The sequence below is a fragment of the Periplaneta americana genome, chromosome 14 (assembly GCF_040183065.1).
Source record: "Periplaneta americana isolate PAMFEO1 chromosome 14, P.americana_PAMFEO1_priV1, whole genome shotgun sequence".
Taxonomy (NCBI): Eukaryota; Metazoa; Arthropoda; class Insecta; order Blattodea; family Blattidae; genus Periplaneta; species Periplaneta americana.
The window spans coordinates 66797107-66849860 of NC_091130.1; the positions used below are offsets into that span (position 1 = coordinate 66797107).

Genomic DNA, 52754 nt, shown 5'->3' on the forward strand with positions numbered 1-52754 from the left:
GTTTTGTAATTTTGTTATGGCTGTGATGTGTTCTTTGTAACATGTTTGAAATGATCTGCCTGTCTGTCCTATGTAGAAGTTGTTGCAGGTGTTACATTTGAGTTTGTATACGCCTGTGTGGTTGTATTTGTTTGTTTGTGTGTTGAGATGTTTTTGTAGCGTGTTATGCGATGTTGTAGTTTAATTTCTTGAATGAGGTTGCAATTTTATGTGTGTATAATAAAACTGACCTTAAATTGACTGAAATTTTCATGAAAAATCAAACAGCAATAATTAACAACTTGAAGCCTAGTTTCATAAGGAAAACAGTTTCCTAACAAAATATCCTTGTAAATAGGAAGTACGCAGTGTAGGCAATGGTTAAAATAAAGGGCGTGCTTCAGGGGCAGTGGCATTTCTCTAAGGTTAGAGAGCCCAGTTTAGGTGTGTGTATTAATCGAAAAAATGTCATATAAATATGCGTCCTATTGTCAATATTTTCTAGCTCCTAAATTTCGATTAATACACACACACACACACACACACACCTAAACTGGGCTCTAACCTTAGAGGAAATGCCACAGCCCTTGCGCGCTCAAAATAAAAATCCCACCTCGTCTCATAATTTTGAAACTTTGATGAAATGTCCCATTTTTCATGGAATGGCCCTAAACAATTAATTACAGTTTCACATGTTCATGTACTGTAAATAATCTGAAATGCAATTGGTAAGTTCGTTTTGAATTATCTTAGAATCGCAACTGAATACACTCTTTATTGTGTTGTAATGATACTGATGGTATCAAAATAGTAACAAGTTCTTTGAAATGTCCACAATTTAACAAAGAAACACTTTCGTCATTGCCCTTGAACAGAAGATCCTGTTTGTACAAATACAGCGTTGCATCATCAATTATTATCTCTAAGAAAAGCCTATTTAATCGTACATATTCATTAAATCGTTCATTATAACTCTCTTAATTCTCTTGAAGGATGTCAGCTATAGTGTTTATGTTTTTCACGACTGCATTAAGCTGTAATTTGCACTTCAAATGTTCTCTGGAATCAGTATGATTATGGAGAAAGCGAGTAATATTTATGAAGTCAGTAAATTCTTCTTTATTCCACACATTGATTTTATTACTAAGAAGTAAACATGGCCAACAGAACAACGAATTGTAAACTTCGGTTACTGCATAATCAAGAATTTTATATTATATGATTTCTCAGTTTTTTATTGTCCCTTTTAACTGAAATATCAGGGCTGGCCACAATTTAAAACATCTTTCTTGTCTTCATCTTTCCACCTAGAAAAAGATGTCTGCAACTGTAACAAATTACAAACAATATTGTTTACTAGAAAGATTAGTACATTTCACTAACTCACCATGGAAAAAACCAACAACCTTGCACTGACACTGAACTCAGTAAGAATAAGATGTGGACAATAACAACAAGACCCAGGCAAGGATTTCTTGTAAACTGGTATTTAGCCGTGAAAATATTTCTTTCTATTGTTCACTCTCACAGTATGAATGACGTGGTCAAGTGTTTTGTTCATGTTGGTTGCTATGGCAACCGAACCTGTTGATGCAAACAATTCTCCGAAATTTCTTTCATTGGCACCTGCTTCATCCTCATGAGGCAAGCCTTGAAGGTCAGCGGTCAACTCTCGTCATCCCCATCACAACTCAAAGCTACAGGCTACCACAATACATTAGGGAAAGATAGGTATCCATTTCAAGAATGTTGTGTAAATTAAAAAGAGCCTTTCCATCTCTATCAAGCAACAATACAAAACAAACCAACAGTGAAATATTAAAGGCAGAAGTACTTGAGATGATCAACGAAATAATGATGATCACTTTCATATATACACAGATGGATCATTATCTGAAGAAGACGAGTCTGGAGCTAGATACTACATCCCATCAACACAAGAAAAGAACTTCATCCCATGTTCTTCTGTTTCAAGCCTTGACAGAGTTACTTGCTATTGATGCAACTCTCTAATACTGCAAAGCTTCTCATTATAGACAGATCTGCATATTTACAGATTCAAAAACAACCCTTCAAACAATAATCAAATATACACCAACTACTTATGCTTTCAGTGTTATACCTATTGTGCAATTAATAAATCTTTCTAAAAATGGTAAATATATCAGTGGCGAAGCTTCATTAAAAACAGGAGCATTTCAGCATTTCGTTTACCTTTTAGCGACCTAAAGCATGGCCTAGATCACTATTTCCGAACCATGCCTTCAGCCCAGCTTACCCAAAAATTTTGTCATACTTTGCTACTGAACATATCACCTTTCAATGGATACCAGGCCACTGTGGAGTGCAGGGTAACGAGACAGCAGATGAAATAGCAAAAACTGCATCAAACCTTTTACCAATACCACAATCTACAAATTCCCTTGACAGAATAATAAATAATATTCATAACATGATAAATAAGCAATGGACAGAAGATTGATTAAGTAGACAAACAGGAAGAACACTATGGAAAATTTTGGAACAACCCAACAATATTAAAATCTACTGTGATAATCCCAGACAGGTACAAACTTTCGCTGCTTGGGCTAGAACTTGCTATCAATTTATTACAACATAATACCATGGATAAAATTATATATTTATCCATGATAATACACGATTTAGAAATCAAAATTGTTTGCAAAACAAGATGGCCATCATTATGGCAATGGCTGTCAGATGTCAGACTAAAGGCCTGCTCTCACTTAGTGGAATCAAATCAAACAGAATTTTTCTTCACAATGTATTTAAATGGAAGATAGCAGAAAGAGACATGTCGAATCAAATCGAATTCATGAGCAGAATATTTATTCCACTGCCAAAACAGAATTTTTTTGCTTTGGATATGATCATATGAAAAACCTTCCTGAAAAAACAAATGAGCCATACCCATTGTTGGTAGTGTAACTTCTTATTGAAAATTATTGTTAAAATAGTATATACGAAGAAAATTAATAAATTTTGTTCAGAATTATCTGCTACTGAATGATAAAACACAAACTACTTCTTCTTCTACAGCTCTTCGGCCCATTTTCAGGCCATGGCCTCCCCAATTCTTCCTCTCCATTCTTCTGTATCCCTTGCTGCCACCTTCCAGTTCTACAATCGCAGCAAACTGGTATCTTCTTGAACCATATCCTCCCATCTATTCCATGGTCTTCCAACAGGTCTTTTTCCTCCATATTGCTCCTCTAAAGTTCTCCTTGGTATCCTTTCCTTCTCCATCCTGACTGTGTGTCCTGCCCATTGCAGACTCCTGATCCGTATGAAAGTTGGCAAAGTTATATCATTGTATAATGTGTATAATTCATGATTATATCGGATTCTCCATTTTCCTTCCCTTACCACTGGTCCAAATATCCTCCTTAACACCTTTCTTTCGAAGTTCTCAACTGCATTGTGATTTTTTTTGTGAAAGTCCAATTTTCACTTCCATATGTAATTATACTATGGATCATTGTTTTATATAATTCAATTCGATTTCTCCAATTGGCTCCTCGATACCTAATTAGAGGGATAAGTGAATAATACACAAAAGTACTACTGTAATAATTATTCCCGTGATAATGCTTGAAGCAAAATAAGTAAATTAACGGAAATATCAGGTAAAAATAAAAACCCAAAGCAGCGCTAAAGAACGAAACTTTGCTTCACCTCTCAGAATGTAGTCAAATAAAGTGAAAATTCTCTATGTATCCAGTTTGTTCTATTTTCACCTCTTCACATAGCTGTGCTGAAACTATTCTGCGATATATTTTAATCTTGCTTCAGTTCAGTTCGATTCCAATAGATGTGAGTGCTGGCAGAGGTTTCATTTTGATTCCGCTACATGGGAGTGGGCCTTTAGGGAGTCAATTACACAAGATCAAATTAAGTTCGTTCTTACAGTATAACCAACCTTAACCATATAATTATTTAATTTTTCATGTAGTTCTATAACAGTTTATTTCTAGTTCAGATGTCGCTCAGCAGATGGCTTCTGTAATCTATGCCTTCAATGCGGATGTACTGTACAGTAGGCCTACATGTATAATTCAAAGGGTGTATAAAATTCGCCAAAGGTTACCATGTATCAGCTACTGAATAGCGGAACAGTTACTTCACAAAAATAGAAAATAAAATCTGCTCTGTATCAAGGATACACTGGCATATATGTAATAAATGATCCAGTTTCGGGAATGAAAACTACAGTTGTGTTGGTTTCAATGTTTTATTTTTGTTTCGGTTTACAAATGGAAAGTATGGCTCATAAGAAAAGTAATTAATGAAGAACATCCAATATATTTCCTCTTCATATGAAGAGACATTCCAAAAATGTCCCAGATCACAACAAATTTGTCACTATGGTTCAAAGTGTATCGTACATATCTATTATCACTTTAATATTGCATAATTCATGATTACAAATCAAACAAGTGATTGCACAAGTCTGTAGCTGCTCTCGATGTTGAGATATTACTGAGAAAGCCACGCAGCCTGGTTAATTTCATATGCAACTTCGGCACCCTCATACCAGCACCAAGGGAAGGTGGAGTCATTAGGAGAGATCACACAAGTTATATTGGTTCATGACCCAACTATTAATATTGGCTTCAGCTATGGCTTAGTGTTGTTACCAAAAGTACTTGAATTTCTGTCATTAGTTGTTTCACCATGGATCCCAGAATGGTGTGGGGAAAGACGTATTCTACGTCAGAAGCAAAAGGAAATCGTCTCACCAGGGTTATTTTACATAGTCATTATAAAGGGTACATTATATTTATTTAAAACATTAGTCAACATGAAATTTCTACAAAGGTCATAGTAATGATAAGCAGCAGTATAACTGCCACCACCCCTACAATTGTCAACAGTCAAGTTGTGGAGTATATAGATCTTATTTAGATTTCGGTTCAAAAACTATTGTCAACATGCACTCATAAAAAGAACAAATGTTACGCAGGATACAAAGAGCATAGATAAGACAAGGACTAATAAAAGGATAAGATCTTTTATAAAAATTATTATTATTTAACTTTTATAACATTAGATTCTTTTTACTTCCCTATCAGAAGAAATATTTTCCCATTGATGGGAGCAGAGTCAGTACTTCTTAATGACTAGTGCAACAATACAATACATAAAGCCTTTCAGTACAGTATTACATTCCTCACTTTACAGGAATATATGTCTCACTATTGTTACTAAATCCTAACTTAACTATCCCCTCCCTTCTGTCTCAGGAACAAACACACTCATACACAGTTCCAAACACCATCATACAAGGCTTGAAAATCCAATGGTATATGCTGTTGCTTACGTAATTTTACAAGAATGAGAAATTGAATACTATTTGAAGATTGAAACATATCCGTATGTGATGCTACTTTCAACTTCAAATCTCTAGCAGACAAAATAAATAATTTTGATATTCAAAATATGTTGTTGTTTTCTAATGCCAGGCGTTTGACAATAAAGTCATTTGACCTCTTGCACTCCAATATTTTTCAAAGATATTATCATGACCAGCCACTGAAACACAGATTTTGAGGTGTTCCGAATCCATTTCTTGGTTTGAGTTGCACAATGATTCAAAATATATATATATATCACAGTTTACTGCATACTTGCTTAAATATATATTTTTTAATTTTAGCAACATACAGACAATAGGAATGAGGCATTTACGGAAAACAAACAGAAAACGTAAACGAGATAAACTTAGGTACCAAAAATAACAGCAAGCCTAGGAACTGCAGCACTTTCAACCAGGAATGTAGTGTAATCAGTTGGTCGTCTTGAAAGGGAAAGACAGATACCAAAAAATGGCAAGGCAAGAATGCAAGGAAAGAAACCCAGAACAAGGAAAGATTACATGGTATAAAATATATTAAAAGATAGGAGAAATGAATGGAAGAGGGTGAAGGAAATAGCTAAGAGACTATAAAACCTCTATAAGGTACAAAAGGGCCAACAAAAAATAAGTTATATGTATAAAATATCTTATATACTGCCACAATGACTCACAAGCAAACATTCTGATGGGGGCAAATAAAAAAAGTTTTTTTTTTCTTTCACCATATTAATAATGTCCAAAGAAGTGCTTATACAAATTTTGACCACTCGACAGCAATTACAAGGCCTGTAAAAAAATAACTTCACCAGGGGCCGTTAACAGAAAGAAAACACAGTTTCATTGGAAAAATTTATTGAAACAGATACCGCAATTGTTGAGCTATTTTTCAACATATTCCCCATGGGAATTGAGACATTTGTCTTATCATGGGGTCGACAGAGAGGTGCAGACAGCTTTCAAACGCTGGTTCCAATCCCAGGTGGCTGACTTCTAAGACACAAAAATTGATCACATGGTATGACGAATGTCTCAATTCCAGTGGAAGTATGCTGACAAATAGTGCAACAACTACTGTATCTGTTTCAATAAATCTTTCCATACAATTGTGCTTTTTTTATGTAAATGGCTCCAGGTAAAATCACTTTTTGGAGGGCTCGTAATTGCAGTCGAGTGGCCAAAATTTGTATAAGCATTTATTTTGACATTATTAACATGGTGGAAGAAAAAAATTTATTTTTTTTTATCTGCCCCCATCAGAAAGTTTGCTTGTCAGTGCTAGAGTGCATGGTTTATAAGCCAGAGAGCCCAGGTTCAAATCCTGCTCTACTTTGAATTTATAACTTGTATTGGGCAATTCCGTGGTCCAGCCAACATAGGGGTTTTCTCTAGATACTCCAGTTTCCCTGTGACATTTCAACAATTTTTCATCATCATTCATTACGAGTGTAATGTGGACCCACCAATTTGGTGCATTCTGACAATCTCTGATGAACGAAGTGGTTTGTGGTTCTCAGCACTAGTAACATCTACACTGTTTGCAGAGTTGAGGCAAATAATGACAAGATAAGGGCCATGACATTGGACTATATATATAAATTACTTACTTACAAATGGCTTTAGAGAAGCCTGAGGTTCATTATCATCCTCACATAAGCCTGCCATCAGTCCCTATCCTGAGCAGGATTAATCCAGTCCCTAACATCATATCTCAACTCCCTCAAATCCATTTTAACATTATCCTCTCATCTACGTCTCGACCTCCCCAAAAGTCTTTTTCCCTATGGCTTCCCAACTAATACTCTATAACCAATTCTGGATTTGCTCATACGTGCTACATGCCCTGCCCATCTAAAACGTCTGCATTTAATATTCCTAATTATGTTAGGTGAAGAATACAATGTGTGCAGTTCTGTGTTGTGTAACTTTCTCCATTCTCCTGTAACTTCATCCCTCTTAGCTCCAAATATTTTCCTAAACACCTTATTCTCAAACACCCTTAACATCTGGAAGTAATATAAATGTATTTCAAATATATAATCACACCTTTTTTGCTGATTACATATTTGAGATTTGCGCGATGCTATGATAGTCTTACTTTAGAATTAAATTCCTTCGAAGATCAAAATTTGAAGTACTTAAAAATTTATACCTATCAATTTCAGGATTCTTCTGCAAAGACTGCCTCTTCAATATGTAAAATTTCACAATAATTTAACAGGTGTGTTCTAAAGATGAGTTCTAGCAGACGACATTGTTCAAAATATTCGGGAAATTTAAAAACCATTAAATGCTCAAATGGTCATTTTATGAAAAGAAAACACCAATTTCTAATCCTATTCCAGAAATGTAAAAATTTGTCTTCTTTTTTCTGTAATACACATGTGATGCAAAATAAACTCTTATTCCCTCCAAACATGTCATAGTATTGAATGTGTAAGAAATTCAAGGGATGTCAGATCTTAATCAAGATTAACCACACCCACAGAATAATCAAGAGTAAGTACTAGTAAATGGAAGTGAATGTCCTTTTATGTCTTAAGATATGAGCTCCTAGTCCAGAAGAGAGCAACTGTAATTTTTCAAGCATATAAAACAGCTGTAATTATAACGTAAGCAATGATATACACACAAATCAAGACGCAAGTATATAAGCCTGCACACACGTCCATACACACACATGCATGCACGCACATAGAACAGATCGATGGACTCTGTACAGTTACTGGGTATGTTATCTTGGGAAGAGGGGGAAAAATGTTTATCTATCCTTTTGTCTAGTTTTCAGAAAATGTAGCTTATAAATGAAACACTGTACTTCTTTGATACTATTGCTGTCCCCGTAGGCCATAAATATCCTCTCAGACATCTAAGTATGGTACTTATACCATATGTGTGTATGTATAAATGCCTATCCACTTCACTTGCGTTATTGGTTTCACTTGTACTATGTGTTTCACACATTATTTTATCAGGTAGAACATACTTTCTTTTACACTGTATGCACTGCATTTTACATTTTGATACAAACATTTTTTATGGCTACTAGGATTACTTTTGCGTAAAATGAAAGGATTATTATTCGAAAACTATGGCCTTTTCGGTAACTTTTTTTTTTTCTTTAGAAGAACATGACTGTCTCCTGTACAGAGTCCACTGAAACATCCTGTAAGCACATATACCGTGGGTTTTAAATAATTTATGATCAGAAATTACATTCCTTTATAGTATAATAAACGTTCCTTGTAGAAATGTAATTCATATATTTTATAAACAAAGTTCCTATGCTCGAAAGCCATTACACATATATATATGTGTTAAGGGGGAATATACAGATTTGAGAATCAAAAACAGAAATTTTTCAAATTTTTTTCTATAAAGATTGGACATTTATCTTGATGTCAATGAAGGAATTTTTACGATATATACAATATTTTGTTAGATATGACCAGCTCCCTTAGGAACTGTCAAACAGTATTGCAATTTAAAAGTAAATTATTTAAACACGTGACCAGTACTAAGCCACATAACTCCCAGCTCCAGATTTCATTTTCCCGTTCCTTTATCTTATCATGATTATTACATGTACTTTTATTATTGAAATTATAAATATTCATTGTAATCCTACAAATTGTTAGTATGGTACATATTTTACTCATTTTTCTGAAAATGTTTTCTTTCTTTAATTCTCCTTTGTGTGTGTGTGTGTATATGTAATTTTCCTTAGTGTTGTATAGTTATAATTTAAGTTTGAATTTGTAATATTGATTCACTTACTACTTGCATATTCATTGATTGTAACTTCTAAGTCTTATATTATTTTGTAATTATTGTTTAGGATGTTTGTATTATTTTACTCAACTTGTGCTTCTATGACTATATAAATTTTTTTGTGTTCTTTAAATATTAGTATGTATTATTAACTTGTATTAACTGCAAATTGTATCAGCTTCTTTTGTTTCTGGCTAAGTGGAAGAGAAGGCCTGAAGACCTTAACCCATTAACGCCCAAATTATTTTTATTTAAAAAAAACGAAAATGATATATCTATTTCATAAATTTAATCCATAAGATGCCAAGAATATGTTTTGTTTATTCTGCCATGCACCAAGTAGCTGAAAATCACCCAGTCTATAAATAGACCGCTGGGCACTTATGATATCTGTGTATTCATTTGCAATAAAGTAAATATATTTTTTGTGTATTTAATGTAGTATAACCAGAAACATGTACACCAATATAAATAAATTTATTTATGACAATTATAGTATTTAATGCAACAATACAATGCTGCAGCAATAATGAAACACATTTATTTTAGTAATATCTGTCTTTATCGAGTGTGGTAAGGCTCAAAGCATCTTTGACAGAGAGTTTCATCACACCTCTTGGGGAATGCTACTGGTCTGCATTTACACCATTCCATCCGGCAGTGTTTCTGAGAGGGTCGTTTTGCCATGAAATGACCTCTACTACTCGTATCTATCCTCATACCAAATTTCACTCCTCGAGGTGATGAAATAGGGCGCTCCATTCTCTTGCAGTTCGAAAACAACTAGAGATATTGAACACCCAAGCTTCGTCGGAATTCAAGTAGGTCCAGGAAGTCTCGTCTATGTATTTCTCTGTAGACAATCCAACCATTTACTATAGCCATATCCAGCATTCTGACAAAGAGATCTCAGTACCACTTTTTTCCATGGATTGAAGTGGCATATTTCCCTGCTAACCAATCATGATGGTCCACTCCACTCATGTACTTACCGTATTTCTTTATGACCTGTGAAGTAACGGTTAGCGCATCTGGCCACGAAACCAGGTGGCCCGGGTTTGATTCTGGTCGAGGCAAGTTACCTGGTTGAGATTTTTCCGGAGTTTTCTCTCAACCCAATATAAGCAAATGCTGGGTAGCTTTCGGTGCTGGACCCCGGACTCATTTCACTGGCATTATCATCTTCATCTCATACAGACGCTAAATAACCTAAGATGTTGATAAAGCGTCATAAAATAACGTACTAAAAATATGACCTGTGGTTGCTGCACACTTATATTCTGTCTTACATTTCTGTCCCACCTGCTTGGAGAAGCCCCTACATCAAAGTTTGATCCTACAGGTACACATCTGTTGTCATCCCACTTCACGAACAGACTTTCACTATTAGTGTCAAATGTATAATCGTAGGACTCTCGTACTGCATTCTGTAGTAATTTCGTATCCTGAAGAGTAAAGGCATCCATTCTGTTTTCTCTCTCAGTTTCTGTAAGCCGGAATCCAAGATCCTGAAGGTGGAGCAAAAGGTCTCTACTTATAAAAAAAAATTATCAAATTATGTGTCGTGAGCATGAGGATGCACAATGCAATCGAGTATATTCAGCACAACTCTGCAGCCTAAGACTAAGTCGTGCCTATTACCGACGTGATTTCAGCTGTGTCCTTACCAGAGATTTTTTACACAGGGAATAGAAAACCTCAATGTGATGTTGGCCACAGAAGAAATTAGTCAAAAGTGATGCCATTTGACATAATATTACGAAAGAAAATGAAGCAGTAGATCATAAAAAAAAAATCCTTGGCGCTACAGCCCATAAAGAGCCAAGACCGACCAGCCGGCTGCTGATCTCACGCCCACATGCCGAAGCAGAAGTGGACGATCATCCAATCAGAATGGAAGTATCGTGTGGTTAGCACGATGATTCTCCCAGCCATTATAGCTGGTTTGCGAAACCGGATTTTTGCTACCTATCATAGCTTCCTAAGTGCATCACGATGCTGGGTGGGCACCGGTTCCATACACTGGCCGAAATTTCATGACAATTTCTTCCCCCATGAGGACTCGAACCAGCGTGCATTCCGTAACGCGAGTCCTAGACAGGATGCCTTAGACCACGACGCCACAGCACGGGACAGCAATATATCATACCATTAGAATATTGCATTTTTTCCTGTTTACTGTTATAATATGTTGGTGAAAATAGGATGTACGGTTTTCTTTATTGGTCGAGAAGTATTATTGCACATTTTATAGACCACTGTACTTGGAAGTAAAAAGGAATATTTCCAGTGTTAAAAATGTATACACTGCAGACGTACACGTATCACATTTATTTCCAATTTAGGGCATACAATAACACGTTCTGGGGATCGAATAGGTGCTAATCATCTTTCAGATCCTAATCTACTTGCAATAGCACAGTACTACTGCCGACAGTCACTTGCTGCTATCAACTGATACGGTACAGAGTGCAATGACACAACTTTCTCCACTGTTATTTTCACGTGATATCATAAGTGCCCAGCGGTCTATTTATAGACCGCAGCCGTTTCAGTTCATATTCCTCCAATCATTTTACATAAATCTGTGTTTTTCTTGTGCGATGCAATAGTAGTAACCTTGACACTACTACATCACAAACCAATAACAATATCGAGACATTATTATATGGAAAACTAATTATATTCTTTACACAGTGCGACATCATTTTATACCTAACTAATTCGAACTAAGATACCTTAATGAATTCTTATATTTGAAGGAGGATAAAATGTTGGCAAGTTTAGTTAACATATTTCATGATATATTTATGATGATTGTTAATATTGAATCAATGTGGCGCCAATAAAAAAATCTAATGTAGTCGAATGTGCAAGGGTCTATAAATAGACCACTGGGTGTTAATGGGTTAACTTCGCCAGAATAAATAAATAAATAGTATTATTATTATTATTATTATTATTATTATTATTATTATTATTAAACGTGTATGTATACACTTATTTAGCTCTCCACACATAAGGTATATTTAATGCTAATTTCCAGTAACTTGTATTTTTCAAAACCGTTTTTGTGATAACTCCGTAAGTTTTTAAGATATCACAGTAAAATTTTGCTTGCAGCTGTCTTTCATACTTGTGAACAAGACGAACTACAATTATTGCTGTAACATTTACAGTTTATTTAATTTTTTTTTACCTAAAAACATAAAAAATTAACTTCTCATAAGAAATAAAAAAAAAAGTAGACATTTCAAAGATTGTAGTTCACATTGTTCATTTGACATTCAGGAATAAATAGAAAAAGAATGGCTCAGAAATATTCATATTTGTGGACATTATCATAAAAACGGCACATCAGGCACAAAAAGGCCACTTTTATTGTTATGATAATTACTCATGATGGCGAAACCTTTAGTAAATCTGAAAATAGTCTATAATTTCAGAAGCAATGAATACTGAGCATGTCAAATTGCAAGGTGAAAGAGTCATTAGTTGCTGAAAAAAAAAAAAAAAATGGAGTTTCTCTAATTTTTTAGTGCTCAAACTTGTATATCCTCCTTTAAACTAGAAAACATCATTTACATGGACAAACAACTGTACCGGTATTTAAAATTTACCTTTCTAATTCCCTCTTGTAATTGTTAGTTACATTGAAGTTTCAAGTTTTAATTGCATTTTAATATGAATTAAACTCTGATTTGAAAGAAAAAAGAAATATGTGTAAATGTAGTCTTATCGTAATGATCACATACATTTTTAAACCTATTCAATGATTTCAGTCATATCAGCCTTCAAATCAATAGACTTCATTGTAAAAACCAATTAGGTAAGTGTTATAAAAATAAGAGTATTGCATGTTATATCTTCTTTAATTGATTCTAATAATTCATGTACTATCGACAGTTACTGTAAAGTCTTATCAAAATGCCCTCTGCACTGCTGGAAAAGACTTCTTCTCTCTTAATCTTCATTTGCATGTTATTAATGCCTTATTTAATGTTGTTGTTATTTCAACATTAGTATTCACAATCTGTAATATATTATGTCTAAAATCTGAATGTAAGTGATGTCTCAAAATGTGGATCATTTGATTATCTGGATCAAAGTGTGAAAACTCATAATCTTGCAATCCCCACAATGATGTTCCGTTGTGCAAGTAAATGATTACTCTGCAGCAAAACATAATTTATCTTCCTCGCCTGCTGCTACAAAATGCAGAGGGGAAGAACTGGAACAGAGAAAACAAAAGAAAATGGTAAAAATTATGAGCAATACAACAATAGAGTAAATCATATCAAACTTTTGTAGCTTTTGGTGTGGTGTGAAACTGAGGAGTCCTTGATTGGCTGGTTCCTACTGCTGAGTACTTCCATCTGAACACACTGGCCCTTCTTAATTGGTCTTGGTTTAAGTAACTTCCATTTTCCATTAATGCTGTCACAAGCAAAAAACCAACTTCTGACAGTTCAAAACATCTATTTTTGAACTTCCTTCTACCTGCTGTCCATTTGGAACAGCCAAAGAAACTAAATTCGTAACTTGCCTTTCCAGCACCACAAGGCAAGCGAAAACAGCATTGCCACATACATCCTTAGTTCAGTTGTCATTGTAATGTAAACACTTCCTTCCATGCTTAACAGTAATACATGCTTACTGTCTGCCTCTAGGAGAGGGGAAATGCTGCTAGCTACAATGCCACACTCTGGCCCTGTACCTTCCACAAGCTTCACTAGAAATGTCTGAAGTCAATTCTTTGGATGCGAGAGCTGTAGTACCATTCATATATAATATGTTGCCTGATATCAATCAATCAATCAATCAATCAATCAATCAATCAATCAATCAATCTTCTTAATGTATCCAGCTGTTTGCTGACAACATAAAATCGACTATAGTCCACTGTAGTCTATTCAGTTGTTTTTCACGAGAATTAAGGGGTATTTTGATTGGTGTTCATTATAGATGCTAGTAGCCAGAGTTGGGGTGTAGTCAATATATACTGCAGGGCTGTGTCTTCTGCAACTGGTACTGATGATTTTAATTTACTTCTCTTGTGGTTTATGGATGGACAGTATAGAAGGAATGTGTTCCAGATCTTCATCATGATTATTACACCACAGACAAGTAGGATTATAAAAAATGTGAAATCGGTGTTGGTACAATTGTGTGACAATGTGACCTGTTCTGGCTCTTGTTAAAAATGTTTGAACATGTCTGGGCAAGTTTTTGTGCATTTCTAGATAATTTGGTTTCTTTTGTACAGACAGTAAAATTTTTCCTTTGTCAGAAGAGAGCCAATTGTTGATCCATAGGTTTATAAAATGAAACTTTACTGAAGCAAAAGCACTGGATAGAGATATCACTTGAAGAGGTCTTGGTTGCAAATATGTTGCCCGTTTTGCAATATTATCGACTTTCTCGTTTCCAGGTATGCCACAATGACTAGGTATCTGTTGAAATGTTATTTCCTTTTGGAGTTCTTTTAGTTTACTTAGTTGTTTCTGAATTGGAATAATTCTATGTGCATACAGATTTGGTACATATTTAATTATATTAAATATAGCCCCCTGGGAGTCTGTAAGTATGCAAATAGATTTTTCAGAAATTTGAGTAAGACACTGAAGAGCAGCATCAATAGCTAGCAATTCAGTGTCAAGACTGGAGGAGGCTGACCATGGTATGAAGTAACTTTCTTGATATTTTGGAATATAATATCCTGCTCCTGATGTCCCATTATTAGGATTTAGAGATCCATCTGTATAAATTTGAAGTGATCCTTATATTTGCTGCAGAGTAGTTCCATGGCATCTAACTTAAGAATGTATGGAGGATCATTTTTGGAATGATTTCCTGGAATTTGTATGCTATGTTCTGGAATCACCCATTTCCATGGAGGAATTTCGTTCACAACTGGAGTTTTAGCAATGAGTGTGTCTGTGATATAGACTGGTATTTCTTCTTTGACACATTCTTCTATACTGTCCATCCATAAACCACAAAAGAAGTACATTAAAATCATCAGTACCAGTTGCAGAAGACACAGCCCTGCAGTATATATTGACTACACACCAACTCTGGCTACTAGCAACAGGCATTTATAATGAACACCGATCAAAATACTCATTTCTCGTGAAAAACAACAACTAAATAGACTGACTTTATGTTGTCAGCAAACAGCTGGATACATTAAAAAGATTGATTGATTTGTTTATTTTATAGAAATTACTCAGGAAATTATCTGACAGTATGAAGAACATCTGAGATCTGGATGAGGCTTGCAATTTTAAATGTATTTTTAGATCCTTTTGTAATACATAGTGTCTGATTGGTTGAATATTACATTCAATTTCTAGGGCAACAGTTGATATGGTTTTTGGTACTCCTAGGCATAATCTTAAGGCTGAGTTTTGAAGAACAGAAATTTTTTGTGGATGAGTTTCTAATGCTCCTTCCCATATTTCACATCCATAGGTCAATTTTGATAGTATATAAGCATTATAAAACAGATGCATTGTCGTGATATCTGATCCCCATTCCTTATTTACAAGGCAATAACTAGTGAGATTATTAAGTTTTGTATCTCAAGAGCATGAATGGATCAACAATTGGCTCTCTTTTGACAAAATAAAATTTTACAGACCATACAAAAGAAACTAAATGACCTGAAAATGTACAAAAAAATACTTGCCAAGACATATTCCAACATTTTTAACAAGAGCCAGGATAGGTCAGATTATTTATTTATTTAATGTAATGCTCAGACATTTTGAAATATCATCATCAGTCTTCTAGCTTCTCAATACAGCTGTCCTTTAGATCTGTTGTGGTGACTGTGAAGTGCTGTGCTGTCCCTGATGTGTTCCCAATTCATTACCACATTCACATTGCACAGGATGCAGTTTGGAGATGGGATGATGTTAAAGCGATGCAGATGTTCTGCCAAAAAATCATGCTTCGTTATTATGCAGAATGTAGCCACATTTTCACTTCTAGGAAGGTCTGCTATTATAAACTTGTTGTTGATTAGGCTTGACTTAACTGTTGCAGGATATTGTACCTTTTAGTCTGGATGTTATATTTAATTATAATTTTTGCTGAATGGGAAGACAGGGACGTAGTCTTCAGACTTTTATCTGTGTGCTCTTTTTAGCTAGGAAGTTGGCTTCCTCATTTCCTCTAACTCCAACATGTGGTGGAATCCATTGGAACACTATTTCTTTACCTGTTGTATTTAGTTATTTAATCAGTGTTCTAATTTGCAGCACTTTTGAAACTTTTGGATAGTTTGAGGTAATTAGAGTCTGGACAGCCGAGATGGAGTCACAAAAGATCACTTCTGAAATGAATCCAGTCTATAGCTTAACTGTGAAAGAGCAATGTAGAATACTTCTATCTCCCCGTCAAAATTAGTTTTATATTTCCCAACAGAAGCATAGAACTTAAACAGTTTACAGATTACTCTGGAACCAGCTTCTCCTTTTTCCAACACCGAACCATCTGTGAAAATGTGTATAACCATTCCTCTTCTGGGTAGACAATATTTTTATTTCTAATGACATACGTCTTAATATATCTGTGTTGATTTCTCCTTTCTTTACTGTTCCGTTGAAATCTAATTATAGGTCACCTCATCACAGATAATTAGATAATTCACTTTTTCGACACTCTTATTCATCTATATTGTAATAATCATAAAGAGGTTCAGGAATACATTATTTTATATTTCATTGCAAGTTTAAAAGAACATGACAAAACAGTTGTGTTACAATGGATCCCAGCACATTGTAATCTACATGGGAATGAACAGGCTGACACATTAGCTAAGAAGGATGCCAATCTCAAACCCACGGAAACCTTTGTCATTTAGCTCAGTAAAACAATATATCAAGCCACTACAAAAAAATAATCACCAACAAGAATTGGACATAAAGATTTCGCAATAACGTAGGAAATTACTGAAGGATATACCTTCTGAACCCAGAAGACTAGTAATTGCAAGCTTTTGTCTTAACACTGAACATGATATCCTGGGTAAACACCTCAATCGTCTTGGCATCCTGCCATCACCAGCCTGCATTTTGTGCCATCAACAGGAAGACATGGACAGACAACATCTTGCAAAATGCCCTGCTTTGAAATCCTCCAAGGAAGTCGACCACTACTGGGAAGCCAGAGCCCGAATGTTTTTGATCACTTAATTCGTAGTTTTGTTCATCACTTTCTTGTTTTCCCTTAGTAAATGATTGTAAATATCATGTACTAGCCATTAGACAAATATTTCATATTCATAATCCTAAAGAAAGCAGAAGTTCACAATACAAGTCAGACAAGATTCCGTTCTGTAACACATACTGAACACACTTCAACTATGGCTATGTGACAGGCATACCAATCAAATATCCCTTATTTGTTAGAAGAAATCCTAAATGAGGGCTGCAATGAAATACAGTGATCTTATGTTGCAAGCATCCTGTTGGTTACATGAAGAAGACTGAACTTTTCAAAAAGCATTTATTTTTTATATCGACATCAAGCCATAAGTATTCAAGATTGATATGGACAGAAAAGAATTAGTTTTATGGTATATGTATTTCGTTTACTTCAGTGTTTACTAAAACATTATATCACTGTTAGAGTCTCTTTCTCAATATGTTTTCATCTCGAGTGATTGATTTCCTCATGCAGTGATGATAATGAAATGTTGATAGATAATTGAAAGAATGATGGCAAGGAGAACAAGAGTACCATGAGGAAATCTCACTAAGCAGCATCTTTGACCACCACTTGGACTCACTAGGATTTGAGTGCAGATTTATAGCATGAAAAACAAATATCCTAGTCGGCAATGCAATTCATTCGATTTAAATAAACAACATGTATGGAGAGTACAAGAGAAAGAAAGGAGGAGACGTCCACTTGTAAACAAATATTACTGTCTATCCAATATAAAGACTGCCCTTGATGTGAACACTGATCAAAGCAGAGTGGGCCATAAGTCACGATCAGATAGGATAGTTTATGAAATAATAAAATGCCAAAAGCTACTTAAGAACGTTATTTATTGAACTCGCCAATATTAATGGACGGAAGTATGCAAAAAAAAAAAAAAAAAACTTACATGGGCCTATTGGTGTCAATGTCAAACATCTAACATTTCGGTATGCACACCATAATTTTCCATGCACAGTTGGATGTGCTGCCATGTACATCTGCTTACGCGCCTGAGCAGTTCGGAAGTGATCGTACTGAAGATTCGGAGAATCTCTCTCTCTCTTCAATTGTTCAACAGAATTCATCTGAATCCTTCCAAGATTTTCTTTTAAGTATGATCACAGCCAGCAGTCACATGTTGGGGCTTCTTGAAGGCCAAATGAGAAGTCCACCTCGTCCAATTCACGAAGGAAAGCTGGTGCCCAACCTTTTCCAAACTGGAGTCCAAAAATGTCCTGGGGCTCCATCCTGTTGAAGAACGACGGTGTTAAGAAGACCAACTCTCAAGTTCTGAAATCAGCCATTTTGAGGTACGATTCACCAGTCACAGATGTTTCGAAGAAATATGGCCTAAAGATAATTTCACTGGTAACTCTGGCCCACATTATAACACGAGGGAGGTGCTGTTGAATTCTTCATAGATATGAGGATATGTTTGGCCCCATATAAACATTACGCAAACGGGAGCTGAGATACACCGCGCATTCGTTGGTCATCAAGATGTTACAATGAACTGTTAGTTAGTGGGGTTTAAAAAAGGGCGCGTCAGCATCTATGGCTATTTTTGCCCTTATCTAAAATTCTTTACAGAACAGAGACATAATACAATAATCAGAATGCTTAAAAGAACTAAAAAACGTTGTCACGATTAAAACGAGGTACACAAATGCAGTTTCAACAGGGTGATGCATAAAACATTATAAAAATCTCAGACCTTAACTAGTATTTAAAAAGAGAGACAATAAAATAACAATACAAATGCTACCATAAATAAATTATCTGGCGTATTTCTAAGATACTCGGATGTAAAAGATCCGAATGTCAAGTTTGTTAAAAAACTTATATACTAAATAACAAATGTAACCTCCGGATGTAAAGGGTCCGGAGGACAGGAAAACGGATCAATAAAAACAAAAACTAAATCACCCTGTCAAGTCCAGTACTCGATAAAAATCTCAGGACTGCATTTGTACAATTAAAATCATTTCCAAGAGCGTCACGAAGAATCAGCCGAATTCCATATTGCCGATGGACACGGTCATATTTTCTACAATGCAATAAAAAATGTTCCACCGTAAGTGGAACATGGCATAGATCACACTCTGGCTGAAGCTCACCACGTAGCAGATGGCCATGTGTCAGATGACAGTGGCCAATCCTCAACCGGGTGAGTAAAACTTCTTCGTGTCGTGATGCTCTTGTGGACGAATCCCAAACTCGAACAGTATTCTTTATTCTTCGTAATTTGTTTTCCTCTTGTGCAGACCATTCTCCTTCCCATTGCCACCATATTCTACATTTCAAATAATTTTGTAAGTCTTGCCACCTCTCGCACCAATATACCAGAGTGCCATTCGTAGCACCATCTTTGGCTGCAGCATCTGCGGCCTCATTCCCAGGAATTCCGACATGGCCAGGAATCCACACTACTCCAATCTCGCAATCAGAGCTTAGGAGTGTGTGGAACAGCTGCTGAGTTCTTAACACAAGGGGATCATCTGAATAGAGAGATTGCAAAGACTGAATGGCACTTAAAGAGTCGGAGCAGATTAGATATCTGCCCCAAGGTTGTCGAATTAAAAACAATAAAACTCTGTAAAAAGCATATAATTCTGCAGTAAAAACACTGGTATATTCTTGTAGTGTAGGCTTTCACGGCCGGAGTCTATAGATCTAGATTCATTTTCCGGGCTAAGAGGCCATGGTCTATTGGTTGGTTTTATACCAGACGTTTCGTCTGCAACTGCGGCAGACATCTTCAGCGAACAAAGCGGCGCAGACCGCAGCGATAACAGGCCTCGGCCCGCTAGCTGCACTATAAATATGCCCACACAACCAGCCACAGGATCAGTTGCCTCAGGTACGCCAAGAAGAGTGTTGCGACCTCGGATACCACTCCACTGAAGATGTCTGCTGCAGTTGCAGACGAAACGTCTGGTATAAAACCAACCAATAGACCACGGCCTCTTAGCCCGGAAAATGAATCTAGATCTACTGGTATATTCGCTCAGTTTATATTTAAATATCTGTCCATTTGCAACGAAGGAGCAACCAACACAATCATTTACTCGGGATCCGTCAGTAAATACTAAAGAATAATTTGGAAATCATGATAAAAACGATGAACTGTTAAGGTGGGAAAAGCAGAAAGTAAACTTTCACATGCGTTACATTGCATATCCATATCCCTGTCATTTAATTAATTTATAATGGTGGGCTTATATGCATATAACCTGCATTTTTCATCAAACAGCAGAACAAGGTTCTTGGAATCTGCATTTCTGCCGATCATTTCCTTGTTGATTTCATTGGTGAATGTTCCAACAATTTGTTCATACGGTCATTGGCATCATTATCGACATATTTTTTAGGTCTTAATTACGTATAATAATATTATTTGTGTCTGCAGAACTTGTTAATCTCACATGTTTGCTGAATGGTGATAAATGAACAACAACATAGCTCATGATGGAACAAACCAGAGAAAAACATTCATACAAGAGGACATTCCCCTTTCTCTTTGCACTCTTCATATAGCATTAAACATAACTATATTAAAAGATTCCTTTTAATACCCACCATTCTTCTTACCTTACTCAAGACAACTGTCACAAATGTTCACTGGAAGTAAGATCTCAGCATGGCAGCTTCCGCTGCCATTTCAGCTGCAGTCCTTTCAGGCTTATAATCTGCATCCATTTTTGCAGTTTCACAAGATTTATCAGGCTGTGTTGATTTTCGAGGCAATATATGCACGTGAAGATGCTGCAAATTAAATAAAAGTTACACATATAACATATATTCTCTCAATCCATACAGGATAATTTCCGCCCTCTCCCCCGAAGTTTCCAAGTTTAGTTACATTTTTGTAACTAAATAATAGGATACCTATTTTGTATTCTAATTCACTGAAAAGTTAGAAAAACAGCACTGATCTTGTTACATTGTGTTACCAACTGCCTTTAGGTATGATAAGATGTGTTGTACCTGGCTTGTCTTCATCAATGAGTAGAAAAGTTACTCAACTACTAGTAGAATATAACATTTTACATCTTATTTCAAAAGTTTTTTTTTACAGCTACGTTTTTGCAAGCCTCTTGTTTTCTTACACTATTTATCAGGGTATAAACTTCCAAAGGAAGTTTCAGCATGATGTGGGAGATTGTCTTGTAAGCTATATTGGATAACAACATGAATCTATGGAAGAAACAAACATTTACTTATCTATACTGGTACTGCTTAGTTATTTAATTATATCAGAAGAGCTTGGTAATAATTTTTTTTAATAGCCAAAAGAAGGAAAGTAAAGAACATTCTCGTTCATGAAAACAAAATTCATTTGCAAACTTAAATACTAGTTTGTGTTTTGTAAGATTTTAGTGATCTTCTTTAGTTGGAAAAAGCAATTTACAGGACACTACAGTTTATTGCATATTGTGAGCATGTGACAGCCGTCAATTGTTAATATAAAGAATATAAAATGGAGGTGATGACGTTCGAGATTATAGAGTCCTTCTGAAGCACTACTGGAAATAAAATTATAAAGCTGCTGCTGCAGCTTGAATATGTGAAGTCGAGGGTGAAAGTGTCATTAATGAGCATGTAGCACAATGATGGTTCCAGTGTTTCAATAATGGAGAAGGAGTCATTAAAGATTCACAACGTCCTGGAAGACCTTAAGTATGGAATATTGAGAATATACGCAGAGTTTTAGAAGAAAATCCACAAAAAAAAAAAAATACTAGTAGGGTATCAGAAGAATTTGGTACTTCAAAAGATATAACACATCGCCACATTAAGGTGAGTAGAAAATCATACAGAAGTTGTAGATCTGTATCTCATGAACTGACACCTGAACAGGCTCAATGCAGAGTGGTTATCTGTCATCAGCTTATCGCTAATCCCATGGACGATAGATTTAGCAGGAGAATTGTCACAGGCAATGAAAAATGGGTATATTACCGCAACTCTCACACATCAGGACAGTAGCTCAATCCTGTCAGCCTGTCATTTGTCGTTGTTAAAATTGGTTCAGCCCCAAAGTAATGTTGTGTGCCTGGTGAAATTTTGAAGGTGTGATTCAATGGAAGTCTGTTCCAATGGATGTGCAGTCAAAGTGGATCTTTATTCTCAACAGCCAGAACGAATTCATGAAGTTTTGAGAGAGAGGTACCTGATATTACTTAATCAGTGCAATGCAAAACCTCATACAACTCGAACCATGGAAAATGCAGGAATTGGGAGGAAACAAATTGCTACCACACCTGGCATATAGTCCTGATCTTGTATCTTCAGATTACCATCTGTTTCGATCAATGACCCACTTCCTGTGTGGAAGCTATTTCCAAAACTTGGAAGTCGTTGAAACGGGTATCATAGAATTCTTCGCATCAAAACCAGAAATGGGTAACGTCGCAGGATAACTAACCATAGAATGCAATAATGACCTTTACTTTAAAGATTTAATTAATTTCTTGTTACACTACAATCCAACTAAAATGTTTTTCCAAAACCGTATCTATAGTACAAAACATACTGAAGTATAAAATGATATACTACGCTCCTCTGCTACAAAGGCAAACATTGAGAACGAAAATGACGTTTTAAGTAGGAAAACAACTATTATTCGACATTTTGAATTCATACAAGCTAGTCAGTACTGGTGATAGTGGTGCTGCTCTTTTTGATGATGATGATGATGACGATGATGATAATGGCGACAGTGATGATAAGAGCAACATCATCAAGTCCACACCTGTGGAGTAACAGTCAGCGCGTCTGACCGTGAAACCAGTGGCCCGGGTTCGAATCCCGGTCGGGGCAAGTTACCTGGTTGAGGTTTTTTCCGGGGTTTTCCCTCAACCCAATAAGAGCAAATGCTGGGTAACTTTCGGTGCTGGACCCCGGACTCATTTCACCGGCATTATCACCTTCATTTCATTCAGACGCTAAATAATCTAGATGTTGATACAGCGTCGTAAAATAACCCAAAAAAAAAAAAACATCATCAACTTCTAAGGAGAGACTACTATGCATTCCAACTTGAAATTTCTTCTGTCCTTTTATTCAGTTGTCCCTTCAGTTTCAATTTCAAGATAGATTTTGGTAGTTTCTGTGTCCATTTATATTAAATGCTCATACCAACTCCACTGTGATTTCCAATTTTACACTGATATTAAAACTAATAAATTCGTTTCTTATATCAATACTACTTTTATGACACTAAAGAAAATATCCCAGTATGAAACACAGAAATCTGATTTCAGAAAACTACATTTTTCGTTTGTTCTCATTCACCAGTACTCATAGTTACAGGCCAACACTGCGACCACAATCACCAATCACTGCAGAATTTTACTGGTGTGGAGTTCTGAGTCTCTTTCTTTTAACTTCTTTGTAATGTTGCATACATTTTGATATGTATATTTTAATTCAATATCATTTTTAGACAGTAAGATATACTATGCTCAAAATAGTTAAAGCTGAAGACGTGTTCAAACATTTCGTTATTGATTATAACTTTATATTGTTGATGGTTTTGGCAATCCTTCTTTAATTACTATGTTCCTAATAAGCCAATTAATACATAATTATTTAACTTTCATGCAATGTATATGAATATATCTTAACTGTGACAGAAAGCTGCTTACTTTGACTGTTTGTCCAGCATCTGCACCAGTCTGTATTCCCGTAGTTGTGCTAGACACTCCATTCACTGTTTCTACCACAGTCTTTACTCTATTCAAAACTAAGAGTAGGTCTTCCATTTCGTCTGTTTCCAGTTCTTGCAGAGTTTGTACGCAACGTATGGGCATGACCAAAACATCTGGTTGCAAGATAAGGAAATGTACCTGTCCTGATATACAAACTATTAGCATTGCTGTGAGTATAGATTTCAAGTTTAACTAGTTTATTTCTAGATGAACGTACACATAAAAGAATTTTAAAAAGTAATAAAAAGGATTACAAAAATATTAACTTTGAAGTACAATCAACTCTGGATATAGTGAACATTTGGCTATAGTGAACCTAGCAATCATTGGTCCTGACCCACATACATTAATATTTCCTTTTACAATGAACCCTTGATTCGGTTATAATGAACCTTAAAAATTGAAGTTACAAGAGTTGTGAAGTTACTAGAATTGTATCCTGACAAATTCTTATTTGAAGTCAGACCTTCTTGTATAAAATTGAAAGAATGTGTTGAAAACAACATTCTAAGTTTCTTACTCCTTTGGTCCAAGGACAAAAGTAGGACTAGTGATTCCTAGACAATGAGCTGTAATGTAAATCCAGACAATGAGTGGTGACCTTGCCTCACTCCACCGTCGAAGGGTTGCCATTCTGTTCTCAGACACACTACTCTACCGTTATTTCTAATCCTCCACTGTCAAAGAACTGCCTTTTGTTTTCAGATACATTTCCATTATGACGGATAGCAGCGAAACAATGGAAAATGAAATTGCTTTCTTTTATTAAAAGGGGACGGACATTATGTCCAGAGCATAAATGAAGATAAGATTCTGATGGCTTTCAAACTCCATCAACCTCCTCCCAGTTTCCATTAAGTGACCCAGGAAATTCCAAGAATGAGTACGCAGTCACACCATAACAGCGTTCGTCATTTCTACCTGATCATCTGTTTCTAGTGTTCGAACAGTGAATGTACTATATAAAAATGTCGAAGCATAAAGTGTTTTCTTTGGAAGCTAAGGGAAATATTATAAGTGACAATGAACATGGTCTTTCACAAGCAGACGTTAGGTCGACAGCATAGTTTAAGTAAATCAACTGTGAGTAACAGTATACAATATACACTATAAATCCATTCCACAAAAATGAAATATTTTAATTACTGTATATTATTTTATTTTCTTGTTCACAATTTCATTCATCCCTGTCATTTATGGTAGGGGAGGAACACTTCGGATTTAGTGAACCTCGGATATAGTGAACGAAATATGATGGTCAGCAGAGGTTCACTATAACCGGAGTTGACTGTATTACACATTAATAATCACACAAATTAAAAACAAAACAAGAATTATAAATTCTAATCTTAACAGAATACCAAGTAAGTGTTTTACGATTAAAAATAAATTACAAAAAAAAAAAAAATTATATATATATATATATATATATATATATATATATATATATATATATAAAACAATTAAATTTTAATAAACCCAATAAAAATATTTATCTTATAAACTATGCAAGAAGAAAGTCATGAAATGGTTCATTGTCGATTTCTGTCTATAAACAAAATAAAAGTCCATTTTTCCTAATTTTACAGGAAAAAGTTATTCACAGAAGAATGTTCACTATGCAACATACCAGGACCGTCAATGAACAAAGAACATCTGCTTCAGTGCACTAAATTGAAGAAAGAAGTGCAGCAGTGCAGAAATCTGAGTGCTCATTATTGGGAGGCAAGAAGCAAAATGGGTTAAATGACCAATGACCCCAAAAGCGGCCATTGGAAAACAACAAGAGGTTGTTCATTTGTTTTCTATTATTACAAAGTTTACATGGTCGTTTACAAACATAATGTCAAATAAATGGCATGTGTATGAAATGGCATCATCAATTAGAGGTCTCTTGTGTTAATATAGGTCTATCTCACACTAAATGAAACCAGAAAATGAGAATGTTGCACAAAGAAAAAGTACTGCTTATGTCCTTATTAGCAGGGCTGGGCAGTATTTGAAATACATGTGTTTCAAATACGTATTTGAAATACATTTGTATTTTGTATTTTGTAATTTGTAATTTGTAAGGATTTTCGAAAGTATTTTGTATTTAAATACATAAAATTGATGTATTTTGTATTTCAAATACTCAAAAAAAAATTTTTTTTTCTTGTTCTTCTAGTTTTGGATTTGGATTTGAAGAATGAATTTTTGTCTTATTTGCCTACCCATTTCAGTTATGCTAGCCATACACTTAGTTTACTTGCCACAACTGATTTCCTGAATGCCATGAAGAAATCTCCAACAGCATCAAGGATCCATCACCCAACACTTGCTAAATGTTTAGCATTATGGAATGCGTCTAGGAGACTCAAATACTCAGAAATTATATCAGATGTCTTGAAATATTCATTAAAGTTTCCTTGCCCAACTCGATGGAATTCTCTTTATGACTCAATCTCTCAAATATTGCAATTCAAACACGATATAAACAGTATATGTGAAAAACTGGGATTACCAACCTTCAAAGATGTTGCGTTTCAGTACCTTGAAGAATATTGTGCAGTTCTGAATCCCATTGCCTTAGCCCTTAATTTAATGCAAAATGAGAAGACGTGCTATTACGGCCAACTTTTGTCAACATTAATTTCCCTTAAAGACAGATTACATATTCTGTTACCTAGTAATCTATGCCGTCTATTCCAAGTAACTCCAATCCTAATAAGTTCACTTTCATCAAGATATAAAGTGAAGTTTGATCTGCTCCCAGAAAAAAATTGAGCTATTTTGGCAGCTTGCTCCACCCATCATTGAAGATGAGATGGCTATCTGAAATTTCCTCACTAAGTAATAAGAAGAAAACACAGAATATGTGTGTGAAATCAGCTGAGCAGTTGTCTGCTACACCTTTGGTCAGTTCAGACGATGAAGACGATGAAAACAATTTTTATGTTTTCAGCTCAAATAAAACAGACTTTGAAAAGCAAAAAGAAAAGAACCTGTCTGCTGTGGAGTATGAGATCATACAATTATTCAATGGCAAAGAGACAACCCTGTGCACTCTAGAGAATTACCCAACAGTGAAACAAGCTTTTATAAATATAATACAAGTTTGTGTTCCTCTGCGTCTGTAGAAAGACTGTTCTGTTTTGCAGGATTTATTCATTCACAAGCAAGGGGATCCTTATCTTATGAACATTTGAGGAACTGGTTGTTTTGAAAGGGAGCAGTAATTATTCATATGTAGCATAATTTCATTGCTGACTGGGAAAAGGAAAAAGTTCAATTACAGTGTTTATATAAAACTTCGAGGTAAAAATACTTTTAATGTTAATATAATATTTTATATTTTCAGTAATATTCTTATTTCTTTAGGCCTATATATTGTATCGAGTATTTGAAATACAAATGTAGTTTGAGTATTTGAAATACAAATGTATTTTGGTTAATTTTTTAAAAGTATTTTGTATTTGTATTTCAAATACAATTATTTGAAATATTTTGTATTTGTATTTGAAATACCCAGCCCTGCTTATTAGAATAATATAATTATTCAATTTCGGAACAAAACTATTTCCGTTTCATTAAGAGTTACTTTTCACGCTCAGCACAACACGATACAACATCCTGTGCTGACCTTTAAACTCTGAAGTATTTAATGAACTTTTGAACATCATCCCGTTTGGGTGGGTTTTTTTTTTTTTTCTAGCACTTCTGTTTTCTACATCTGTTTCCTTTTCATAATGTATACCTCCTCCACATGTGCTCCACTGTAGGTGTTTTGAACAAAGATTTTCTTGATAATGTTGACTGACATTTTGATAAATAATAACATAACCATTTGTTCATATAGTACGAAAAGCAACTTTTGAAAAATATTTTTGGTCCCTTTCGCGAAGTCTTCGACATTCCATTCATGAAAAAAAAAAACTGTATGTACTTGGTCATACTGAAGGATGCACTGGAAGGAATGGTGAAGGGGAGAAGAATTCGGGGCAGAAGAAGTAAAGCACTAAAGGCTGGTTCACAATAAATCGAGAACGGAAACAACAACCAGAACGAGAACGGAAATAATGTTAAAATAAATGTATTTAAATGTGAGCTTTCACAATAGTTTATTGTGAATGCTCACATTTAAATACATTTACTTTAACAGTATTTCAGTTCTCGTTCTTGTTGTCGTTTCCGTTCCTGGTTTATTGTGAACCAACTTTTAGACATAAATGCTCCATTGTGCACGCCATAAAATGGAAATCAACTCAGAAGACTGCAGTGTGTGACTAACTCTGTGATGCTGCTCCGTTTTATTTTCTGAAATTCTTCAGGAGACAAGACGTGTTTCCTGAGATATCAAAGCCTACTTCCATCCACATTAATGTGATTATTATTAACAGAAAAACAATGTCATGGATAGATATGAGTATGTTCAGTAATAATTTTCGTTTATTTGTATAAGCAAAAATTTACTTATCTACACAGGTATGCCTACTTATTTAATTATTCCAGTAAAGTCTGCTGAGTCTCTTCTCAATAGAAAAAAATTAAAGAAGTCCTCATTTGTGAAAACAAGATTCATCTGCAAATATAAGTGGTATGAAACATACTGAAGTATAAAATTATGTATCTGTGTGATGCCAATGCAATGTAAATATTGAGAATGAAGATGTTATTTTAAATAATAAAATTATTACTCGTTATTTTTTTATGCCTACAAGCTTATTTAAAACTGCAGAATAGTTGTGAAGAAGTGAAAATAGAGCAGTGATAAGTCTGGATGTAAAATTCTGTCTATAATCATCTTTATTTATGAACTAAGGACTTCCACATGCAGTAACTCTCTTATTTGGGGCCAATGGCTTTATTTAGCCATTAAATGGAAGTCGTAATTTTAATTTTTTTCTGTCTAAAAGTACATCGTCCTCAGCCCTACTAATAGAAGCCAATATGTTGTTGTTTTCTAATGCCAGGCATTTGACAAAGTCATTTGACCTCTTGCACTCCAATATTTTTCAAAGATATTGTCATGGTTAGCCACTGATGCACAGATTTTGAGATGTTCTGAATCCATTTCTTGATTTGAGTTGCACAATGGGCACAATGTTTCTCCGTTAATATAGACCACTAGATCATCGAGAATAAGAATATACTGGAGATGTATAAAGTTTAATTTATAAAAAGTGAAATAATATTCATTATTTAACAACATTCTAAAAGACAAAAGCTTTTTAGAGCTGGTAAATTGATATGTAAGTCCAAGATTTTTTAGATCTGAAAACTGAAAATAGGATTTTATAGTTTTATAATTTAAAACAAAAATACTACTGCATTTAGGAATCACAAATCAGTTGAGAAATGAATGAAAGTTTGCAGCCATTATGTTTAAAGTACTGTGTTAGTACATTATATAAACTTATATCTGACACGTTTATACGGAAATTGAAAAACATCTTGTTTTTATTACAGTAACATTAAAATTAATCAGAATCATATTATTGTATGGCCTAAAAATAAAAACTCTTTGTGTACTACAACAATCATACGAAACATTCAATATTTTATTAATGATAATGAAACACTGACTGTGAATTAAAGCAAACATTGACACTAATAATTTCAGACTTCTTTTAATTTTACAGCACAACGAAAAACTTTCAGAGGTCCACTTCAGTTAAAATGCGCTTGGAGAATTGAAAAAGAAACATCTGATTGTTGCAATCGACACTTATAGAAATAGATAATAGAGGAATGAATGGTAAATGGTTACATAAATAAATCATATACTTTGTCTTTTTGGGATTTACTTCCAAACCTATTTCTTTACTTGCTTCAAGTAAAATTCCCGTATTTTCCCTAATCGTTTGTGGATTTTCTCCTAACATATTCACGTCATCCGCATAGACAAGCAGCTGATGTAACCCATTCAATTCCAAACCCTCTCTGTTATCCTGGACTTTCCTAATGGCATATTCTAGAGCAAAGTTAAAAAGTAAAGGTGATGATGGAGACTATGCTGAAAAATAGCGAAAAGTCGTAGTTTTAACTTGTTATATAATTTAAAAAAAAACTCTGTAACAGTATTGATTTCTTTTAGTTACACTAATAGAAGCTTCTTTCTAGATAGCTCCCATAAGTGTATTTTAGGCCTTTTATTTTGCTCTGTAAAATGAAACATCATAATAGACAAAACTGATTATTTCGAGACTGCCAATGTAGGAATAGATTTTGTTCCAACCTAAAAATCAGAGAATTCATAATATGACAATAACAGAACAAAAAAAAAAAAGTTACATAGAAATACATTAAGGAAACACCACCATCATTTCATCCACTGAAAATATGAGAATCTGCTAGGAAAGAAATGCCACCAATTTGCTTTCACACTTTTAACTATAAACAATGCAACTCACAAAAGGATACGTCCAGGCACCACACACCTCTTGTTAGTGAAGGCCAGAGTCCTGTTTGTCTTGTAAAACACAGCACTTCCGGGCACTGATGTTTGACCAAACTTATATACTGTTTTGTCTTCGATCTCACTTGATTTCTCTACAGTCTTCAAGGGCGTCATTTCTGCATACAAGTCATTACGTCGATGTTGCCATACTGGCATTGTTGACCGCACTTGTTTTATGTATGACAAGTCTATTTGAGCTATTGCAATATTGGTTCCTTCTGAACACTGTGCTACTACAGTACCCCATGGATCCACAACCTACAATTAAGAATGAATTTATTTTGACAATGCTAATATAACTGTAGTAATTATTTTGGATGCTACTTGTCTGAGTGATCATGAAAGATTTCACGCATTTCATCTTACGTTCAAATCAAATGTTTATGTTTCTTGGGAAGCATATGTGTACAAGTCCATTAAACAAATGAGAATGCAATATAAATTCAAATATTTATTGTTTCTTTAAAAGGTAGTGTGTATGAGTTCACTCAATGGAAATAAATTCAGTATAGATTCCAAGTTTAATGTTTTTTTTTTTTTTAAGCTAGTGTGCATGAGTTCATTAATAGATAAGAATGAAATATAAATTCAAGTGTCTATGATATCTTTGAAACCCAGTGTGAGTGAGTCAACTCAACGAAAATAAATACAAGAGCTGTTTTTTTTTTTTTTTTCCAATCTCCGATGGTCCATAAAAAAAGACAAGTGTAAATAACAAAATTAATTTATTACCAAAAGTTATGTACAAACATGGTTACTTTTCGATATAATCACCATTAAGATTGAGGCATTTGTCGTATCTGTGGACGAGCTTTCCAATCCTCTCTCCTCTTCATAGAATGTTGTCACTAGTGAGTTGAGATGCGCCTTAACGTTGTTTTGAATCTCCTCATTAGTCTGGAACTCTGCTCTCCTAGCCACTTTTTCAGTTCAGGGAAGAGGTGGAAGTCGCTCAGCACTAAGTTGGGACTATACGCTAGGTGTTCAAATACTTCACATTGAAATTACTGAAGAAGCTGTTGGATTACAGCAGCACTATGAGGCCAGGCGTTGTCATGAATTAGAAGAACTCCAGAAGTCAGCATGCCTCTTCTTTTGTTTTGAATGGCTCTCCGCAATCGTCATAAAGTCTTAAAATAAACAGCTACATTGATCGTAGTCCCTGGTTTCATAAACTCAACAAGCAACACACCTTTTTGATCTCAAAACACGGTAAACCTTCCTGTTTTTTGGGGGTGACATATTGATTCCAAGTCTCATCTCCACTCACAATTGATTTTAAAAAATCTTCACCTTCAGCCCATAACATGTGAGGAATGTCAGCACTGATGCCATTCAGCAATTTTTGTGGTCATCAGACAACATCTTTGGAACCCATCGAGCACACAGTTTTTTGTAGTGTAATGTTCTGTTACGATCGTGTAAACAGATGATCTTGAAACTTCAAGAAATTCCACACATAACTCACTTATGTTAAACCTCCATTTTTCTCGAACCACTTGCTCAACGCATTGAACAATGTCTTCTGTTGCAACAGACTTGCGTCCTTGTCCCCCTTCATCACGAACATCGGTTCAGCCTTTAAATTTCCTACATCATTCACGCACAACAACATCATTCATAAAGTTTTCACTGTATACTCGGCTCATTCTTTGATGAATTTGCGCTGCACTATTCCCTTCTGCTTGAAGAAACTGAATTACACTATGCAACTTGCACTTTGCAGGAAAATCAATCATAGCAGCCATGTTTACGTGCCTGCAACTCAGCTCAAAATGGTGTAATGACATTGGAAGTGGCAGAGGTTATAGTGGGGGAGGAGATGCGCAGTTGCACTCCGAGTATACTGCCTCCTACCACTCGATTGGCTGTATATCGGCACGATTGGAGGTTGAAAAAAAAAACAGCCCTTGTACAATATAAACTCGAAGTTTTATGTTTTCTTTTTAAGCCAGTTCACTCAATGAATAAGAATGCAGTATAAATTCAAGTGCAAGCGTGTATGAGTACTCTCAATAGATATGAATGTATTATCGACTCAAATGATTATCATTTGGATTAGGCTTTTGGGTGTGTCCTGAAACTTGACATTTCCAACGTTTCGGAACTACATACAGGTAAGACCAGAAGGTCACCTAGTCAGTTGGGGTTGTTACACCAGGCTAACTCGGAGGATGCTCAGTAGGCAACACCTCTGCTCTTACCCTGATTATGGAACCTGTATATGTAGTTCCAGGACATGATGGATTACCCAAAAGCCTAATTCTAATCACAGCCACTGTGAAAGTCTAAAAATTCATATTATGATTTCTTTGTAAATATGTGAGCCCATTCAAGGATATGAATGCAGTTTTAATTAGCCCTCTGTGTGGAAAACTTTAAAGTTTAGCTTAACAATGCGTCCACAGTTACAGTTACAAGCCTGTGAGTGCAGAACAAGACAGCATTGTTTACCAACCATTGCATGTCCCCATGACGACCTCTTTTGATTGTGGGATCCTGTCTGTGCTGCTGCCACCACATAGCATTGGTTCTCGATGGCACGGGCCCGGAGCAGAGTCTCCCAGTGCACTGCCCCTGTGGCAAATGTGAATGCTGATGGATATGTCAGAATGTCAGCACCCATCCTTGTCAGAGTGAGACTGAGCTCAGGGAATCTCATATCGTAACACTACACCAATGTTAAGGAAATGTTTTCTCAATGCATTATCATATCTGGAAATGAGTTATATATAGTAGCGTGCAAATTAATGCGAACAATGTAATTACTTATGCAAAAACACTCAAACAGGATAAAAAAAGGATCTAAGACATACCTCAGTAATGTATGTGGCCTCCCTTGTTCCTAATAACAGCTCTGAGACGATTTGGCATGGATTCCACTAATTTCCCACAAATATTCTTCATTTCTTCATCGCGAAACCATACACCAATGAGGGCAGAAATCATCTCCTTTGTAGAACAATCCATTTTTTGCATTCTTCTTTTGCAAATTGACCACAAGTTCTCAATGGAGTTGATGTCGGGTGAGTTGCCTGGCCAGGGGAGTACCTGAATATTCTTCTTGTTGAAGAATTCTGTAGTTTTTCGAGACGTATGGCATGGTGCCAGGTCTTGTTGGAACACACCTCTGCCATCCGGAAATGATTTTTGCAGCTGGGGTACGATTCTGGTTTCCAATAAGTGAATATATTTGTCAGAATTCATCATTCCCTTGATAGGTATTAATGCTCCAGGCCCTTCATGTGTAAAACAACCCCAAAACATTACTTTAGAGGGGTATTTGGGTGCTTGTTGGAGATGAGCTGCTGTTACTTTTTCGGATCCTTTCCGTACGTAAGAAACACGGTGGCCGTGGACCTCGAAATGAGATTCATCGGAAAAAAGTGCATTCTTCCATTCATTCACTGTCCAGTGTTGATATAATTTTGCCCACATTAAGCGTTTTTTGCACATAACAGGGGTTAGCAGTTGCTTCTTAATAGGCTTACGAGCCCTTCGTCCAGCTTCCAAAAGCCTACGCCGCACTGTTGTGACGTGAATATTCGCCCCAGTGGTAGCCATTAACTCGCGGGTTAAGTCGACAGCAGTTAGTCTAAGATTTACAGTAATTTACTTTTCCTGACAATTAAACGATCATCTGCAGGTGAAGTCTTCCTTTTCCGGCCACAGTATCCTTTTTTCTGGGGTGTGATGGATCCAGTCTCCCTGTATCGTTTTATGATCGAATTAACAGTAGCCAAACCGATGTGACATTCTGCAGCAATTTGCCTCTGTGTCATAGAAGAATGCTCTGCTAATGTTATAATTTCAGACTGTTTTCGTGGAGTTGTATCCATTTGTGAAGACGACAGAATGTACACAAGATTGCAGTATTAAGTCTTCAACACAACTGAAATGCTTATAAGTACAAAACGACAGGCAAAATGTCACATATTATAAAAAAATAATAACGACAGACCTTCAACAATGGAATTACACGTACTACAGATGTCAATTAAAGCGGTATGAGCAGCTGTGAGGCCAACAATGACAGAAAATGTAAAAATATGTCGTGTTCGGATTAATTTGCACGCTACTGTACACCGAGAATATATCACGTACATATTCAAATTTAGGCCTACTATTCTGAAATAGATGAAGATCTTTTAATAATGTGGCAGATATCGAAAATAACACCTTTCGAAAACAGAAAACAATGACAGTATGCGAGGTAGTGCTAATCAGTGCAACTGCTCAGAAAGAATACGTGAAATTATTTCTCATGCACAGGGCATGATGGGACAGATGAATATTTGTTGCAGTTCCTACATATTTATTTCTTATTTATGTTCTGTGTACTTGTTGATTCTTGTTGCATACATAGTGATGTTGGCTATTATTGTTGTTATGATGATGATCGTCATCATTGTCGTCGTCGTCCTCATCATCATCATCATCATCATCATCATCATCATCATCATCATCATCATCAATACTACAACTATTATTACTATATTAGATATATTTACTTACCTATTCTCAGTTAAGCTTCAATTATTTATTGCTGTTCCTAATCATTATTTGCTATTTAATACCATAAATTCGATTATGGTCACAATTCTACTAATTGTCGTATTTGCCCAATAGTGCACCAGTATATTTCTCCTGGATCATGACCAGACATCGGATTCTGGGGCAAATGCCTATTTTGTTTCTTTAGGAGAAGAGTAAAAATAATTATTAATATTTGTGTTTCATGGAAATTGAAAGGTATTCAAAGAGTTTTATAGTGCCCTAAAATGCCCTAAAACGGTTATTAGAGCCTAATTTGTTAATATTCGCCTAAAAGTGCCTAACTCACTGTAAAGTTTCGCATTTTACTCTTACTTTTTATAATTTATACATGCATTCACTGCGAAATTTAAGGCATTTAAAAAGTGGAAAGTTTGCTTCACACCGGCCATTAAACCACTGATAAAGGAAACAAAATGTTTTGAATCTCACGACACTCGCAATAGATTTCACCGAATTTAACATGTTTGGAGGCATAAATACCGACAAAGAACCAACCTTAGTTTTGAAGCAGGCAACAATCACAACATGTGCTGCTACCGATTCAGAGATATACTATACTATAAAAATGACTGTTTTCGGTCTGAAACCGATTAGCTGTACTGCCCTTCAGAGTGTCATAAAATCACAATTTTTGGAGAAAGTGTTTTCGAAATATTTATGAAAAGTCGTAAAACTGCGAATTAGTAGGGTAAACCGTTACAAAATATTTAAAAGAATGGCCTTCCTAGTGTTAACACTACCAGGAAATGCAACAATAAGTGGAACTTTGTATTTTTGTCCAATTGAATCTCAATAACAATGGTTCATTTGAATGCTCGTTAACAGTTGCTCTTTCCCTCACCTTATTTGTGTTGAGAAGTTTTGAGCGGTAGGACGTTTTCCTGTGAAGTTTAACGCGATAATGCCGAAAAATATAAGTGCAAAATCTACATTGATCCGGCAATGGCTAACAGAATATTCAGAATTCACTTTGATGGAAAAATAATATTCTGCAAGATTTGTAGCAAACAGGTATGTAACAATAGTTGAAATATATAAATTCTATTAATTTTAATGAGTAGGCCTATAATATTTATACATTGACTGAGCTATCCTGAGGTATAATTCTTTTTAAGACCACTACACTTTAACCTTTTAAATTCCGATAGTTAAAGTATTTGCAGGTCATTAAAATTTTGATTGTTTGAACCCACTAACTTTGTGATAGAAATACGGCAATACAACAATTAGGATTTTATTTTAATTCAGTTTACTTTACATTTTTAGATTTCGCAAGAAAAGAAGTGCCATCTAAAGCAGCATGTGCAAGGAGCGGCTCATAAGGCTAAAGCTCAGCAGAAAAATCAACTGCAACAAACTTTACTAACACAGCCTACTTCATCCAATCTCAGCAGCAATTTCTATGCTGATTTAACCAGAGCGTTTGTTGCTGCTAACATTCCCTGGAATGCAATTGAAAATCCGGTTTTAAGACAGTTTTTACAAAAATACTGCAAACAAAATATCCCATCTGAGTCGACCCTAAGAAAAAATTACTTAGACAGAATATACAATGAAACTTTAGCTTCCATTCGGGAGGATATAGGTGATTCTTACATATGGGTCTCTGTGGATGAAACCTCAGATCCTATGAATAGGTATATAGCAAATATGGTAGTAGGAAAACTTGGTCCTGATGGACCTTCGATTCCACACCTCGTATGTGTTAAGGAACTTTCGAAAGTGAATAGCCAAGCCATTGCTTATTTAGTAAATAAAGGCCTACAGTCTTTATACTCAGGTAATATAGACGATTCTAAAGTTCTGTTGTTTTGTACTGATGCTGCCTCATACATAGTTGCTGCAGCTCCACTTCTTAAAACATTTTATCCTAACCTCACGCATGTAACCTGTCTAGCACATGGCCTTCACAGGGTTTCTGAAACAATCCGGAATGAATTTCCTCTTGTCAATTGGTTTATTTCTAACACAAAAAAAATGTTTTTGTAAAGCCCCATCCAGGATTTCAATATTCAGAGAGAACTTTCCAGATATCCCACTCCCACCTCAGCCGGTTGTTACACGATGGGGAACCTAGATTCAGTCAGTGGTGTATTATTCTAAGTATTTTAAAGAAGTGGTCACAGTTATTGATAAATTACCTGAAACTGATAATGCAGCGTGTGTGAAAGCAGTGAAAGATTGTCTGAATGACTCACGAGTGAAAAACGATATTGCCTACATAACATCAAACTTTTCTTTCATACCTGCAAGCATTGAACAATTAGAACGTGAAAAACAATCTCTTTGTAGCCAAATAGCAATAGTAAAGGAAGCTCAAGTGAGCATACATTCTGCTTTGGGCGAAACTGGGAAAAAAGTTAAAAATAAGTGGGACAACGTATTAAATAAGAATGTAGGATTTTCATTGTTGGAAAAAGTATCAAGAGTGATATCGGGAGAAAGTGTAAATGTTCCAGTAAGTATTGATGTTTCTATTGTACCTAATTTAAAATTTGCGCCTCTCACATCAGTTTCGGTTGAAAGAAGTTTTTCTGCTTTCAAAATGATTCTCAGTGACAAAAGGCAAAGGTTAACTGTGGAGAATTTAGAAAAAATTCTGCTGGTGTACTGTGCAGATAATTATAATAAAGTCTGAGCATGGAACTGAATTTCAATAACTTAAAATGAGTAATCTTGATATCAATAATCATTATTTCATTAGTTTCAATATATTAAATTTGTGCAGCTCTGTTTATAAATATAATATAGTATTCTTTTTTAATGTTTAAACATACTTTTTTGTGCGTATTTTAGTGTATAACTAAAAATTTCAGTGAAAGAAATAAGTATGATATCTTGATGTGCCTAAAATGCCTATTTTCATTAAAATAGAGCCTAATTTTACAAATTTTGAGCTTATTTTAGGCGCCTAAAACTGCAATTTTTAGTGCCTAAAAATCCGATGTCTAATGATGACCATTCTCGAGCATGCAGTCATGCACCTCTGAGTGTTTTGTAACGCTGTGAGTCAAACAGCCAAGCCTAAAACTTCGATTCGCAGTGTTCACAACTCATTATTGAATAGTTCAATCTTAGCTATAATCAGCCCCAAATTTAGATACTGCTATGCCCATGGGCCTGACAAAATTTTGTGCCCCCTGCCAAATAACTTACGCAAATCTTAAAACATTTGGCAGTCAAACTAAGAAAAGTGGTATATAACAATTTATCACATACTACTATCTAAAATAGGCATCTGCAAAGTAGGAAAACATCGAAAATTTAATTTCAGCTCAATTTTTTTTTCTTAAAATTTTGCCATCCCTTTTAATTTACCACTCTGGGCTTGGAACCATGTGATTCATGCATAAATATGGCCTGGCCACCATCAGTGCAGTTTGTCGACTGCAGATAGAATGGTGATTTTATTTTATGCAAAATTATTCCAAAAAAGTTATCTGAATGTGAAAATAGTGATGTGATCTTGAAGTATTATTTCTTTAAAAGTTGCATAAATATGATTACTAGTGATTAAGAGGCAGAAAAATTGTGTCTGCTTACAGTAATTAGAACAAATTTTGGCAAAATGAGAAGTACCTGGAACAATAAAAGTAAACCAATGGAATCTAGACTTTACAGCGAAAATTGAGTATTTACCACGAAAACACGTGATTCAGTGTTTATTGGATTTTATACATAGTATTTATGAAATTTTTCTGTTAAAGTCCTATGAGAAATGTATAGATTCAATGACTTTTAATAAAATAAGTCACTGTGATAGTCCTTCTTATACATATATAATTTTGTTCAAACAGGTGTTCATACCGTTTTATTTTCAGAAAAAAATTGTCTAGGTATAACATTGGTTAAATGTTTGGATAACTATTACAGCTTTGTAAAGTGAATTAATGACAATAAACGAAGCTCCACTGAACCTGTATACTAACTTTCGAATTCTACACATGCACATAATGATCGTTTAAGTCATCAACATCGTCAATCTTAATTTTCATGATCATATATATATATATATAATTTATTTATTTATTTAACCTGGAAGAGATAAGGCCATCAAGCCTTCTCTTCCCCTCTATATATATATATATATATATATATATATATATATATATATATATATATAAGGAATCTATACAAAAGGATACAATTGCAAGACCAACTTTTCCAACTGGTGTATCAACTGGCTCAACAATTTTATCACCAGGGAGAACATAATCTGATTCCATAATACGTAGCTTCTTTTCTGGTATGTCCACATCAAATAAGTGTATCTTTCTATATACAGAAACTATGTCCCCACTATTGTTAATTACAACATGAGCATTCCTCACTTTCTGGCCATCTACCTGTAATAAATAAATAAAAAAAAACTTAAACAACTGAGCACTAAATATCAGATCTTGATAATGAAGTACATGTGTTACTAAAACAGCGTGTAACAGTTATTTCAGACAAAAACAAATTAGAATCTTATAGAACTATAGAAAATCTGATACTTATATGTATACAGTTTAGTAAATTTTCCTCCCCATGGAACTTATCATTTACCTGCTAGAAAATCAGTCATATCCAATGACATCTGCACCATTCATAATGTCCACAGTAATACAATTTAAGCCCTTTTTCACACTTTCATATTACTACATTTTATAGCAACAACATATAACATTTCAGTAATAACAATATCTTCAAATCTCTCTACAATTAACTTACACTATATATTTGAACATAACTAATTTACCTTTTCAAGTATCCCTCCTAATGATAACCAAATATTATTATCTTTTGCCATCTGACGAAATGACTGCATGGTTTCCCCATTTATATCTTCAGCATTTTCCACAAATTGTGATCTAGTTTCACCAATAAAATCACAAGACTCTGGTAAAAACGCCATCTGAAAATTAAAAGAAAAGATGGGTATAATTAAAAGACATGTACTTGCTCATCATACATACTACAAAAAAATTAAAATCCTCATTAGTTTATTACACTGAGTAAAAATGTATCACATTGTTTGTGGTCATACTCTTACAGATGTTTTTCATTTCCAATCTATGAAATATGGTCGAATAGTTATCTGACAATTGTCACTTTTCCTCCAGTGGCAGAGGTAACCACTCTTTATCTGCTGCAGTGCTGCAGCACACAGTTAATTTTCTGTCTCTAGCATAGTCTTAATTATGTTTTCTTTCTTTCATTCGTGTTACGTGTTCCAATGCACGAAAAATCAGGAACTGTTATTGCCTATAGCTTGTGCATCGTATGCAAGTTCCAGTAGGTAATGTGTGCTGACTTCCTTATCGCAATGAACTGCAGTGAAATGCAGCGGACCTTGCACATGTGCAGAGAGCTTATATTCCCTTGATGTATGACGTAATCTATGGTTTCCCATTATACACAGTGTGAGCTGCAAGGGAAAGCAGCGAGCTGAAATGACATGTTCGCATTGGCATTTTATAAAATCTACAACCAATCAGGAGTGAGTGACTATTTGAATAGATGGAATGTACAATTTACCTATTTGTATAGATGGGTTGTACAATCTACAAATAATTTCGCGGACGTCACAACATCTCTGAGGAGCAGTAGTGCACTATTTGTGAGTTTGTATCTATTTTACAAGTCCTGATCACAGAATATAGGGACAACTATTTTATTATTAGGCTAATTATTAAACTTTCCTGTAAAACTGAAACGTATTGTTTATAACATTTATTATTAGCTTATTTATATGTACTATATTTTAATACAATTTAATTAAAAGATGCTGTACTCCTATTCTACTCCTTCAACCTTCTGACAGATGGCCTGAATTTACCGAAAAGCTATTAGAATTTAAAATTTTGATTGCTGGTTGCCGACATGGAGAGGTTCAACTTCAAAGTAACTGGCAGCAGTGTTGCCAACTGTACGAAAATTCCGTCAAACTCACGGAATTTAAATGCAGCGGGCGGGAAATGATTAGCTTTGATGGGTGAAGGATTTTCTGGCAGAAATTACAATTTACATCATCTTTTGACTTTTTTAGCTGCTATCATTTTTAATTGTTTAATTTTTGGGGGAGCGCAGACCAACCCAGCACACCAAACTACAGAACTAGAGGCAGATGATGTGGCTGAATTATTATTATTTTAATCAAGGAAGTTGTGTTAATATTTGCTTTCATTTGTATATAGATATATCGAGTGGGTCTTATTTTTTTTTTTTAATTTTGAAGGATTCTGACCGATTTCCAGGTGTTAAACTGACAGGGATACAATTTGTGTGTTGGCAACACTGATTGACAGCTTCTGCAGCATGGACTTCATATTACTCCATAGTGAGTAGATCAACCAAATTTTAACGACTTTTTTAAAGCGAATTTCCCATATTGTAGCACACACTCATTTTCAGCCACAATCCGCCACTGTCCAGTGGTCTCATCACCCTAAGTTTGTGCACCTTACACATGACTATATCACACAGTGAGATTGTGAATCAACATGTTTCTATTTTTCACATCATGGTAACTTGAGCTCATAACTGCTGTTTACAGCATTAGAGAAAGGCTACTACTTGTACAATGAAGTTATGGCAAGAAATGCATAAAAATCTCATTTCTAGCATAATAAGGCAGTGCCAGAATTGTATAGAAAATAATAAAGATGTGATCAAATGAGCAATTAATATTGCCTCTAACTTTAGAAAAACCTTATACCTCATGCTCAATTTATATTCCTGAGGTCATCATCACAGAGACATAAATAAACGATGTAGGCCATGTCTCTTGTTGACATTGGGACTGTTCTTCTGTTTTGTCAACAAGAGAATGCAGCCGTGTGTTAAAAACAAGAAATAAATATGTCATCCATGTTACTATTACAGTCAAACTTCATTTAATTCTTTTAAATATTCCTGAAGAGCAGAAGTAATGTTACAACAGATCATTACAAATTTATTCTTGAAACTTACTTCTGCACAGAAGTTTTAGTTGGACAGTAGTATCATTATGATGTTATCATTACGTGAATGAATTTCTGGCCAATGGACCACGATTTGAACCAACTTCCTCGACGAAACCTTCTCAGAATTTTTAACAGATAAATTCAATATTTTCTAGTTTATATGACAATCCACTGCGTAGCTGAATGGTCAGACCTTCAGACTGTCATGCAGGCGCCTGGGTTCGATTCCCAGTCAGGTCTGAGATTTTTTCACTGAAAAAATCCACAGTGACACTTATGGTGCAGTTGGGGTTTTACCCAGGGTCTCCCATTTTTTCCCCAAATTAGGCATTTACATCATTCCATCACCATTTCTCCATTTCATTATCATTTCGTAGCATTCCCCGAATGCCGGCCGGCGACACATGGAAGGGGTTGGCCAAGGGACGAGTGGGGTTGTCTGTTCGAAACCTGGATCAGAGAACCTTAGTGTGGTCAGCCGGTGTGGGTTTGGGAATGCATCACCAGAGGGTCAGCGCAATAGATCTGAACAAGGTCGCAGTGCTGGGCCATACTATCCCCCTCTATTAAATTCAATTCAAATTCAATTGAATGTTCATATGACAAAATAACACGTTAAAAAAAATTCATAAAACTTAACTAAACGAATTGAAATACCCTGTACAGAATTCAGATATTCGAAAGTACCACAAATTAATGAAAAAATGAAATTATTAAATCAAGTAAAATCGTCTGTCTTTGGTTAGACTCGGCAAACAAATCTATGACGTTGTGAAAGTAAAAACAAGTGTTGGAAGCACCCATTCAAAATTGAATACGGTGTATATATTGCTTTTATTTCTCTATTGAAATTCTACTACCTGTTATGTAATGTACAAACTCTTTGCAATTTATTCCTACTCTGGCATAGTTATGTTGTTTAGATGCATCTAGATATCGTAGTTACTCGATTATAACATGCCATCGAATATAACATGCACCCTAATTTTGAGAAAACCAAAATAAAAAAAAAAAAAAATGCTCGCGAATATAACACATCCGTACCAAATAGGCTATACACAAAGACCTGTTGTAGGTCTGAAAATGTTTTAAAAAGTCATTTTTGACTATACATCATATTCTGCCCCACTTCCATCTTCATAATCTGAAGTCTCTGCCATCATGTTCAACCTGAAATCCGAATCATAACTGAAATCCGTCATCTTCTCGAAGCAGGGTGCCTTCACTATCATCTAAAGCACTGAAAATGCAGTACTTCTTTCGAATATAACATGTCACTGAATATAACACGCACCTCAGTTTTGAAGGTAGTGATTTTATCATAAAAAAAAAGGTAGGCTACATCTTACAATTGAGCGAATAGAGTATATATCCAGCACTGCTTTTGTTCCAAAAGCCTACTTGCCAGCCATGAAGGAATCTACTGTACCTCCTGGAGGTAAGACTAGATAGGTACTTAAGTCTCCAATAAATCTTTGCATGTAAGAGTTCCTTTATTGATGCTAACTTGTAACTCAGTAACAAAATTGATCAGCCTTTTCCACCTTCATTAAAATGAACTTCTGCTGGTAGTACAATGATAATGTGTTAAGTAGTGGTCTACTGCACAAGAATATGTCCTCCCCATGTAATCTATCCACTTCTCTAGCCATGCAGTTCTCGTTGGTAGACTTCTGGTTACCACGCAGATCTTTGGATAAAAAGTTCGTACGTCAAAATCCCTCAAAAGGCAATAAAATCTTTAGCAAAACTTCTTCATCTGGGAGGCCTTTAACATAGGAGTAGATTTATGGTATGTGAAAAAATTGTTCCTACCAGAGGATCCACGTAAAATTCGTCAGTTATTTCTCACATTTCTCACCTGCATTGAATTTCGACAGCGAATAACCTTGGCAATTGAAAGCATCTTTAAATAAAACAGTACTACTGCTGCCTACCTCTGCATTCAGTGCTTTAGCAGACTTGACGAGTTCTGAACATGTGTTGATATTGGACTGTTTATCATCTTTAGCAGTCATCTGACATACAGCAATGATCTTCTTAGACTGGACAGATGCCATTGTTCTTGTACTATTCTTGATCACACTCTTCTTAATGGTAGAACGTTGAAGAAATACTGATAAAGTGGAATGCAACCTGCAAGTTGTGTTGAAAACCTGAAATTAAATTATATTTACTTCTCACTCAAATCTAAATTCTCTTTCAAATTCCAATCACTATTCGTACTTATGCTAGTGAAGTGTATATTATATAAGATTATACACCTGTAACATGCACAGGGACTGCACCCTAGAGCTGTAAACGTAAGAAACCTGCTTATTATGAAAGATATGTTAAAGACATATACTGAATACCTTCTTCATTGAATTAGCGTAAGTAGAGAATAATATTTAGGACCATTTCATGCAGGACAATGAAACTGTGTACAGTTCAAATCATTCAATGAAATATATTATCTACCATCGAATTTGATTACGAAATCACAAAGTGATTTATACTATTATATTAGAGTCCTTTACAGTTTTATGAGTTGAAACAGAAACACTATTATATAGGTACTGTAATATTATAACCAGTACAGTTTTTGTAGGTCTACACAAGTGGTTTGTAGCTACAAGTACTTGAACTAAGTTGGTGCAGATGGACTATTGAAAGTGGGTTTTCTATAGCACACCACATTTAAGGTTGAACTAAGTTGGTGTTGATGGACTATTGAAAGTGGGCTTTCTACAGCATGCCACACTTAAGGTTGAACTAAGTTGGTGTTGATGGATTATTGAAAGTAGGTTTTCCATAGCACGCCACACGTAAGGTTGAACTAAGTTGGTGCAGATGGACTATTGGAAGTGAGTTTTCTATAGCATGCCACACTTAAGGTGCAACTAAGTTGATGTAGATGGACTATTGAAAGTGGGTTTTCTATAGCACGCCATACAGAAGGTTTTTGTGACGAAAAAATTGAAAAGTGGTCTAATTTTCAGAGGAAAGATAGTTTTGAATGTGCAGAATTCATATAGGACACTAGTTGATTTGAAAACATATTACTTAGTCTTATCATAAATACTGTTACTAATACGTTTATGAATTATGAACACAGTTTTAAAGACATTTTAATGTCTTATGATATAGGTTACTTAATAAGTATTCTGAACATTAAGCACCAAGCAATCTTCAAAATGGCCATCTTGGCCTTCATACAGGCCTAAGTTTCTGTGGCCACTTATTTGCTACATTATGTATGGTCTCTTGAGGGAAATCTGCCACTGCCTTCACCAAGGAAAGTTTCAGACTTTAAATATTTCAGTACTTCTTTTGCAGACAGTCTCCTCAAACACTGCCCACAGACTGTAGTCCAGTGGGTTGAGGTTGGGACTCCTGGCGGGCCAATCACTAGGAGCAATGAAGTCTGGCAAATTGTCCTTAAACCACTCTTGTGTTGAATTTGTGACAAATCCTGCTGAAAGCTCCGTGTTAATTGAGAAACAAGTGTTGTTCAAAGGCTTCACAACAGGTTTCAATACAATGTCCTTGTAGACTTTGGCAGAGATTTTCACGTCCCTATTTTTATTACAGAAATGAAGTTTAGTGGTACCATCATACGCCACTTCCCAGCAGGCATGGTAATGACCTCTGAAAATCCTTGGAGCTTTCTCACGAGCTTCTTGAGAGTTTGAAGCATAAACCCTGTCATTTTGCTGGTTTAAAGACTCCTCAATAAGGAAGATTTTTTCGTCAGTAAAAAGAATCTTTTTGTGCCCACTCTGAGCATAATGCTGAACAAAGTGTCTTGATTTAAGCTTCCTCTGCCATTTTCATTACGGAATGAGGAAATTACTCGTACTTTGCCAGTAAGCTCTTACCCCTGGGTCACTTCTAAGTACTCTGAACATTGGCATTTTTGAAATCTACAGTTCACAAGCTGGCACAGAGTGATTCCTGACAGGATATCATCGAATATGAGCTGCTACTGTTGAACCAGGCTCTTGGTCCTAACGGTGCGAGAGTGGCCTTGTCTTGATGGTCCGAAACACAATCATCATTTGAGTTTTTTAAGGGTCATGGAAATATCATAAGGTGATTTCCCAATCCTATGAAGTGCTATCACTGCTACACGATTTTCATAATCACCCCACACCATGATGAAAACTTCACAAAAAACATTTTCTCTTCTGCAGTTCAACTTACAATGACAACCTTTCAAATCTGGTTGCATAGCATCACTTAGAAGTTTGTAACAGTATTTACGGTAAGACTAGGTAGAAAATAGTAAAAAATTGGAAGAAATTGATCCGTGTAGGTAACCTAAAAATGTTTAACACGTGAAATAAAGAGTTAGAACGCTTAAAAATGAACGCAAAATGCACATTTCACTTCATTTAGTATATGCAAGGCATACCAAAAGCCTAACCTAACCTGACACAGATTCGTATATGCAAGGTATATGGAAAGCCTAACCTAACTTGCCACAGATTCCCGCACTGTAGAACTTAGAAAAATGCAAGTTGGAAGTTCCATGTGCTATAGAAAAGCTATGAAAGTTCCTAAAAATAGCTTCTGACACATTCAGGGCCTCATCAGAGGTGACCAACTCAGCTGCTAATATTACAAAGCACTGTGTCCACATATGAGCAAAAAAGAGCAATGTTGGGACTGCAAGCATTGGGATGATCAGCTGTCGCATACTGCTTGTGAGCAGCAGAGAGTGCTGCTGCACAAAGACCACAAATTGGTCAACACTGGCCTACATAGTCCGAGAAAGAAGACTTTGATTCAGTGGATGAATATTAAACTCTAACAGCAGAGATGCCATATGTTCACTAGAGTATGAAAGTGGTAGGCTATAGCAGTGAATGTAGGACAGAAGCATCTAAAAATACTGTCACAGTTGGTTCAAACGATAGGCCTACTGCTTAGTGTATAATTTAGATTTACATGTTACGTTATGTTCAGGGTTGCCATAAACTTTGGAAGTAAAACCGGGACATACAATTACAACACCCGCTCATTGTGCAAAACCTGATTTTTATTGGAATTAAAATAATTTTGCAAAGATTTTAACAATATTACTTGGTCCTTTTTCCATAATCATACCATTCACATTTCTCAGATTTGCTTACAGCCTGCATACTGTATGGATGGATGGATATCTTTGTACATACATGTAAAATTCAGATAATGTCATGTTCAAATTGTAGTGGCACTGCAATACGCTTTCTATACTGTCTATGCTTAACCAGTTTCTTTCATCAGTCCATTGTGCTGCCATCAGAGAAAATTTGCGTTCAAGATTTGCATTGTGAGCAGGCACAGCGAAAATATACTGACAGATTTCCAATAACTCTGAATACTGTTCTGTATGGCTTACAGTCTCAAAAAATTTAAGCCACTTGTCTTGAACTTTTCCGGTTTCCCATTCATGAACACCCAAGTTTGTACTCACAAAGTTTTTCAAGCAAACAAACTGATCAAACACTTCTGATTCTGAAAAATGCACTTTTTTTTTGTTTTTTTTTTGTTTTTAGATAAGTCAATGTCTCTTCTATATCACTATTTAAAGTTTTCAACAAATCACACAATAGATATACTGTAGTAACCTTAAAATACAAAGAAACTGTATAGCAACTCAAAATCGGGACATCTGACCGTACCAAACAAATTTGTTTGGGACACCAGGACAGTGGACACAAAAGCAGTGACAATCCAGGAAAACTGGGATATATGGCAACTCTGGTTATGTTTGGAAATGTCTATAAAATAGTAGTTCAATATGAAATAATGCCAATGTTTCATCATTATCTTTGAAATGATAAACTTCATCCCAGATAAGTTAATTAACTCAATTATATAATTTATATAGGTCTATATGATTAGGTTTATCCCAGGTGGCGCAAACTTCAGCACTTAAGGTTTTAATTTTTTCGGGTATATTGGGTAGTATGAAGGAAAGAATTTTATATCGACAGACTGTATACGAAAATTAGGCCAATCCTCGATATCTCCTCACATCCCATATGGGACTGACATCTGATTTGTGTTTCGTTATGGATTAGATGGGTTAAATGAGAGAATAGCTAAATGACATGAGGCCGAGGTATGTGACAAGGTTAGTGGGTTAGTTGAGACGATATACAGAGTGTAGGGGGTATAAGTGTCATCCTTTTCACAGTCGTCAGGGACGGTCTACAGGATAAAAAATGTCCATACAACATAGGGTCAAAACTTCATAATTTTCCCAGAAAAAAATACTTATTTTGTTATTTTATTTACATTATACTGCTTATATCGTTAGTAAAATTACGAAAACAATTACATCAGTAGGTATATGTAGCAAAGAATTAATAACTTATTAGTTTAAATATTTGTGTGTTCTATTACGTTTTCGTGAAATTAAATAAAAATTCATGCTTAAATTTGTTAATATTCTGGCGTGAGACGTGGCAACGTTCAGCAGGCAGTACTCTGCATAGACATTAAGTACAGCTGAGTTCAAGCTCCCTGTCCATAGCTCTACTGCCGAGCAGATGGCAGTTCAGTACAGGGTATTCGATAAACAACTTACAATGTCATTCACAGTTTAGGAATATCATATGTTATTAATTTCTGGAGAAAGTCGCCGTAATTCAAGTGAGGCAAGAAGGATGTACTGTCAAAGGGGCGTGCTTCCGAACAGGGGCAGCGGCATTTCCTCTAAAGTTAGAGCCCAGTATAGGTGTGTGTGTATTAATCGAAAATTAGGGGCTAGAAAATATTGAGAATAGGACCCATGTTTATATGACGTTTTTTTCGATTAATACACACACACCTAAACTGGGCTCTAACCTTAGGGGATATGCTGCTGCCCCTATTCAGAAGCGCACCCAAGTCTCTTACCCCGTTTCGACAATCACACAACCAGAAATTTGTTTAAAAATGATACTGCTTTACGAAAGGGGAGAGATTAAAATGTTGCATTAGAAAAAAAGTTCGTGTGATTTTGTGCAGAAAACCATTATTGTTTATGCTTTAGACGTACAATTAAAAAATGAAGCAATAATGTTACATAAAATGTAAATTTACCATAATGTTCTATTAATGGGATTGAAAGTTTGTATTTGCTGCTCGTTTTATGTAAACAACAGTATTGTCATGGTCGCTCCTGCATTAGAACAGAGCATCTGTTTTGTACTGGTATGTCTGCACCCACTTGAACTGTACTGTGTACTTCTAAACCCCCTCCTCCCCGCTTGAGCTGTACTGTGTACCTCCTCCCCATCCAGCAACGTTGCAAACGTCTTTACTGTAAACTTTAATAATTAGTTAAATATTGCAATTAGAAAAAAATGGTAAGGACATTTTTTCTTCCTTATGACATGAATAATCATCAGTTAAAATAATGGCACTTACACCCCTTACATCCTGTATAAGTAACGTGAGGCCGAGAATGTAAAAAGTTTTCAATGATTTAAGTATGTTTTCTCTCCCATATGTAGTGTGGGGAGATAACAAAGTTTCACTCAAAAATTATAACAGCATAGCCTATTGTTTTATTGGGAATTATTGAAGAATATGATACAACCATATTACACCCGACTGATGAACCAAAGATGACGATGACGACGTAATATACATACATACACACACTATATGCAAGACATACTAAGCCTCAACAAACCAAACCTAACCTGTCACTAATTCTAGGCCTTACGAAAACTCGTTATCTACAAAAAAAAAAAAAAAAAAAAAAAAAAAAAAAAAAAAAAAAAAAAAAAAAAAAAAAAACGAATAGGGCTATTTCCGTATCGTATTCTACAGTAGACACGTATTGTACACCCATGTACTGATACGCATAAACAGCAACTTCTAATATTCTTTTATTATATCAATAAGACTATAATTCGTTTTTAGTTGTCTGAAAAGTTATTAGGTTTATCCCGTTTTTGTACATAATCAAAAATATTTTCAGACTTTCAACATCCAACATCACTCATCCTGAGCACAAACGATTCCATGCAAGAAAGACACAAGACCTGGCTACGAATGATAAACTTCCACGAGCCATAGCCTATATGATCATACGATTTGCATTTTTGTATAATTATGAAAATACTAATTGTGGGCTATTGTTCTTAACACCTTGTACACACAGCATAACGCACAAAAGTTTGCTACCTGATAATAATCACATATGTATACTATGAATCAATTTAAGTATATTAGCAGTAACATAATGTTCTGGTTATGCATACAACTAACGGTATCACAATTAAAATTACATTAATATACTTAATGATTATAACATTACGATCCAGAACTAACCTGTTCAAGTTGATTTCAATGTAACAAAATTAACAGATCCCCTACAGGTATTGCAATGTTGTATACTAACCTTGTAGTACATTGCTAAATACCATAAAAGAGAAGACAAGAGCAAATGCTTATTTACAACACAAATATCTATCCATCAATAACACAGAATAACATGTACTAGTAGAAACATAGTTCCATAATGCGCAGGGGACGATAATTTCTTGCTATTGGCAACGAAGTATTTACTTTTTTTTTTTTTATATTTTGTCACATCAGGGAATGGGTTCGGAAACCGTTTTCTGTATTGTAATGAAAGGGAATAGTTATCCAAGGGGACAATATTTACGTCAAGCTTGTATTTCAACTAAAATCGCCATAAAAGAAACAATTTTTTCTACTTATTTCGAGCTTCGGGACAAGCGCAAGCCTACTGAGTACTGACTCTTCGCGATTGCAGAAGTGCTGCCAACAGAAGTTTTTTTCTATGTTAGAAAACAGTAGAAGGAACAGCGGTGGATTTAAATTGATGTTGAGTAGTAACGTACGTAGTTATGTTAATACAATTACATAAATTGACATTTATTAGGAGGAATAATTATGACTGCTTTTGTGATTTGAAACTTTAAATATTATATTATTCTCCCACATATCACAGTAACAGCCCGGCCGTCAATTACAGAGGTGAATGCTTAAGAAGTTATTTGGCCATTGACTACTTGGAAGTGCGCTGAAACGAGGGGATAATTACATGGATTTTAATAATAAATCGGTTCCAAAAATACCTCTTGGCAATGGCAGCGCCAGAATTTTTAATTTTGGGAGAGGGGGGCAGATTATTACAAAATAAAGAATTTGTTAATAAAGCAGTGGTGGCTCGTGGATTTAATGGTCAGCATGCTGCATGGTCATACTTATAATGGTAGCGTAGGCATACTCACTAGTTTCTGACTATAGTAATAAATCAGCTCGACGATTTTTCATGGTGGCAAACAAGTCGATAACCTTGGTGTTGAAGTCTGATGATCGAAACCAAGTTCTTCTTTATAGAGAGCATGGAGAGTGCTGAGAGTTGGTTCTGTTTCATTGTGTTCCTTAGAAAGCATTTGACCCGCTTCAGTGAAGAAAAACACCGCTCTGGTTCTGCCGTAGTCATAGGAATTGTGACGATTTAGGATAATTTGCAGTTTCATCAAAGACTTCAACCAGATTGTTTGAATAGAGCATCTCAAATAATAGTAATGCTCCACTCCCATGAATAAATTCTGGTCTTTCATATATTAATGAAAGCTTTGATTTCAGTTTGTTTCTATTTAGCATGGGATAAGTCATTAAAGCCAAATCTAGAATATGTTCTGGGAAGTTTCTCGAATATTCTTGAACATTTTCAGATTCCAAGAGCTTAAACACATCAAGTTGGGATGTTGACTCAAACCGACACTTCGTCTCTACTGTGATGCGATCGCACACTTCTTTAGCGTCAGCTGCTCTAAGAGTACCATCATTTCCACTTATTCTCAAGTGGGTCTTCAGAAAAGGCAGTATCCAAGCTCTTACGCAGTCCGTCGACCATCTGCACGAAGTTTTTCACTGAATGGCTAATTTTTATAGTACCGGTATCAGTTTTCCTCATCTGCAATTGATTATAGAGTATATCAACATGAAACATCAACCTATGAAAGAAATCTAACCAGAACGGGAATTCACTGTCTTGCAAGTTGTGTCTTAGTCCTCTTGCTTTTTTTACGGTGTTTTTTTGAAAATGAACACTCAAGTTCAAGAAAACATTCAATAAATGCTTCTCTATTTTCAGAAATACAACTCACTGTCCGGGACTTAAAATTCCATCTAGTGGCAGAACGGCAGAATTGCGATGTTCACAGATTTTCTCCAGAACTGACTTACGCTGAGACTATCGTGAAAAGAGAGCAGGAAATCATGAAGGGTGGAGAAGAACACTCTTGCTGGTTTGTTCTGTAAAGCAACTTTCTGTATCTAGATAACAGTGTACAGTTCTCGGCAATCTTAGACCTCACTCAAACCACTCTGCTGACTCGTGCCTTACCTAAAACATAACAAAATCATACGGTGCATTCCTGTTAGTTATGCAGAGTTGTCACATTATGACTCTTAATTAGCCGCTGTGTTGAGGCAACTACGACTTTTTTAACACAGAAGTTAGTAGTTATCTCTTGCGGCAAGATAAGCTGACCTCTCTACTCGAGCTGAGGCAGTCTATGTTTGGCAACGCTGTTATAAACAAATTCTGTTATCGGACGCGGCCAACTTCATAACATAAACATCGAGAGCATGTTGACGTGACTTCTTTGACTTCTTTCCTCTGAGCTGGGGTCGTCTAAATTTGGCGAGTACAATACAGCTCGATTCAACGATCTTGGCCCTTGTCCTTACTTGTTTGGCTAGTGAGCGAGCTGTGTATTGCGTCATAAGGAAGAAATTTAATAAAAAAACGTGCA

At 35.4% G+C, this 52754-nt stretch overlaps 1 protein-coding gene and 1 long non-coding RNA gene across 9 annotated transcripts; one reads left to right on the forward strand and one right to left on the reverse strand.

Moving 5' to 3' along the window:
* Window positions 1-4212: 4212 nt before the first annotated feature.
* LOC138713379 (deaminated glutathione amidase-like) lies at window positions 4213-50568 on the reverse strand. 7 transcript variants are annotated; one of them, XM_069845453.1, is made up of 9 exons: window positions 50360-50568; window positions 43932-44130; window positions 39789-39944; window positions 39193-39393; window positions 32949-33161; window positions 30454-30748; window positions 23989-24164; window positions 20930-21103; window positions 4213-13355 (listed from the first exon to the last, which is right to left on the reverse strand). In XM_069845453.1, exons 2-8 carry the CDS (start codon window positions 44052-44054, stop codon window positions 20957-20959), a joined length of 1311 nt encoding a protein of 436 aa, XP_069701554.1. In that variant the 5' UTR covers window positions 44055-44130; window positions 50360-50568; the 3' UTR covers window positions 4213-13355; window positions 20930-20956. The 7 variants fall into 7 exon arrangements, with proteins under 7 accessions (XP_069701554.1, XP_069701548.1, XP_069701549.1 ...); XM_069845447.1 differs by having other exon boundaries at window positions 43932-44150; XM_069845448.1 differs by having other exon boundaries at window positions 20918-21103; window positions 43932-44150.
* Window positions 24121-30017, forward strand: LOC138713388 (uncharacterized). Of its 2 annotated transcripts, XR_011335854.1 has the most exons (3): window positions 24121-24220; window positions 25641-25840; window positions 29673-30017. It is a non-coding gene; the product is annotated as an uncharacterized lncRNA (long non-coding RNA). The 2 variants fall into 2 exon arrangements; XR_011335853.1 differs by lacking the exon at window positions 29673-30017 and having other exon boundaries at window positions 25641-27739.
* Window positions 50569-52754: the final 2186 nt, after the last annotated feature.

What these genes read in the sequence shown, in the direction of transcription:
- LOC138713379 (XM_069845447.1), bottom strand. An exon ending in CTAAAGCACTGAATGCAGAG is followed by an intron (nt 39,945 to 43,931) that starts GTAGGCAGCAGT and finishes TTTAATTTTCAG; the next exon opens with ATGGCGTTTTTACCAGAGTC. An exon ending in GAGGTGTGTGGTGCCTGGAC is followed by an intron (nt 24,165 to 30,453) that starts GTATCCTTTTGT and finishes TCTTGCAACCAG; the next exon opens with ATGTTTTGGTCATGCCCATA.